General features: G+C 36.4%; 1 protein-coding gene across 10 annotated transcripts; it reads right to left on the reverse strand.

Annotated features, from left to right (window-relative positions):
• Window positions 1-7,217: 7,217 nt before the first annotated feature.
• On the reverse strand, window positions 7,218-60,164 carry ASPH (aspartate beta-hydroxylase). 10 transcript variants are annotated; one of them, XM_030444144.1, is made up of 16 exons: window positions 60,023-60,108; window positions 54,435-54,499; window positions 44,564-44,713; window positions 42,466-42,534; window positions 23,991-24,080; window positions 22,322-22,396; window positions 21,641-21,802; window positions 20,482-20,541; window positions 19,128-19,184; window positions 18,617-18,661; window positions 17,870-17,905; window positions 17,224-17,268; window positions 17,025-17,066; window positions 14,912-14,959; window positions 13,874-13,918; window positions 7,218-8,203 (listed from the first exon to the last, which is right to left on the reverse strand). In XM_030444144.1, exons 3-16 carry the CDS (start codon window positions 44,640-44,642, stop codon window positions 8,196-8,198), a joined length of 861 nt encoding a protein of 286 aa, XP_030300004.1. In that variant the 5' UTR covers window positions 44,643-44,713; window positions 54,435-54,499; window positions 60,023-60,108; the 3' UTR covers window positions 7,218-8,195. The 10 variants fall into 10 exon arrangements, with proteins under 10 accessions (XP_030300004.1, XP_030300002.1, XP_030299999.1 ...); XM_030444142.1 differs by lacking the exons at window positions 54,435-54,499; window positions 60,023-60,108 and adding exons at window positions 47,167-47,238; window positions 47,361-47,424; XM_030444139.1 differs by lacking the exon at window positions 54,435-54,499 and having other exon boundaries at window positions 14,912-14,956; window positions 60,023-60,164.
• Window positions 60,165-72,089: the final 11,925 nt, after the last annotated feature.

Below are 72,089 nucleotides of genomic sequence, written 5' to 3' on the forward strand. Positions count from 1 at the left end.
ATGACCAAATGTGTGTTTAGCCCTGTATAACTGAGCAGAACATTAGGCTTGAAATTGGTGTAACATGCCAAGTAAGCCAATTATGTAAATATGGTCAGTGTAACCAAACCAATTACATTAGGTAAATTACCACTGCTCCTTATCTAACAAACCACTTCAAAAAATAGATTTTAATTCTTGTCACTGGATGATTTTTCCTCCCTCCATCACTATAAGGCCAATGGGGCCTTCCTGGTGGCTTCTTCTATGTTGCATCCCCTACTACTGGCATACAATACAGAAAGCAGCTACCACTGACTTTTAATTACTTACCTTCACAATACCTAAGGATTGAAGATAAACCATAGTCTTCACAACCACCTTGAGGACATATGGTGCCCATTTATTTAATGGAAAATGGGACTGGAACAATCCGTCTGCACTGACTATATGTTGTGCTCACCACTCATGGAAAAGTTTTAAAAGTTATAGAGTTTTCAATAAAATTTATAGCCTCTACAGTTATAAGTATATAATGATGCCTCCTTATTTCTCTCCCACACTGACAAAACCAGACATGATACAAATTTACTAATAATGCTCTGGGCAACTTGTGGGTGGGCACCTAAAAAGACAATGATTATTAGATACCAATGATTATGGTCTGTAGTTTTCCAGTGAATTTTGTGACCTGTTTTACTAATTTTCCCCACTCTCTCTCTCAAATACTTCAACCTTCCCAGTCCAAGTTTCAAAGTTTCAGTTATGGACTGAAAAACATATATATTATACTGAAAACATATATATATTAGCAGACCAACTGCTTCTACCTGGAATTCAAAATTTGCTCAACTAGCTGTCTTCCTGCCTCATACTAGATCCATATCATTACTCAAATAAGTTTTTTAAATGGTATTGTAAATGGTATTTAGAACGGTATTGTGGGCACTTGAACAAGAATTTGATGATGACTGAAGACTCCTGTTATTGTCCTGCTATTTGAGAAGCTCATTAGGTGAGCTACAAACCGTGTGAGCCACTTTTTTTATGGGCTTCTATAAATGATAACTTAGAAGGTGTAAAACCAAATAACTTCATCGAGACATTTTAAAGCCAGTAGCACCACAATGATTAAAAGACCTTTCTAAACTGTACTTGTAGAACAGGCAAAACCTCTGTAATCAACTTATCTGGAAAAGCAATAAGACAATAAAAACTGAGGCATTTCAGGGGCTAATAACGCTGTAGAATCTAATGATTATAATAAATCTTTAGCTGCAGTTATTCCAGAACAATTTCCCTTGCAGTAAAAGGTATTCTACAGGGTTTTCTGTCCAAAATTACTGTTGGTTGGATGCTTATCATAAGGAACAATTGCAGAATGACAATTTTTTTTTGCATGAATTTCCATCATTCACCTCTCTCCTTCATAATAAATTCTTTTGGCTAGAAACAAGCAATGCTTTGACAAGACCAGAAAGAAATTTCTTCATTTACAAAAATACACACTAACATTTTAATATTCTGCACATTTACTTCAGTGAATGTGTTAGACTGCAGTTTTGAACTTTGAGAACTACACTTCTATGAAGCACATTGGTCATTCTGCTCATGGTTCATATTCAATGCAGGCTAAAATTAAATACACAAATAAATCACTATGTAGTATGAATGCCTTTAAAACCAGAGCTTGCAAGGGTGGAACTCAGTGACGGTGGTAGAAGTGAGCATGTAAGCTGTCTGGAGCCAGTGGAACAGTGGTAAAGGTTCCCCATGGAATTTAGGGGAGTTGTCATCTCACCCTGTAGCAAAAACCTACATTCAGCCAGGAAAATAGCACTTTAGCCTCCACAGCTTATACAGCATAGATCTCTACTGAGTCCTGAGTAGAATGCTACATAGCCTGCTGTTCAAAGGTAAATACTTGGAGTAAAGAGAGGTGATTGTTGACTCTGGTATCAGAAAGACATTTGCAGGGCTGTTTGTGGAATGACACTGTCCCCAGCCTGGCCTATGCACAGCTCTGTCCCTAATGCAACACAGAGTGCTCCAACCAAACAGCATTCATTTTTGCTTTCATGTTCTACCAGTTTTGAAAATTATTATTGTAACTACCTCTGCTGATATTCAGTGTATGAAAGAAACACACCAATTGCAGAAAATTATTTTTTCTGTTTTTCTATCAATTATTCACTAATATAAATGAATATTTAGTATACTAGCCAACGTTAGCCAAAGCAGAAAAATTAAGCTTCTTACTTAAATACAAATTTTCATAAAATCATAGAATAGTTCTGGTTGGAAAAGACCTTTAAGAGGCTCAGGGGAGACCTCATCACTGTCTACAACTACCTGAAAGGAGGGTGTAGCCAGGTGGGGGTTGGTCTCTTTTGCCAGACAACTTTCAACAAGACAAGAGGGCATGGCCTTAAGTTGTGCCAGGGGAAGTTTAGGTTGGATATTAGAAAGAATTTCTTTACGGAGAGAGTGATCCGTCATTGGAATGGGCTGCCCACTGAAGCAGTGGATTCTCCATCCCTGGAGATATTTAAAAAGAGACTGAATGTGGCACTCAGTGCCATGGTCTAGCAACCGCAACGGTGGTAAAAGGGTTGGACTCGATGATCTCTGAGGTCCCTTCCAACCCAGCCAATTCTATGATTCTATGATCAAATCCAACCATTAACCCAGCACTGCCAAGTTCACCACTAAACTATGTCCCTAAGCACCACATCTACACAGCTTTTAAATATCTCCTGGAATGGGAATGGTGACTCTACCATCTCCTTGGGCAGCACCTGTTAGGAGTTCCCTGTTAGTCTATGTCATCAAAAACAACTAAAATCACCTCATATGGAAAGTTGTCTTATGGATGTAGTACAGATGCTCTGGATTGTGGAACATTATTTCATTGAAATAAATTCATGTTAACAGTTTATGATCAAGAAAGAGCTACAAGAAAATTACAGCTTATACTGAAAACAAAATTGGGCAAGCAGGACTTTTTTGTTTCATTTTTATTTTTTAAAGTGACCATATATTAGTGTCTGAACTATATAGTTAAATAAAAGGTCTTTCTGGGTGTAACGCTTCAAATATTACAATATTGCTTCTGTCACAAAGTATTTCATAAACTTCCCCCTTCAGATATTTGGTAGATTTTGGTGATACACACTTACAATGCAAGCTATTTAAAAAAAAAAAACAAAAAAACAAAAAAAAAAACCCAAATAAAAAACCAAATGGTTCACCAATTAAAAATCCTTGGGAACACTAGATGAGTATATATATTTGATTAAAATGTAAAAAACATGAGAATCAGATCTGAAATCTGGTCTCATCTTCAGGAGTGACTTGCACACACAGACACTCACCTTACTTCAGATTTTAAAATAATTCAACCCAGGTGTTTTAGTAACTTCTTAATGTACAAGTTAATATTAACTAAGAGCAAGCAGCAAAAGACAAGACCAGACACAGTGCCAAAATCACTTATGTGTGTATCATGAAGGTGGCTCCTACAGAGACAGGATCGCCATATCCTCTTTTCTCCTCTTTAAAAACTTTGATCCTATCCTAATCTATAACATTTAAATATCATGCCCCACAATTGTAAAATTACTACTTAGTTATGTTTCATCCCAACAAGCTTCCAATATTTCATCCCGACAAACATAATACAGAATATTAAAAAGAGAGGTCAACGGTCTTTTAGTTACAGTTTTCTTCTCTAACACATATTACTGAATTTTAAGGTTTTCTTATATATATAAAAGTAATTTCCTTCTATTTCTAAGTCAATTAGAGACATCTTGCCATAATACCCCATCTTCACAGTTTTTTAAATTGACTGCTCGGAAGCATCACATTTTGAAAAAAAATACACTACATAAAAATGCTAAAACAATTTTATTTTATGTAGAAACTAGGTTATGCATACACATAACATAAAAAACATAAAACATATTTGCCATTCTAATTTCACCCTGATTTCATTCTAATTTCACAAGATGATGACTGCTACTACTGAATGTGCAGAGAGTACAGCTCTGTTTTTTATATCTAGTACAAAGCAGAAAAAGTATATGGTAAGTTAAATAAATATGGTCACATTGAGAGTTAGTCACCTCTTAATTGCATCATAAGATCCAGACTGTCAATTAAATTGAAATAAATCATAAAAACATCTATTTGGAGAAGGAAGACTGTTACTGTAACAGTATATTAATGTAAGTATTGCTCATCACTTGCTAAGATACTTTCTATTTTTTTGTGCATACCACACAATATAGTCATGTCCATCTCTAAGTCACCAGAAATACTGTATTTTTAAAAGGGCAATAACGCAGCTCCAAATAAGACCCAGAATAGTTTATTAAACATACTTCTATTGTTTTTATTAATTCAAAGCATATTAACAGCTCATTAGAGAATAGTAAACCATGATACAGCATGCTACCTACCCACTCATTTTTCCTTATCAGCAACACTGATATTCTTATCTGATCTCTCTAGGTCACTTGACCCCCTTACACCCACCTTGGGCATTCATCTTATTTCTGCAACTCCTTTTCCATCACAGAAAGACCGAGATATGAGCTCATTGCTGTAAAGCCTGTTCCTACCTCCCATTTCTTGTCCAGCCTCACACTTCTTTCTTACTGCAGCTGACACAACATAAAACCTACATTTCTCTATGACAGGATCAGTTCTCTATGACAGGATCATTCTCTATGATAGGATCAGTTCTCTCATACATTTTCAGCCTGAATTCTGCTATATTAGCAGTGATTAATTTCACCAAAGCCTCTCCTATGACCTTCATACACTCCAGCTCCTCCTTCCAGGTAGCTGCTTTGAAATTCATCACAATTTGATCATGTCAGCTCTGAAGATTTTGCTTTTCTCAGTTCTTGCCATACTTAACTAAGAATTCACTACAGCATCATACTCAGCACATATTGCTCGGTTGCCTCCACAGTGATCCCTGCCTTGCTTTGATGGTGCAAATAGCTTTAATTATGTTGTTCCTGAAAAAGGTTTAAGAATGTACCATCTCAAAGATCAAAGGGATCTGATTGTTAACCCTGAGACTATTTTATCATCAACTTAAATTAACTGTAGCGCAAACAAAAAAAAACTTCTTAGGTCTCCATACCAGTCTCATTTGATTCTCAATTCCCCTGTTTCCAACAAAACAAATCTAGGTCAAAAAAAAAAAAAAAACCCACAACTTTTTTAACCAATCTCTACAGACCAAGACTGCTAGCACTGGTTACGTATTCACCAGGTATTCCCAATAAGGTTTCTACTAGCAAGAATAAATTTATTTTACAATATGAGTAAATATTTGTGAGTCCATGTGACAATGATCCAAGTCAGAATTAAAACTGCATTTCAGATCGTGTAGTTTAATCAATATTATAAATGTAAAATATAATTTTTTGTTTACATATAAATGATTTTTGAAGTACAAAAATTTACAGTGATATTCAGGAAAAATATTATGTTTTCAATATCTTTCCTATATCCAATCTTATCAATTTACTTTACTTCTTAGAGAGAATGCTGATATGAGAATATGCTATGATAAATTTTTGATTACTGAGAATGTGAAAAAGCCACTTAAAATTTACTACAATTTTCCATATGAAAATATAACTTTAGCATTCTGCTCTTAATTAAATTTTGCTTTCCTTGCTGGTATTTCTTCCTGTTATTTCCAAAAAACAACTGAATCCAAGATTTAATAGATACAGTAAGATCTAGCAAGGAACAATGTAGCAATGTGAAAATATAAAGAAAGATGTAATATTTTAATTTTTTCTGAAACTTTTATTCAGTGAAATTTCATCATGAAAGTAAAGAGGTGTTAGAAAACTGAAAAGGTCAAAAAAGATTTTTGTTTTTATCGGAGAACTGCACAGACACAACACCCTTTATAAACTTCTGATGTAAATCACAGACCATAATCTAGAGTATTTCTCTCTGAAAGGCGGATCTTCTACTTCCCTCACATATTTGCTTTAGTCAAAGAGCAATATCTATTTTAAGTACAAATTAGAAATTATGTATCATGGGCAAAAGTCAGGCCAAACTGGTTGTTGAGCAGTTAAGACACAGACCTTACAGTAATGCCAATTTCCTTTACATAATACCATCCAGAAAAATACCATCCAGAAATAAAATTACTCCCTATTGATTCCTTCCTTGCTGTAAATACTTTCAAACATATTTTGAATGTTTAAAAATTATTAACCTAAAAATAATCTTAATTATTGGCTGAAGCAAATATTTATCCCCATGGTGAATATCTACCACATTTTGAAAAATAAATGACACTAAAAAGACAAAGATATTCTTCTGTGTTTTATTGCAGCCAAACATTAAAACAGATTAAATATACATTTTTTTTAATAGTCTGCTTGACCTTGCTCAGCTTGGCATACTTTTGTAAACATGAAGCACGTAAAATCACATACCCAGTTACAAAATACTTAAATCTGATTGCAGCATAATACACTCTCACAGTTCCATAATTCTACAAATAGGCTGCCACTGTTATATAAAAAGTCCTCCATTCAGCAGTCTAAAATTATTCCTAAGCTTCCTCACAAAATATGGCTTTGTAAAAATTATTGCTCTGCTATTCACAATCAGAGATAATTTTATTAGAATATCCCATCGCAAACCACATCACAGTCTAGAAGTATTATTGCTTTCCTGAAAAGTCTTAAGAAATTACTTTGGGACATCAGTGTTTGTTGATCAGGTGACTCCCTTAAGTGGAGTCTGACTGAAGTCCCAAAAGAGAAAAGGGCAGGCATAGATGATGCCCCTTTCACTATAAATGTAAGCAGCTGACTTCAAAACAGTGTTACAGAAATTTAAAATCTCCCTGTCAACCGAAAGGCAACCATTGTGAAGGTTACCAAAGTGATCTTTCTTCTTAAAAATTGATCCTATTTCTTCTTAGCTCCCATATCAGGCTTGGCAATTTCCTAAAATCACAACAATTATTCCTGAGCCAAAAAGGAATACATGCAAAATGCCAAAGAATAAAATATGTCTTCATAATTGTGGAACAGCAGCACAGAACAGGTAAAAAGTACACCCGTTGTATTAAAATTTTAAATCACTTCAAGTCTAAATTTCAGACGTACCATTTACAAGAGCATTTGCAATTGTAGGTCTTGAATGTTGATATCCTATTTTCCTTAATGTGTAATTTCCAAAGCTTTTTTTTTTTAAATAAAGTTTACAGGTCAAGTATTTATGCAAATTTGACGTTTAAAATCTATGTACAGCTGACTAACTCCAACTTTGAGATCATTATATTGGTAGGCAAACCAGAATAATTTTACTGAATTCAACCTCATACCAGCAGGTCGGTTTTGTTGCAATTTACACTGATTCCCTGCTAAGCTATTATGTAGTTTCTACACGTGCTTTAAAATTCAAATGTGCATAAATAAATAGTTCTAATTCACATATAAAGGGTTTCTGAAAAAAGCAATTTAGTAATCTGTCCTTTTTATAGTACGAATTAAACATACACATTTTGTATCATTAGACTATTTTAAAAATCACCTGAAATTCATGTAGTTTAACTGTTGACATAACATCAGTGCAAAGAAATTTAAGTCAAACTTCACAGCATAGAGTCTGCCTGATTAGTGTTTTCAATAAAATGCAGTTAGGTTGTATGCTATATCAGCAGTTATAGAATACTTTCAAAACTCGTAATATTATATGTTTTATCCAACCAAACTGCTCTGTACATACTGTATGAATCCACAAAAAAAGATATATATTAAAATCTGAAAAAATGTACTTGCTGCTACACCATAAATAGAGTACTAACAATTGCTTGAACAGCACATATGAAATGCAGCTCAAAGTTGCAACTTTGTCACAAACACAGAAGAAAAATAATGAATTCACTAAACTTGACCAAGAAAAAAAACCAAACCAAAACAAAAATAACAAACCAGACAGGAATGTAAATTAAACATCCAAGTGCTAAAAAAAAAAAAAAAAAAAGCTCACTAAAATGACAGTTGGCTATAACCCATTTACAATATTTTAGTGTTCGTTCCCCAAACCCTGAACTGCTTGGTAATTACATCATCAGCTCTATTACAACCATCTGCTCCCCCTTTGTAGCGTATGGTTAGGGCTGGTCCTCCTGATGTAGGGACTTTTCTTTTGAAGCTTTAAGTATCTGAAAAAATAAGGGGAAATCTATATTAAAGGACCAACCAAAACACAACTTTGTCTAAAATAACAACAACAATCAAAAAAAAAAAAAGCTAAAAATGCAACTTTGTATAAGACTACTTAATTTGAGAAAGCTATCTTTTCTAGGAGCTATCCTAATGAATATACACAAAGTTGCTCATGGGAAATGTAAAGTTTAAAATAATTATGTAAGCATTTTAAATAATTATGTAAGCATTACTTTGTGTCTGGGGATATGGCACTTTATTTATCCTGTAAAGGAAATCTAGGCCATGTCACTAATACATGAAGACCTTTTTTTTCTTAATTTTATTAAGGTTAAGGACACTTAGAATTAGGAAAAGAGAGCCAGTAAATCAGGGAGGGTCAAAGTTGTGAAGCTGAAACTTGTCTACACATAAGGGATTCCAGCAGTTGGTAAAATAAATGTGGGGTTATAAAAATGTCAAGGATAAAAGATGAAGCAAGAGAGGGGAAAAAACTTTGGGTACTTAAAATCTGAACCTATACAAGAGGGACAAAAATCTAAATATAGATGGTAAAGGTATCCCCCAAAGTACAATATGTCTCCAACAAGTACCACTCTTGTCACAACCACTGCAGTTTATGTGCCAGTGTAAAACAGGATTAGATAACAGTCCTAAATTGTTAGTATTTCAAGCTGGACTATCATACCAATCAAAACACTAGTTTAAAAAAAAACAGACTGTAACTACACTTAAAAAAGTTTGCTTCTGGAAAAGGATACTGGTAATAGTTTTAAGAATAAACTTAGAGAACTGGAAAACTATACCTACAGATACCAAAACATGCAGTTGCCTAGTATGTATTGTTTGTGATATGCCCTGAAGTCAGCAAAAAAACCCCAACAACTTTTGATTTGCACTCTAACATATTCAAATTTCACACCCATTCTCTTCACTGGTGTTCTCAGAATATTCCTCACAGCTACATCCTCTGGACTTTCTCCTGTTTGTTTTTCCCACAAGTAAATTCCTGTGTTTCAGACAAAAATAAAACAACTACTCCTAACCTGATACAAACTGGTGCTACCATGCTTCAAATGATTCACATGAATTTACACTACTTGAAGAATAAGGACTCTGTAGTGACATATCTGAGTATTTTTTATACTGCCTGAAATTAGGATTTATTACATAAGTACATGCATCTTTCATATAAGTGAAGAGTGAATGTATGTTTAATGGTGCTCTTCATTTAAAAAAGAGATTTTCACTGTCTCTAATACAAGAAACTTCAATATTATTACTGTTGAAATAATAGGAAATGCTACTCAGTGAATGAAATTACAAGAATGAAGAAGAAAAGGCTTCTAACAAAAGAATCCACCATATAGAATCCTCTATCACAAATCAAACTATAAAGAAAAACCCTGGTTAATATGAATTCCATACTCTCAAGAAGAAAATGTGAAAATGATGTATCCTTCAAACTGAAATTTTCCCATCCAAAAAGGGAAGACAAATACACATAAGAGTAGGAGAACAAAATAATTATTCAATAGAAATAAAATTCTTATTCCTAGACACTAGTTTACTTATGTCACCTGTTTCTTTTCTCAGTTTCCAGAGATACTAATTTAATCCCACTTTATACACTGGAACAATAAGGTTTTTTTCTACAAAAACTGGTAAGCAATGGTTCTGCCTTCAAAGCTGTTGCCACATAACCACACAAATTACTGAAGACACTTGAGTATGCTGGTACAGTGTTACAGATTTTGTGCTGATCAAATTATTTTCATTTTCTACTCCCTAAATGAAGAAACATGTACACCATCTAATAGCTACTTGTGCATTTAATAACTAAATAGGTTTTGATTGATTCTTTCACTTTTTCATGTGAAGGAAAGAAGAAAATATTCACTCCTTCCATCCAGTATTTCTACTTTTATTGCTACTTTGCTACAAAATATACCAGGACAGTCTCATGGGTTAAAATGTGTTGCACTAGTTTTGAAAACAACTGAATGTAAAAATAAATAAATACATACATACATACATATAAAAATACCTTTTGAAAGGATCAGAAAACCATACTATAGCAGAGTAAAACAAGTGATTTTTAATTCTAATGGTGTTTGAAAACATTAAAAGACTCTCTTTGCATCACAATACAATAAAAAGAGAGTGGACAGCTAGGTTCAATTTCATCTTATTTAGAAGTCCATCTGCAATTAAAAGAGGGACTGTCCCTTTGTACTCAGCACTGGTGAGACCACGTCTCAGATACAGTGCTCAGTTTTGGACTCAGTATAAGAAATATAATTGAGGTGCTGGAGTGTGTCCAAAGAAGAGCAATGAAGCTGGTGAAGGGTCTAGAGCACAAGTCTTATGAGGACTGTCTGAGGGAACTGGGGTTTGTTTAATCTGGAGAAAAGAAGGTTGAGGGAGACCTTATCACTGTACAAGTACCAGAGAGGATGTTGTCGCGAGGGGGTCTTTGGTCTGTTAAGTAAAAAGCAATAGGACAAGAGAAAATGGTCTCAAGTTACGACGGGAGGTGTAGACTGGATATTAGGAAACATTTTCACCAGAAGGGTTGTCAAGCACTGGAACAGGTTGACCAGGGAAGTCATGGAGTCACCATTCCTAAAGGTATTTAAAAGCTGTGCAGATGTGGTGCTTAGGAACATGGTTTAGTGGTGGACATGGCAGCATTAGGTGTATGGTTGCACTCGAACTTAAAGGTCTTTTCCAACCTAAATGATTCAATGACTGTTCCTCTGGCTGTTTTATTGCTTCAGAAGGCAGTATTTTGAGGTACACACTGGTGATTTTCTTGCCTTTTTAGTATTCAGAGCAATGCCATGCTTGCACACCATGCAAATTTCTCCGTTGAGAAGGAATAAGTGACATCATGGGTAGTGTGCTATGATACTATGGAAAATACTACAGTCCTGCACTAAAAACCCTAAATTAAATCAATAAATGAATACTACAGAGGCACTGCAGTAATTTGCCTGGATAGTTCCAAATGCCATGTCCCCTTTGTGAAGTATGGTGAAGATGAGCAAAGAGTACATTACAGCCTGAATCCCTACACTGAAAGGATGGTCAGGCACTGGAACAAGCTGCCCTGTGGCATGGTGGAGGAGTCACCATGCCTGGAGCCATTTAAAAGATGTGTAGATGTGGCACTTAGGAACAAGACTTTGCAGTGGATTTGGCGGTGTTAAGTTTATGGTTGGACTTTTATCTTAAGGGTTTTTTCCAATGTAAATGATTCTACGATTATAAATGGAATATTTAGGTAACCATCCACTACTGTACAATACACATGTTTTTTTGGTGAAGGTAGAAAATCCATTTACTTAATGCTGCAAGACTGAACCATAAACTACAGCACAGAAAGTGGCAGAAATGTTCCACCAAAAATGAAAATTAAAAGTTTCATGTTCATGCTAACATTCTGAATTTAGTTTTAAAATACTATATGTAAATCAAGAAGACCATCTTCAATAGTCATCTTTTGGGCTGACTCCAATGGGATGAGCTTCAACACGGCCAAGTGCTGGGTCCTGCACTTTGGCCACAACAACCCCATGCAGCGCTACAGGCTGGGGACAGAGTGGTTGGAGAGCAGCCAGGCAGAAAGGGACCTGGGAGTCTGGATTGACAGGAAGCTGAACATGAGCCAGCAGTGTGCCCAGGTGGCCAAGAAGGCCAATGGCATCCTGGCCTGTATCAAAAACAGTGTCACCAGCAGGTCCAAGGAGGTGATTCTGCCCCTATACTCAGCCCTGGTAAGGCCACACCTTGAGTACTGTGTTCAGTTCTGGGCCCCTCAGTTCAAGAAGGATATTGAGGTCCTCGAACAGGTCCAAAGGAGGGCAACCAAGCTGGTGAAGGGACTCGAGCACAGACCCTATGAGGAGAGGCTGAGGGAGCTGGGGCTGTTCAGCCTGAAGAAGAGGAGGCTCAGGGGAGACCTCATTGCTCTCTACAACTACCTGAAAGGAGGATGGAGCCAGGTGGGGGTTGGTCTCTTTTCCCAGGCAACTCTCAGTAAGACAAGAGGGCATGGTCTTAAATTGTGCCGGGGGAAGTTCAGATTGGATATTAGAAAGAATTTTTTCACAGAAAGGGTGATCAGACATTGGAACGGGCTGCCTGGGGAGGTGGTGGACTCTTCGTCCCTGGAGACATTTAAAAAGCGACTCGATATGGCACTCAGTGCCATAGTCTAGTGACTGTGGCGGTAGTTGATCAAGGGTTGGACTCGATGATCTCTGAGGTCCCTTCCAACCCAGCCTATTCTATGATTCTATGATTCTATGAATACAATTGATACTGTGGAATTATCTACTGTTTAAATTTTGTAACAATCTTTTAAGGACCTTTTTATTATTTTAAGTTTAAGCAGCAACATCTTTTCTTGTTCTACAGTTCCAACTTAAAGCACAACTAACCAACTGAACACTAGCTTTGCTATCCTAATTTTTTTAGGCTGAACTATGCTGTTAAAGGTAGCTTTTTACTGCACTAATTATAAGCTTTGGTTCAAATATTTCATATTCAATACGTAACAAAACACTTGGCATCTATTAAAGAATACCCATGGCTTCAAACATTTCAGCACACCATGTGGCTGTTACAATAAACCTCACAGACAACACAGATATTGATATGACATATTTCAAGACACCTCAGTTATGGCTCTGCATGGAAATTAAATATAAACTGAATCACTCCTCCAATCTGCACTGGGCAACCACAAAGGCCTCCTATATTTTTTCATGTCTCTGGCTACTTTTAGCATGTCCGAGAACCAAATACAAGTTTCCTTTCCTGCAAGAAAAAAAAATAAATCCCACAGAACTGCTTGGGCATCACACAACACAACAGCTCCTGCATACTGCAAAGATTAACTAATCAGGCTAATCAGAACAAAACAGAGATATAGCTGCCAGGGCTCTTGGATTGCAGCTTCTCAGATGTACTGCCCAGAGATAAAACTCAGTGTTTCACACAACAAAACTACATTGTTAAGAACAACTTCAAATAATAAACTCTAAAAAGCAGATTAAATGTAAAAATATGAAGTCTTCAAACTTATAAGCCATGTAGCTTCTTTAAAAATAGTTTTGGAAAATGCTGTGTTTACTACTGTCAGGCAAAAGATGGAAGAGCTTGAAGCACTCTCATTCTTAAAATCATTTATGTCAAGAAAAATGTGATGGCACCACAAAAGTCTGGTTTCCATATCTGCTACCCAACTACAATAGTTGTATTCCTGTAGATCAAACTGATACCCAGAGAAGTGACAGCATCACCACCCAAGATCAGTTGCTCTGGGAAGGAAGTATGCATGTATTTGTAGACCTGAAATTTTTGTATTTGCTTTTACAGCAAAAGCATCCATCTTTCTCAGAAATAATTTAAGTTGTAAATTAGAACTACTCACAGTTTTATCTAGAAAGCTTCTATATAACCCAGTAACTATTACAGCATTCATGCAGTACAAGATAAAAAAATATTGTTTCTAAAACAGGAATTAGCCTTCAATTACAGTAATGATATCCCTTCACCCCTCTCCACAAAGTAATTTGTTTACAAACTTTCCATGTAACTATAGCTTAATTTTTTGAGGAAAAAAAAATTTAAAAATCAAGCACTTAAAATAAACTTACCCACTCGATCATCGTTTGAATAATCCTCAGCTTGAACACGTGTTTCTGTAAGTGAAAGTGTACAAACAATTCTAACTGGATGGTTCTCTAATATTTACAAAAAGTTGTATTTTTTTTCTGATGCACAAGAGTGAACTGTCAAGACTGCTTTCTAATACTACTTTTGCAGAAGTGGGATGCAAATTGTCCTCAGCTTGATCTTTCCATGGGAAAGATTAATACTTAACTAGCACAACAAATTAATTGCAAGACTGTACAATTTCAAAAGTAGTACCCCAAAATCCTGAAACCATACTATCCCACAGTTTCATAGGTTACTACAATATGGGCTTAGAAAACATTCATAAACTTATTACACTCTAATCTCTAATTGTGAAATATTTGACTTCAAAATTCAGTTTCTTTGAAATCTATACGTATGCTTATATTAAGTATGTCCCATGTCAGCAAATGCTTTTACTGCTAATAGACTGAAGGTTGCTCATAGCTCCTATTAATGAACAGAGGGAGTCAGACTCACCAGAAAAGAATTCATAACAGCCAAGATGCTTGTTGTAGACAATAAGAGAGGGAAAACCACAAGAGAGAAAAATGCATTCTCTGACTCAGGAAGCCCATATTTAAAACGCTCAAAGATGGGGAGACATTTGTCTTTATTTTATTTGTTACATATAGTCTCTTCCCTGAGTATGCACCAGTCACTAGCTAGTGGTAAACAGAACATAGCAAAGAAATCTTCAGCTTCATATCATTTATAACAATTATTTAAGTTTTTCCAAACTAGAAGCACTCGCAACTTCTAAAACTGAAGAGTGCTCTGTAAAAATATTAAAATATTGTCCTTAAAAAACCTAAGATGCCAGAATCTGACAACACATAGTCTGTCTTTAAAAGAAAAAAGTTGCAGAAAAAGTTACCAATGTTTTTTACTGCAGCACAGAATACTATTCTGTGGTTATTTGTAATTGGTGGGGTTATTTTTTGATGTTTTGTTTTTCTTTTTAAGTTGCAAAGTTATGCAAAAGATAATGTACAAACCTGATTGTTCTGGTTCAGGGCCCACATCTTCTCTGATCTTACTTTCTACTGTTACAAAAAAACCAAACATTGCAAGTTACACACAGCAGATTAAGAATTTGGTTTTATTCCCCACCAGCAATCCAATCAAATTACTATCAAACAAAAAAGAAAAATTATACTGCAGAACAATGAACTAGGTTAACTTAAAAGAAGAAAAAAGAAAATGAATGCATTTCATGTCCAAAAGTCTGGTTACAGACTTTGTTACAAACTTCCATTCCAATTGCACTCCCCTAAAATGCTTTTAGTTGCAGTTGTTGTTTGCGTGCAATAATGTTTGTTTCACAATGGAAACGTAAATAAATGTAGTATCAAATCCTACACACTGTGCTGAGACTAAATTGTTTGCATCACTTTGCACTAGCTGACTGAATTAACATGATTTTTTGAAACCAAATCATGCTCTAGGATATTTTTAACTTAGAGCAAATCTTCAAGTGACATTTGACCCAGTACTCATTTAACTGGCATCAGCACAAAGAACAAAAATTTATAACTTGATCCTTTTGAGTAGTAATCTGGGAAATACACTCCATTATTCAAATTGAAGGTCTAAGCACTTCATAAGAATGCCATGAAATTTAGTGAAGCCAAGTACAAGGTCCTGCATGTGGATCAGGGCAACCCCCATTACCAGTTACCAGGCAATGGTAATGGTACCATTACCCCATTACAAGGCTGGGCGATGAACGGACTGAGAGTGGCTCTGTGAATTCTCCATCCCTGGAGATATTTAAAAAGAGACTGGATGTGGCACTCAGTGCCATGGTCTAGCAACCGCAACGCTTGTTCAAGGGTTGGACTCAATGATCTCTGAGGTCCCTTCCAACCCAGCCAATTCTATGAAAGTTCTATGAAGGACCTGGGGATCCTGGTGGATGAAAATCCGGGAATGAGCCAGCAGTGTGTGCTTACAGTCCAGCAGGCCAACCATATCCTGGGCTGTATCACAAGAAAGGCGGCCAGCAGGTCAAGGAAGATGATTTTCCTCCTCTACTTTATTAGCATGAGACCCCAACTGGAATACTGTGTCCAGTTCTGGAGCCACCAACAGAAAAGGACATGCATGAACTTCTTGGAGCAGCTCCAAAGAAGGGCCACAAAAATTATCAGATGGCTTAAATACCTCTCTGTAGTGAAATGAGGCAACCAGGTGCCAGGTAGTGGGCGTGAGCTTGTGTCAAGCCCACCTGTGCCTAATTAGGGTGGGCCCCCACTGCGCATGAGCAGGACCAGGGGGCCAATAAAAGGTAAGACCTAAGACACAGGCTCAGCTCACACTGGAACTGGCTTGAGTGGCGCAGCCGGCTAAGCACGTAACGACACAACCCGAGCAATGCTCTGGGGCCGCGGGTTCGAGACTCCTCAAAGCCTCACCCTGATGGTGATGAGCTCTAGTGGAGCAATAAAGGTAGTGCAGTGCTGAAAGCAGCACTTAAAAGCCAAGCATGCTGAGATTGTGAGTTCCAGTGTGAGCTGAGCCTGTGTCTTAGGCCTTACCTTTTATTGGCCCCCTGGTCCTGCTCAGGCGCAGTGGGGGCCCACCCTAATTAGGCACAGGTGGGCTTGACACAAGCTCACGCCCACTACCTGGCAATTAGTGGCACCTGGTTGCCTCATTTCACTATACCTCTCCTATGAAGAAAGGTTGAGAGGATTAGGGTTGTTCAGCCTGGAGAGGAGAAGGCTCTTGAGAGGCTGTATTGCAGTCTTTCAGTATATAAAGAGGGCTTACAAGAAAAACAGAGAGAGATGTTTTACCAAGGTTTGTAGCAACAGGACAAGAGGCAATGATTTTAAAGTGAAAGTTGGTAGAATTAGACTGGAAAGAAGGAAAAAATTTTTTAGGATGAAGATGGTGAGACATTGGAACAGGTTGTCCAGGGCAGTAGTGGACACCCCATCAATAGACTTCAAGGCCAGGTTGGACAGGGCTTTCAGCAAGCTAATCTAGTGAAGGATGTCCCTGTCCACCATGGCTATGGGGTTGGACCAGATTCATTCTTCAATTATATTGAAAAATATAAATGGAAAAAAAAAATTTTCTTTGACAGACTATAAAAACTCATACCTGGGAGCTCTTTACCAGTATCAAAATCTTCAATAATTTGATCTATAAGAGGAAGTAAAAAAGTAAATAAAATAACTAACTAACTAAAGAGTAGATAAGCTTTTTTTTTTTCTTTTTTTGTTTTGCTTTTTTTTTTAAGACTTAAAAATGCATACAATTCATCAAAATACTTTTTAGATCACAATTACAAAATATATACCTGGCTCTGTGGCTTTATTCACCTCCTCTGGAAGGTCCTCAACAGCTAAGAAAACATTCAATTCAGAACAATAGTGATATCACTCACTAAACTGATGAAATGTACACACAACACAGAGTGAAGGGAGGGAGGGAAGACCACAGAAGAACACACCTAGTATGTTAAACTGTGAAGGGTAAACTGCTATAAACAAGCAGAAACTTGGGTAAATTTAAGAGAAAACCAGAAATTACTTTGAAAATTTTCTTCCCTGTTTCACTAAAGAACCGCTTTGTTCATTAAGTCATTAGTTCAAAATTGTACCTTCTGAACAAATGTTTGGATTAAGTGACAATAACTTTAAAAAATAAAATTTACAAACCATTTTTAAATCTTTTCAAGCATAATCAATATTCCCATTTTGATCTTTTGATCTAACATATGCACAAAGTATGACAAAGTAGACCAATACGGGAATATTTACCTCTTACACTTACTGCAGTGTTAAAAAATAGATTATTTCCATAAACAGGGGGTTTGAACATAAAAAAAACCCAAAACCTGAACTGAAAAATTTCAAAGTAATGTGACAGCATAGAAAAACTTTAAAACAAACTAATGAAAGACTTTGATACTGCCATTTCAATAAACATAGCAGTTGTCATACCACGGTCTTCATTGTAGTCATCGTGTACTCTATCTTCTGTTTAAAAAGAAAAAAAGATACATGAAAATTCATGGATTTTTAGGACAGTAAATACAAATAATACATTGACAAGTTTATTCAGGAAAACAAAGACCTTCAAAATTATAGTATTTTATGATGTATTAAGGTCAGTAAGAGTTCAACATAGGTGAAGATTTCTACAGGATCCTGTGAGAAGAACTGAATCACTTTCTGGCATCATAAGGCAGACTTAAAAAAGATAAAGTACAATGACTTGCTATACAAGTCATGAACTCCTCTACAGATTACTCACAACTAAGAATGGAAATACTCATAAATCAATTCTATATATAGCAAACGTCTGCACTGAAATTTTGTATTCCACTTGTTAAGCAAGCTTACTTGTTTTTGAAAAACTTATTTTTTAGAAGATACTATCTTTTGACATTGATCACACCAACTAAACATCCTCAGCAAACTCAAATTATTTTTTATGCACAGATACACTTCTATGCAATACAAACATCCTAATAATATTGTTCTGCCCACCTAGCTGACTTTAAAGAAAAGAAGTATTTATATGGGTCTTTGTATTTTTTCAGAACTTAAATAAAAATACAGTTGTAAAAACATAATAAGGAACAGATGCTACATAAGAAGTCCAATATTTTGGGTTTTTTTTTGTCTTGATTTCAGGCCAAAATTCAATTAAACTTCATAAAACAGAAAGAACACTTTGAACTGTACCTATGAAATGCTCCATAGCATCTTCTAGCATTAGCTCAGAGTCACCTTAAAGAAAAATATTTACAATTTTATATTGCAATCAGATTTTTATGCAACAGCAAAATAAAAGCAGTTTAAAAGGTCACATACTAGCTCAAGAATAACATAAATTAACATACTGATGTTTTATTTGAAAGTGACAGCTGGAATGTAAAACACACACAGAAGCTACACCTTAAGTTATGCAATGTATAAATTCAGGCATATTAGGTGTAAAATTAAGAATACAATGAGATGTCTGACAAGTCATTGATTAGACTGGAAGACTTCACTTAAGATTATTTGTGAATGAGATTCTTAGAGAGTTGTGCTGACAAATGTAGTGGTAACACAGCTGCAAATATCAGGCTTATTTGAAACTACATAAAAAACTGAAAATAAAACTGATGAAACAATCAATATGACACATTACTTTGAAGCAAATTTTAAGGAGCTATTCTAGTATAATATAAAGTAATAAAAATTCACAAACCTGGAGCATCTGGATAACTTACTGTCTTTTCCACTTCTACATCATATTCATATGAAACTGCAAATTAAATATGAAAGAAAAGTAATTTCAAAATTTAAAAAATTAAGTATTTTCAATACTCTTATTTTACCTGGGATCCATAATGTTTCTGTCAATAGCTAAATGTAGTTCATTAAAAACTGACAAATTAAACCCAACAAAGTGATATTTGCACAGCAATCCAATGGAAGGTATAGAGCCATTTTAACTTCTAGTCTTCCTCTGTGCTGTCTGTATGGTAACTAGATGCCTGAGATTCTCCATTGGTATTTTTAAATAGTTCTAATATGAATTAATTAGTTCAAATATGAATTAGTTCTCATATTCTCAAAGTTCTAAAGTGCAAGAAGTGCATATTTACTAATGTGCAGGAAGACCACTGATGATGATCTACAGAAGACAAAATATGAGCCAGAAATCAGACCTTGAGAAATATGTACATTTGCTTCTGGAATCACAAATTTAGAGCAGTTTTTTTTTCCACTGTCTAGCTAAACAGACCTAACAGAAATCAATGTCTAATGTAAATGGAAGAAGCTGCCTATAAACAAACTATAAACAAATATTAGCATCCAGAGAAAAATACTTATCAGATGGCAGGGAAACTCCAATATCCACTCAATGTTTCTTCATAATGAAAAGATGAGCTAATGCCATTATATGCTTTATTAGATAGAATATGAAAATGACTTTAAGCTAAATTGATTAGTCCAGGCAACTTTCAAAAAGCTTTTAAGATGAATTAGGGTGTGCAGAGACAGTTCAAGGACAGTTCAGTCCTTGGTGATAGCTCACTATCTGATAGTGTAATAGTGCCACAAAGAAAATAATTCTGAACAACAGGTTACAAACCAGATGCTTCTGAAATGTTCCATGTCAGAACACAAGTTTATGACTAACACCAAGAATAATAAACTAGAAGAACCTTAGTATTGTAGACTGTAACAGTACTACAAGCAATAAATCTCATTCTCAGTTTCTTAGATTGTAAAACCACATCTCTCTCCTATACACGTCCCCATCATACACAATACTTAGGCATGCACAGTAACAGAAAAATGAAGGTTTTGCACCAATGAAAGCAAGGTTTCTACACATCAGTTCTTTCTAAGAACCACTTGCAATAGCAAATATAATTGTTGTCTCAGTCAAAATAAAAATATCCAAGGCAATCAAGAATACTTATTTGGAAAAAAATTACCTGAGCATTATCTATTCATAAACCAGTCTAAACTTTTCAATTTTGCTTTCTCATAAAACTTGCTACATTTAGGCAGAAAACCAGTATTATCAAATTTGGAAAAAAACCCTATACCTGGAGCTTCATATGGTTCTGGCTCCATTGCTTCAAGATCTTCTGCCAAAAGATCAGCATCTGAGAAACAACCATGCATTTTAAATTTTTTAATTCTACACATGATACCACTAATGCTATAACAGAATATTATGTAAGAATAAAGTTAAATTTATAAGAAGAAATTCTAAAACAATTTCTAACACCAGCAAGTTATCTACAAAGACTGAAAAACAAAATACATAACTTTATTCGTATACAGAATACTGAGAATGTGAATACACATGTGAACTCAAAATTTGCTCAAAAAATGACTCTCCACAGAAATTTCTGTTTTGATGTAAAGAAAGAATATACTCATTTTGCTTTATTAAAGTAATTTAAGACTTAATATAACTGGAATTTGAATTTCTCCTCTGTTTCCCTGCTTTGAGTTGTGATGTGGATGAATAGCAGACATAGAAACAAGGAGGTACAATAGCCCCAGACTGAAAAAAATTACTTCAGTTGTGAAGAAAGACATTCAGTGTACTTCCAGCTATAAAAACCTTAAGATTACATGCATTACACAAGTTTTTCAAAAGAGGCATCAAGATGTACACAAAATTCAGTAGTGCAGAAAGAAAGCACTTAGAAATATTTTTCCATAAGTTGGATTTAGATCTACAAGTCTGCTTTAATATTCTTATTACAAGTTTAGCATCCTGTCAATGTCCCATGACAGCAGGAGACAAGCACCTTTATATGATCTCCACAGAACCTGCAATCTAGTTCTTGCTTAACATTATCTTAAACAGCCACAATTGAAGGAAAGTACAATCAGAACAACTCTGTCTACAAACATGTCTGTTGTTTTCATAAACTAAGAAGTCCAGAAGCAGACTCCACACTGATATTATAAAAGTCACTCTTATTGGGCAGGGGAGATATCCAGATACCTGGAGTACTGTTATCATTTGTTTGGCTGAAAGCCAGTAGAGTAGTAATTAAACAATAGTACATAGTTCATTGGATTCTAAAACAAAGGGCATTAAAATATCACATTTTCATTTAAAAAATATTTACTTGTTAAATAATACTTGCCGTATTTTACAGCAGAAATTACAAGCCAAGTTTTTAAAGAGACATATTTCCATTTATCAGTTCTTATTTCTGGAAAAATTATTCAGTCATCAGATACCTTTCTGAATTGAATCTGGTGTCTCATATGCTTCTGGTATTTCATTTTCTAATTCTCTGATCAACTCATCTGTTGTAGGAGCTTCAAAAGTTTCTCCATGTATTTCTTCCTTCATTTGCCACTGATCATTTCTACTTTCACCTACATCTTCATGTCTCTCTCCTAATCAATAACACAGATTGTTAGCAATACATACTCTATGGTTAAGTCTGTTACCAGCAGATATTCAGTCTTCAGCACACCCTTTGTGATTTTCAACTATTCCCCAAAAGGTTGGAGAGGGGGACAGATGACTTATCTGCACCTTCCAGCCATATACACCCAGTCTCTGCACTGACTTCTAAGTGGCTTCTCTGCCCACAGCAAAAGCCATTCATGTGCTCTACTCAGTCTTTTGAGGAAATATTTGTCAACTGACTGATCTGAGCTACTGCTACCAAACACCTCTTGGGAAAGAGGTCACAGTTTTAGAATTTGGCAACTCAACTTTTGGAATTTACTTGAAAATGACAAATTAGCTGATTAGTTAAGTGTGCAAGCAAAAGTATCTAAAGTGCATAAAAAAGTATCTAAAGTGCATAAAAGTATCTAAAGTGCATACCAAAACCAGACTCTGAGAATTGTTTAGCCTATGACAATTTTTATAAATTGTCCAGTGATTTCGAAGTGTTAATGCATTACCAGGTGGAGAATGGAGAGCTTCATGAAGAACAGACTGAATTCCATCTTCCAAGTCCATGTCAGCATTCTTGAACTCTAAAAGGATTATAAATTGCAGTGAAGGTAAGAGCAAAAAGGCAAAGTCTAAACACTAGCTCAAGGCTTGCAGCTTTTAGTAGCATCCATAGAGCTCATAGAGCTCATTCCATTCCATAGAGCTCCATAGAGATTGACTTGGTGAACCTCTGCAACTCATGCAATTACAAAACCAATTTGGTTTTGCTTACTCGCCAATATGGAAAGTACTGCATCAGTCACACCAGATTCACTCTGAAAGTGAATTGCAGGAATTTATCTACACTGCATTTTCTACATGGATATTTTCTCAGTGGCAGTAACAATAAGTTCAGATAATTATTCAATCCAAGAATTCTCTTCTAAGTAGTTATTTTACTAAAACTTTCATCCATTCCTTTCCTACAATTCAGGCAGCAGCACTAGCATGTCATATTTGACAACAGAATGTCACGTGTAGATGCAGGGCTTTGTTGGCTTTATAAACAGGGAAAAGAGATACTAACATTACAATATCAAGGTCTTCTCCTGGCAGTTCACAGCAGAATAAATCACAACTGATTTCAGGGACAAATAATTCTCATATAACACACCAGCTCAGGACATAACAGGGATTTGTATGAAGTGAAGCCTTCATATAAATGTCCTGAAATTAACATTGAGAAACTCAACAACACAAAACCAAAACACAACTGCAGTTTTCAAACAATGATCTAAAATCATATCAGTTATGGAAACAAAAAAGGAAGTTATCATTTTATATTAGCTTAGCATTTTATAAATGAAAACCAAAGTAATGCAATTTTTTAAAAAGATCTATATTCCATTTTATGGAATTATATGTTTCATATTTATGGGTTACTGTATTAACTGTGTTAGGGTCACATAAGCATCAAGTAGGATAAATCAATTCAAGCAACTGGGAAAAATATCCATTCTCTGAATAACACTGAAATAACATATGTGAAATCTGATGAGTTACAACATTCTTCTTGGATTCCTCTTGAAGCTGGTAAGTTTTCATAATACTTTTTAAAATGTTTTGTTTTTTTTTTATACTAGAAGCTGCATTTATAATATTTATGATAGAAAAGTAAATAGTTGAAAAGCTGAATAGTCTGAAATAGTCTGAAAGCTGAATGCTGTGATTTTCTTGGTTTTGGTTTTTTTTTGGTTGGTTTTGTTCTTTTTTTTGGTTTTGGTTATGGTTTTGGTTTGTTTCTTGTTTTGTTTGGTTTGGTTTTTAAGTAGAGAATCTGCTGTTATTTTGCACAGGTACACGGTTGCATAACTATCAAAATCACAACTGTGCATCAGCAAGAACTTATTCTGATGGGATATGGTTTTAACAATAACCATGAAAGCTGACAAAACTGCCTTTCACATATTTAAATTATACATCTTCCACGGTCAGTGATTTATATTTAAGTTATCAACAGTGATTCCCATTAAACAAACTATAGTGGGTAAGCCACATATACAAGTGATGAAAGATTTTTCTTTACTCAAAGACATAACATGATGAGTCTGAATGCTGAGGAAAGAGAACTGTAATCCAAATGAAGCACTGTGTCTTTTGTTTCACCTATGGTTTATGGTTTATGACAAGCCTTACCTGATTTGACATATGACTTCTCAGCAGGCTGGGCTGTCTCCTCAGAGTCTGGTGAAGGTGGCTGTGCTGGGACAGATCTTTCTTTAAGGCCTGCATTTTTCAGTTACAAAGTTAACTTTATGCTCTTTTTGATCCGGTTCAATTATAAACTAAGAAAGTTGTTTCAATGAAATTAACATGTTAAATTCTCCAAAATGCATTTAAAGAAAAAACTAAAGCACAGTTACAGGGCTGTTCCGATAGACAGTGATATATACATAGACTTAAGTATATTCAGATAGTAAACAAATGTTTTGAAGACAAACGTACAATAAGGAGGGAAAAGGACAGAAATTTAAGCACTTGCCTTCATTTCAAAGTGACTGAATTATGCTATTCTCAACATCTATTCAGTATGTAGAAAAAAAAGAGACAGCAGGTTTTTCACAGTGTTTGGGGGCAAAAAGTGTTTCCTATGAGCGATTCTACAGGTTTTATGAAGAACTAACTAGAACCTGGTGACATGGAGCTCAGAATGTGAAGAGGTATTTTAAATTCATAAGCTGAACCTCAAAAGATCTGACGAGGAAAACTGTAGTTTCTCCAAAATAAGGTAATGTCAATCTTCAGCTTCTTTTGACAACAAAGTTACTACGGGGAACGAATTTCACCACAAAGATGCTTGCTATCTATCTATAGCACAGAGTCTGTCTAGATAAAAACATAAGGAAAAGAAAGCAAACAGTAGCAGCAGTGATCAACACCATGGTAAGGGATAAAGATAATTCATAGCCTTGAAAGATTATGCCACACCTTAGGACACCACATCCTTAAGAAAGATGGTATCAGTATTAAAATAATACTCTTTTCAAATATCCTTTACAAAGGATTCAAGAAACATATAAACAAGAGACTTTTAGACTAGATATAAGAAAACTTATGCACCCACCTATCCCAGGGCCCATACCCCACCATGAGGACAGTCAAATCAGTGGAAAGGGCTGTACAGAGAGCCTTGGAGATTTTAAAGATCACACTGGATTATGTTCTGTGTAATGTGATAATACCTCTAGGTGACTCTGGTTTAACTAGGATATTAGAATAAGTATCTTCTGAAGCCACAAACAGAATTCTGCTAAAATTCTACATAATTTTTCCTAGGTTAATATTTAAGTAGCAGTTTCAAGGTCAACTATGATAAAACTTCATTCTTAAAGGTACTGCCCACAACAAATCAGCTTCTCAAGAGCTGCATGTACAGAAAATCAAAAGAAAAATAATATTTAAGAAAGCAGAAGCTACACTACAGTGAACACACCTGTACTGCTAGTAATCTTGTAAATGTAACTCCAAGTGCAACAACATAAGTACTATATTTCAAGCCAGTAAAGTTTCTTTAAAAACAATTACCAGGTTTTTACTGGAGTAAAACCTACCACAACACAAATAGGACTAGCACACCTCAAACAATCTTTGTGCAAACCAGAGAAACAGCAACTCTCACAAATGCAGTTCCCTTACACACACACACACCTCTAAGTCCTCATACCCTCCAATAACCCACGTGTCCAATGCCAGACAACCACTTGTTCTGCCCCATGAACAATAAACAGATTCAAGTATATCAAAAAATAGTATTCTGCAGCCAACAAGCACTGAGGGTGTTTGGAAGACACTTTTTGCAAGATACTATTTTCTCTCATCTTTTTACTAAAATAAAGTTGTGCTCAATTTTTGCTTGTGTAGCACATCATTTGAGCTTATGTGGTAACTTGCCATGTTAATTTGAATGACACCAATATTTCAAAAAGATATACAACAGCACAACAGATCTATGGGTCAAAAAAATCTCATTTTATTGTGTGACTTTCTGTATAGCTTAGAGTGCTGCTTAAGTAAAAGGCTCTTTGGAAAAATAAAATTATAAAAACTCTTTTAGCACCAGATAAACTTTGGATCAAAGATATATTAATCAGAAAGACAACTCATTCCAAATTTCACTCCCAGACAGCTACAACTTCTATTACATTAGGGGAGAAAATAAAAAACACTGTTATCACCATGCTACAGTTCTTGAGAAGTGTGATTTGAGTGCTCCCCTGTAAAATATAGATCTTAATGCTTATCAGGACAAAGATGAACATGTCTATCAGGACTAAAACCTAGAAGAGAATGCTCATTATGCAAGTAAATTTATTAGATCTTCATTCTGTCAAGATGTGCTTTTGCTAAGCACTACAATGCTCATAACACACATATCTTTTCCATTCCTCTTCACACATATATAAATATTTAGAAAATAGCTCAGTATATCATCTCTGCAAATTATCACAGCTAGAATCTTAAACTATTATGCTACTTTCTACAGCTTTAATTTCACCTATTGTCCTAAGTTTCCTCTAAAAAAATAAAATTAATTTTATATCTTACCCTATTACCACATCTTACAGAAACACGGGATGTACTGAAAGTCTGAGATAAGTGTATTGCACACTGTTATTCACAAAATTTAAGCAAAAACCATGAACAGAATCAACCTTCAGGACTTAAATCTCACATCGTTACCCACATGCATATACTCATGCTCAATTTCATGCCTTAGTTTTGTTTTCTTTAAAAGTATGACAATAATAAATCTTCAACTTTCATTACAAGTTTTGTTCTGAATCTTATGCAATTTTATTGTGCAATTAATATTTCAATATACCAAGCAATATTATCTGTCTCATAGAATTAGAAAATACTGCTTTCCCATGTAAACTTGGAAGCAAGTATAGATTCAATAGCATACTGAGGTATCTCTGCAGAAATGTTTTGTAACTATTTATTCTAATGAGACTGCTGTATAAATCATTCCTTGGTGCAAAAAGAATACACAAGCTGTAAGAGCAAACTAACACAAGAACTTGTTTACAAAAGTATAATGTATTTGAAAAGCAGTGTTTGAAGAAAATAATAGCTGCAAAAATACCTAATTTGTTTTCTAACCACATTCACCCATAATACAGTTGTAGTAGCAAATCACTTCTTAAAATGATACTGGAATTTAAAAATACCCATCAATGATGAAATAGGTGGCCTGATTTTCAAAAGCATTCATTATTAGAAGCTTGGTAACTTGGAAAAATCAGAACAATTATCTGAAAAGTGACAAATGAATCAAGTTTTCAGACTTAAACGTAGTTGAAAATTAAAGAAAGGAAGGACAGAGGAAAAAAAGCAGAACATATTGTCACAGGATCAATAAACAGAAGTGTTGCAACATTTTGGCTAAGTCTCATAAATAGGCCTAAAGTTACTCTGTTTGTGTATGAAATGGTTTTCTTGATCTACGTAGGGGGAAAAAAAGTTTAGCAGGGAATAATTTACATCTATTTGCTAAGCTCCTATGACAATATATTCACTGATGATCATCTTGGCTGTTTTTGTGAAACAGAAATATTGGAGTTTCCACTGTGTGTCCAGACATTCTTCTCAATATTGCTCTTAAACTTGCATTTGATATACAATATTACCTTTTCATCCTCACACCAAGAAAATAGCATTTTAATACAAGGAAAAAAAAGAAGAAAAAAGAAAACCCACCAGATGAAATGATTTGACATTCTGCTTTCAATACATGTTGTTAGCCAGGCATACCAACATTTGTACATATTTGAGTTTCACAGCAGAAATTTTGTTTTGTTATTACAATGCCACTATGTGTGTAACAGTTTTCAAAAAAAATATTGTATTTAGCATTTATTAGTACTTATTTTCAGGTAACATTCTCTTCTTGCCATGTTTACCACTCTCATAAAAGTATGCTGGATTTTTCATTCTTGAGGCCTGTTCCTCATTAGCAGAACCCGAACTCTGTTTATTTCTTTTCTTTCTTGTCTTCCTTGGATGGGTTTTTAGCTATCTTTTTTGTTTCTTTGTCTTTTCCCGCCTGCATAGTACCATCCTTTTCACTGGCTGATTTTTTTGTAGCATCCTTGGATTTTACACTCTTATCTAGGCCTTTTTCCTTTTCTCTGTCCCTTTTAGCTTTGTCAGAATCTTTCTTTAATTTACTCAGATCAACAGCTTTCTTGTCTTTCCGATCAGTAGCATCTTTTCCCCTCCTGGCTTTCTTTTTTTCTTCCTCATCTTTGATGTCTTCCTTCTTGGATTCCTGCTTCTCCCTCAATTTCTTGAGCGATTCTTTTATAGTGTCTTTTACTTTTTTTTGGTTTTTTTCGTTTAAAAAAGAGGAAATGTTGAATAAGAGAGCAGTTCTTAGATTAGAAAACATCTGATAAACAGCTATCTAAAGCTCTGATTGAATTATTACTTAATGTTTGTTAGATGCCAATTTAAACCTGTATAATAAAATATGTAAGCTTTAAGCAATTTAAACAAATTAGTTTTGACTTCCAGCAATATTTCACACCATGCAGCCTGCCAGCAACCTTAGCCTACTGCAACTGCATTTAAATAAAGCATTAATCTAGTGAAAACCACACCTCTATTATCGTACTGTTGACTTCTGCAGAATGATAGAAACATTTTTGTCTAAGCATGTTGTGGTTAATAAAATCAACTCCAAAGAAGGTAACTTGGCTTGACCATATTAAGTGAAATCAAAGTAAAAATTAAATTAATTCTGATATCTTTGCTTTTCTATTATTAGTAGTACTTTTTTTTTTCTTTCAGGGTTTCGTCTTGTGCCTATTTTCTCTATATTTCAATTCATATTTGTCTGTGACAGTCAGACCAGCATCCCTGAAATTACATGTTCAGTATTTACTTTCTTTTTTTTCTCCAGTTTCAAATCAATGTCTCCAGAAAATGGAATTTTTAACTCAACAGAATTCGGCATTTTTTTCCATTAAATCTGTCGTATTTGTATTAAATTTTAAAATTAACAATCCCACCACCATGATTTGAAAAGCAATCAAGATTTTATATGTAAAATACAACAGCTCTATTTTTATTCAGATTTTTGAGAGAAACTGCAGTCTGCTGAGGTAAAAAGCAGGCAAGTGAGATTTCTCCTGTAACATCTGCCTCTAACTGCTGTGTAATATGTGTAGAGTGAAAAATTCAACCACACAGCTCTATCTAAAAAGAAATTAACCACATTTCCTTCCAGCTGTTATTTGACACAAAGCATTTGAAATATATCACACCATTTCTTCATTATCTTATCAAACATTGAAAAACTATCCAAAACTCAGAAACTAAATGTTAAATGACATTTATTACATTCTTGGAAACACAAAATTTGCAACCAAGTCACACCAAGCACAGTGTGGATGCCAAAAATTTCAACTTGCATGCAAAAAGTCACATCCATATGAGCAGAAGAGCTTCTCTCAGCAAATGCACTCGTTCTCCTAATGTTTGTATTACCAACAGCGTGTGTTTTTCACATACTGCTAGAAAAAAAAATAAAGTCCAACTGTCTTTAATGCAACAAAGGGACTGTGTTCTTCACATAGCACTATGCTGCTTGGAGATAAGTATGAACACCTAAAAAGATGCACCAAAACTGTTGTTTTGCTGAGGTTAATTTGCTTTTTCAGTCTTTCTGTTGCACTGAATACAGTCAGACCATTATATGCTGTTCACACAGCAATGTAAATAGGAACATATATATGGCCTAAATCAGGTGTAAGTTATCCTGTTTGGGAAAACATGGAAATATAATCACTGCAGTCAGTCCTGCAAATAATATTAAAGAGGAATTTACCTGAATTCTTCCTCCCATAAGAAACAAAGGAAACTTTTTGAGTACTGAAGGAACAATTAAGGTGCCCAAATGCAGTAAAAGTAGAGTAATAATTTCATGAATTAATGAAAGATAACTAAAGGAAGACTTCACACAGCAACATTTTCATATACATCAGAACTTTTTTTAAACATGCAGAATATGAAGCTGTAATTGACTACATATGATCCAAACAAGACAACTGGAAAAAAAATTTGCACAAACAAAATACAATCTCAAGTTAGGAAAGCACTCACATTGCCATTAAATTACAACTGGTAGTTAAAAAAAAAAAAGCTTACTGAAAACCAAGGAGGATAATAGTTTGCTGCACCATTAGACAACTCTTAGCCAACATAGCTAATATTAGTAAACATTATTATAACCTGCAATCTGTACTCGCAATGCACATGCAGTTCAGACATCTGCATAAAGTTCCACAAGGAAAAAAACATTAAAAATACCTTTGACTTTAGTTTTTTTCTTGGCTACCCCTCCTGGTTCCTCACCTGATTTATTGCAAAATGGAAATAGGTTATGAACACATCTCTGATGTTCAACAAACTTGTCATAATATTTTCCAGTCTGCCATGCTATGTAAAATGTTCTTTACATAGCACGCTGCAATGCTATGGAGAGATACCAAATGTTAACTCACTTAAGAATAAAGTATCTTGAATAGAAGATGACCACAAATACTGAGATAAAAGACTGATTAATCCAAGAAATGTACCACATTAACCAATGCATGGTACTTGAGATGCTTCTTAACTTCTTAGAGCTAGCAGAGTTGTCTCCAGACATCAAAATGCCACATAATTATGACAACATCCCTCCTGTTTTCTCTGTTAAGTATTGCGACAATTCTCTCAAACCCACTGATATTTCTATACACTTTCCTAAATATTAAACACATTAACTCAAAAGATCTTTAAGCACAGCAGATTATACACACTTACTCTCCAAAGTCAGGTGCTGACCCATTGTAGCTAGGAGATACTGAGGTCTTTCAGCATCTTGATTGTGCTTTATACCTATTTTGAGAAGAGCCATGAGGACAAATAAAGCCTCAACCAAAATACATGTAATATTTCACCTCATCTTTCTAATACCATAAAAAAAAGATTGGATTATCACCATCATGTTGCTGTAGAGTAAGAACAATCCCATAAACACAACTACCTTAACCACAAAAATCATATGCACTGCTACCTAAAAAACAACTAGAAAATTAGGAAAAAATATATTTTTATAGGCATACATAACCTTATTAACCTTGAAGAGATATATCCTTGTCTTAACAGTAGGCTTCTCATTCAGACATAGATATACCTACAAGTAGTGAAATGAGGCGACCAGGTGCCACTAATTGCCAGGCAGTGAGCATGAGCTTGTGTCAAGCCCACCTGTGCCTAATTAGGGTGGGCCCCCACTGCACATGAGCAGGACCAGGGGCCAATAAAGCCACCAGAGCTCATCGCCCTCAGGGTGAGGCTTGAGGGGCGCAGCCGGCTAAGCCACAGTACTGCAATGCCGAGGCCCTGGGTTTGAGACTCCTCAGAGCCTCACCCTGAGGGCGATGAGCTCTAGTGGTGCAATGAAGGTAATACAGTGCTCCAAGAGCGACTGGCCTCTCTGCAGACGTGCTCAGGACTAAGCTGAGCCTGTGCTTCAGGACTCACCTTTTATTGGCCCCCTGGTCCTGCTCATGCGCAGTGGGGGCCCACCCTAATTGGGCACAGGTGGGCTTGACACAAGCTCATGCTCACTCCCTGGCAATTAGTGGCACCTGGTTGCCTCATTTCACTACACCTACACAGGACACCTGGACTTTGAGCTTAGGTTTCCAGAAAACAATTAAAATCTACCCAAACTGCAACAAGATACTTCAACGTTTATTCTTTATAAAGCAAACCAAACAACCTCTTGATATTTTACGCTTAAAATATTACATAAATTTAAAGAATATTGCCATTAAAGTCACCGCAATCGACTTGCATCTAATTTCTATCTTACGTGCTTTTGAAATATCAAAGCATTAACACCATCTGGGTCAAAATTTCCTTAAAATGTGCTAGCGAGGTAAAAATATAATTTTTAGAAATTTTTTTTTACAAATTTGTGTTTGGGATATGAAAGCCTTTTTGAACTATTTGCTGACAGTTTCCCACCCTTGCTGAAGTCCAGAGTCCAAACTTGACTAAATTCATTATTCAATATTATTGCTTCTAAGTGGTGTGTGGAAGAATAAGTAAACAAGTTTCTCCTATAGAAGGAAGAACTTTTAGGAGGATCCTACTTTGTTATACTGCAACTTCAATGAAAATATAAAAAGGTACTCAGGATAAGTTGGAGAAAGTCTAAGTTAAATTTTCAGTTCCTCTGCTCTTTATATTAAAATTCAGTGTTTTAAAGCACATTCATAAATCATGTCCTCACAGGGAAAACAAAAAATTTTACTAAGACATATAAATGAAAATTATCATGCAGAGAATTTATATAATTTTAAAATAGAAGTATTGACACAATGGCAAAAGATTACAAAATACGTTGATCCTTGATTATTGATACTTTCACTTGTTAAATATTTAGATAAGCAGCACTTTATTTTTTCTTTTATACAATGAACAGTGTTAAGATTCTCAGCGAATTATTAATGGTTGACATAATGCCATAAATCAGGTACAGTTTAACATTTTATGAACAGACAAATTTACAGAAAAATTATGTACTGTACTATATTTTAAAATCCTAAATTAGTAACCTAATTGGCAAAGACTTAGGCCCTTACAGCCTTGGTGCACACAGACCAACATCAAGAATTTTACTAAACAGGAAACTGAACTTGTGGACCCTTATTCTAAGTTCCAGTTCAAGTGCTGGCACACTTTTTTTGAGCTTGTGTTTAAGTTCCTTCTTTTTTTCCACTCAGTCTTATATTACAAATGTCCAGTGCTGGAAGTCAAAAATAAATACAGATTTTATACACACAAGCAAGTCTATAGTGGGATGCCAGGAATAGCTACTATTGGATTCCATATATTTAAAAAGCAGACTTCAAAGTTAACATAGCTAGATAAGTTTCCAATATTTTCTGAAGAACTGCTTTAAACAGTCTTACTTAAAAATAAATATTAACATCAAAGTAGTTATTATTACATAAAGCTTAATGGTGTACAACTTAGTATCTTGACTACCTTTTGAAACATAAAATATTACAGAGCATTCCAATTATGAAAAAAAATCCAGTAGTTTCATGTTTTTCTCCATAAAAATTGTCAAGAACAAACTCCACAAAAAGAAGGCCCAACTGAGAGCACAGCTGTAGAACTTCAGCATCAAAAGAAAAACATAATACTACTTGTTTTATTCAAAGATAAGCACTGCTGAACAAAAAGATATAACACAAAGCACATAGTCTTTCTGAGCAGTTTCACAGATGTTGACAGGCAACATATTTAACAATTTATTGAGAAAACACTGTTTATTCTTGCATATGCAAACTTTATATTATTCATGTAATAATTCTGAATAATGTAAAATAGCCCTGCTTTACAAAAGGTTTTGCCACATGAAAAACATGCTATAAAATCAATTTCACCACAAGATCTACCTGCATAAACCCTTTTGATCTGAAGCATCTTCCAACAAATGTAAGCTAATTATGGTGGCTTACCCACTTACATGAGAAATAGGAAGAGGCTACTTCACATTTGCCAGAGAAAACAGAGTCAAGGTTAGCACTGAGCAGCTGACAGAACTTTCTACCCTTCTGCAATTTGTATAAAGCCTGGATAACAGAACAGTATATGCCAAGCTTTAAATATCAGCAGCTTGCATTCATACTCCTGCCTTAATTCATGCGGTCCTATCAAAAACCTCATTCACCCCACCAAAAATTAGCAAAAGATATTAAAATTGCAGCACAAAAAAAAGGAAATACCAGTCTGTAAGCCAGAAACATTACCAGCCTTTTTTCTGTCCTTTTTGTTTTTCTTCTCTAGAAGAACTAAAGGTCAGAAAAACCTTTGATTGCAACGATTATGAGCACAGTTCTTTTTTTGAGATGGCAAAAAAAAAACAACCAAAAAAACAAACCTGGTAAAAAATATGTTGCAGTAACTCAGGCATAACAAATTTCTGTTTATTTTGCAACTCTAAGTTATTCTATATACTATGAGTATTTGATTCCTGCCCTCCCCCCCTAAAATACTTTCAGATTAAACACTGTTGAAGGTGGTCACAGAAATCTGGGGTTCAAACCTTCCCTAAGTTCTCAGCCATTTCAGATATATGGGTGTTATGGTGCTTTTCCCCCTACAATTTCTTTACGTTAGTATCACAACAAAGAGGAAGTATCACAACAAAGCAAGGAAGAGCTTATGCTACAAAGGTTAATGCAGTATTTCACTTGAAGGTTGTAAACTTCTGTAGAAAACTGGAAGTTATCAAACATACATTTACAGGAGAAAATGACAAAGCAAGACATCCCACACATTTCTAAAATTACTGGCTAAACTGGAAGAGTAATACTTTAGTCACAGATATTTACTTCTGAGGCTCTGTAAATTTTAATATGAATTACCTCTAAGGAATATGAAGACTGCTAAAGAAAGCTCCATGTCCAATTTGACATAAAAATCACTCAATTTTCATTCTTTACTAGTTACAAAACCTGGAAAGTTCCTATCACATAAACAATGTACTTTCCTCATTTAAAACATTGTTTGCTTCTTATTTGCTCCTACTTTAAATTCTCAGCCCAAATCGCATAGGCAAAAAACAGCCATTTTGCCTCTTAAAATAATTATTCTACAATAATATCAGAAGGCAAAGCTGCTGCAGATTTTCATCTATGGTTTAAAACCACTTCAAAAGTTATCTGGACTTCTTTTAAAACATTAATATGCTGACTTTATTTTATATAACTGATAGGCACCACCAATGTAATTAAAATTTAAGTTTCCATTTCAAACACTTTGTGTGGACTTAGAATCCAGAGAGCAGACTTCCTTACGTATTTGCATTTCATACTCAGCTTAACCTCTAACTGGCACTTAAAATGTTTCTTGGTTGGTTGGTTGGATTTTTGTTGCTTGTTCGTTTGCTTTAAAACAAACCAACCTGCCATGCTAATATAACTGAAGACTCATCTAAATCTTGTTATCACCTTTATTAGCCAAGTCCTGCTTGCAATCACAACAATTAATGCAATACATTAAATACACCAGGGAAGAATGAATGCTTTTCAAAAACACCTATATTCTGAAAATGGAACAATCTGAATTCCCCCCTTTTCCCCCTCCTACAAATTGCTTATTCCTACTATAATTCTTTTTGAGTAGACTTCCACTCAAAAACCACCAAGGATTTTCCATGATATCAAATCAGAACCTTCTTGGCCTGCATTTCACCTCCCTAGCCCAAGTTAAACAAAGTTACTGTCAATTTTATGTAACCATTACCTATTTCAGTGCCTTCATCTTTCTCAAGGGTCAAGCAATCTATTTATTTCACTTAAAACTTCATCAGAGTATCAAAGTTTACTTTAACTTTTTAGAATAAACTTCATGATACAGAATTTTACAGTAGGTGTTCTCCTCTTACCTAGTTCCATTAACAAAGCATCTACAATCAAATTCAAAATTCCATGGCAATTTTCCTAATAATTATCTTACAATATTGATGAAATTTACTTCTAATTAAACCCTGTTTCTAAAATTAAACAACTTTAAAAAGCCAAGCAAAACAACCCAAGCTTTCTTATTTTCTACATCTCAGATATTTGGCAAGCTTCTCCTACTTGCTAAGCAATAGGAAGCTTCTCAGTAATATTCCATAGACCTACAAGCATTTCTTTTTATAACGTATGGTGTTTCTTTTAATTTTCTTTGCCTTGTACTTCATACAGCTCATCCTAAAACCCATTACATTTACATTTTCTTAACGTACTTACATCCTAACCTTCAAATATTTGGAAGACAATTCTTATTAATGATCCTGTGGCTCTATTTAATTTGTAAACCTTAAGCAGCAGTATTTACTCACCACCACTTTTTTTTTTTAAACACTTCAACACTTTAAACACTTCTCTTTCTTTTTGCTTTCCTGACTTTTTTATTAAATAGAATAGAATCCTAAGGTTTTTTTGAAACAGGCATTTTAGATTGCATTAAAATCACTATGCCAAAGCAAGTGAAAATGTATTTAGTTTCAAAACAGCTTAAAATTTCAGCCTGCATCCACTAGTGCTTAACACTTCAGTTTAAACTCGAGCACAGCAGGCAAAACAATAAATGATTTCATAGAATTTTAAGAATAACCTGATTGAGGTTACACTATTCATGTATTAAAATGACAGCTCAGGTTCAGCTTTTGGTACCTGACACAAACTTCAGAACACAATCACAAACTCTTCTTTCTACCAATAACTTTATAATAGAAGACAGAATTCTCATACATGAAAAATATTTTTGGAACAACTGTCATAAACCAGTTCAATTTCATAGGATTAAGTTCTTGAATTTAGCAATGAATAGAAGACATTAAATTCTAATTTCCAATTAGTCTTTAATATATTCAGTATTACATTAGAAATACATAATCACAGCTTCCCACTTCCATAAAAGTCCCACCTTAAAAAAAACTCAAGACAAATTTAGAACAGCCCTTGTGGTGTGACTGATAAAATAAAAAAAATTATTGACAACTTAGTTTGAAAACAGACAAATCAGTGGGAATAAACCATATAATGATGACATATCTTCTGAATACAACAGATGTTACCTAACTTGGAAATAAATGGTTCTGCAAAATTTTCAAGCACTTTTAAATGAAGCGCTTTCATTTGAACAGGTAAAAATCTATCTGAGAAAGCAATCACAAAATAAATTATTTAATAAAATTATATTTCACAAGAGAATTATCATTGTCATGTCCATATTAGGAATTCACATGTAAATACACATTTCCATAATGCAGTCATGCTAGAATACTTTCATAATCAAAGCTGTTACAAAACGCTTCGGTTAATGTTTGCCAAAAAGACAAATGTTATAGTGCTAACAGGAGAGGTTATTACACTTAGCTTTGTAAGTTTTGTGCACAAATGCACAAACAGAAGCACATACAGAAACCAACTACACAACCACAGATACATGTTTTATACTACATATTTACACAACCGTGCAGTATTTGTCATCCTGCCACAAAAAATGGAAAAGTCATTGGAAGGTTTTTAACTAGTGAAACTACATTGCATGGCTGATTTTACTTCAATCTTTAGAGTGTCCATTTAGGAGTTTCCCCTCAACGCCATAATTTCCTGTTTTATTAAGACTGATGATTTCGTGGGCATTTCTGAAAGCCAATCAAATTAAGTCTCTCAGTCACTGGTTCTGTAAATCCAAAATAACACAAGTCTTTTTTCCCTGAACCCCTTCATTCTGTGACGTACCATCAACATCATCTGCAGCTTCGCTCTCTTCTTCTTCTAGTATTTCAAAAGGAGTCAATACATCATAGAGAAATGAGAGAAAGCCATAAAACCAATCAGAGCTTTCCTCTGCTAAAATATTAAGGACTTCCTCAAGGGAATCAATATTTTCATTACTGCCATCTTTGGTCAGGCCTACACAAGAATAGAGGAAAGAGAGAAAGAGGGAAGGGAAAAAAAGAGATAGCAGTTAGGTGGAAAGAGGAAACTGTAAAAGGATCTGTGAAAGACATCTCATGTCACAGACAGCAGTCTTTACAGAAATGCTAACTAGGAAATAGAAAGATGTTAAGAAAGTAGAATCTTTCCAAGTACAGACTATATTTTGGACAATAAACATGCACGGTATTATGCCAAAATCTTAAAGTGGCAGCTTTGCTTTCCCTTCTTCCTAGTCCTAAGACCAAATCAGCTTTTTATTCAGTTTTCTTGTTGTGGCATTTACTTTTAGGAAGTTGCTTGACAGTAAAACTCCACTACTATAAAATCAACCATTTTGTCATTAAAAAAAAATAAAATTAAAAAAATCATGTTCAAATTTGAGAGCTAGCAGTTGATCAGCTGATAGCTGAGAATAAAATTTAAAAGCAAATGGCATTTAAACAAACTTATCACAGATATACTGTTAAGGATAATGTTTATTTTACCATGCAGAATTTTGATTTTGCTTTGAAATGAGGACTCTAATTACTGGGGGTTTGGGGATGTTTTGCAGTTTGTTTACTTGTTTTTTTTTTTAACATGCTTCTCAATCATGCTTTTTTATGTGATATGTATTCTGCATGATACATCTGATCCTCAGGAATTAATTCCAAACCTGAGGATATTCAGAACACTAGATAAAAATTAACAGGAAGCCAATATAAAGGGTATACTTATTCTTACAAAGACAATCTAAAGCAGGCTAAAGACAGTTAAACTAGAGATGGCCAGAGCAGTGAAAAAAGAGCTCATCACTTCTTAACTTTCTGATAACATGAGTTGCTACCCTGTGCTAGGAGATCTAATGATCAACTGATGTTTGCAGAAAACATATAGAGAAGAAAGAAGAAAGAAAAAAGAAAAAAAAGGCATTAGTCATAGCCTTTTTTTTTTCCCCCCAAACTAAAATCCACTCTTAGATTTATTGCTAAATAACATTTCAAGTCTTCCATTCTGAGAAAAGTATGCCCAAGCAATGACAAACATCACATATTGGTATGCTTTAAAGCCATAGGGAGGAATTTCCCCCACTTCTAACCAGAACACACCTTCATTTGTGTTAGAAGGAGAAGCAGAGATGTGGGCTAAGGGTGAAGACAGAGTGTTGAGATATTAAATTAAGTGCACATGTTGTACATGCAGACAACAAAGCAGTATTAGATGCAAGTTAATGAAACATTCACAATATAGGAGTTCAAAACAGAGACATTAAACACATTTCAACACGTTTTTCTTACAGCACATTGTGAAAGTATCAATGATAATTCTGAGGAAACTTCCAAGTCCATGATGTTCCACATCCTTGTACCTGGATGTCCAGAACCTCTACTTGTGTCACCAGGATTTTCTTTAATTTTTAACTGGATAGCTCAAAAGCTTAAAAATTACAGCTTGAATCCAGGAGGCAATGAAGGTATTATAAAAATCTCCCTCTCCAACTTCTTCTATGGCTTAATTCTATAAAAATTAAATTTTATAGACTTTAGTCATGGTAGTCAGTAATCATTCTAATTTGTTTTCAAAATCTGGACCAAGCAAGACATAAACTAAAGTATCCCTATTGAAGAATGATATCCCTATTTAAGAACCTAAAACAAAAATTAAAATAAAAGCTAAGTTATAAACACAGAATTATAAATGTTTGTATTGTTTTATTCTGTCAGAATCTGACATTAAAAAAGAAAAAAAACCAACAAAACAACTAAACAAACAAAAAAATAAACCACCATACAAAGAAACCCCCACCACTCACGAAAGGCCCCAGGCTTCGATAGTTTTTCTGTAAGCATATGGAGGATTACATAGATGCCTCTGTTCTTGCACTAAGTCAAGAATAAGACTATATAAGAAGAAGAAGAAGACTATAGGAATAAGGGAAATTACTTCATAAAATGTAACATAGAGTAAAGCACTGTATTGTCTTTGAAAAAATTAGAACACCAAATGGAACAACAGCTGGAAGAATACATCTTATATTCTGTACCATGAAAACCACCAAACAATGAAATCCCAAAACTTTTCTTTACAACTTTTTATAAAAACTCTCTAAAAAAAGATTAATATAATGGTCTTTGGATTTAAGGGTTACAAAAAAATGGAACTGCCCAATCAGGCAGCCACGCCATGCTAGATCATAGACTTATAGGAAATAACCTCCTTTACTTCAAGAGACAAACATCACAAACTTAAATCAAACAGTGATTGAAGAAGTCAGAATTTTTCCCTATTCAACAGAGTTATGATAACCAACAGGGTGGAGGACTTGCCTACATTCATTTAACATGACAAAGTCTGGCTTCTCCTGCAAACACCTCTTTGATGAGAATTAACATGTGCAAGTTTTTAATATTTGAAGGTGGTACAGTAGAATGTGAAAACAATAGAGAATAGTAGGAAACTCATCCTGAACAGCTGAACTGTATAAAAGTATTCTTTTAATTCCTGTTATCTCACCACAGCTTTTCTGAATGTGCAATATTTGTACAACTGCTAGCAAACATCTTTCTTCTACTATGGGTAAAACAGGAGTGAAAAATTGCTTTACAGAATCTTGGGCTCTCCTGGTGACTACTCTTTGTTTAGCAATACACCAGATTTTTGTTTTCCATTTTCTGCATAGCCAGCCTGCTCTAAACTAAACACACAAGAACAATATATTAATGGCTTTCTGTTGCTGCAGTTCCAAAATTGTACTAATGTTTCACTGGATTTGTTGCTTGTTAAAAAGGACTAAAGTACAAAAAATGGCTCAGCTCCAAAGATTCTATTACAACAGATACTGCTATTCCCTGTACATGCATTTTTATAATACTACTAAAGCCACTGTTTCGCTGTACTGAGTTAAAGCAAATACAGAGGTATAACACTACTACTGATTAGAATAACTCCCTTCAAAGAACAGAGTGGACAAAAAATGGGAAGAGAATTACTGATAAGACCAGCTCTCAAAGGAGCAGATTAAGAAGCCTCTCTACTTAGTAACAGCTAAAACACAGAAAAGAAAAAGCCTTTGACTTCCTAGCATTAGACATCAAACAGCAGTATCTGCTTTTTCAGTATTAAAATAGCAGAGAAACCACTTGCTGTTATGGTGCTCTAACACAGAGGAAAATCCCAGACAGTAATATGCCTTCAAACACAACATACTTACTAGCAGAATTCTCACAAATAAAACAGAAAAGGAGCTATGCATTCAATATTTCGCACGTTACCCTAATGCATCTGGATCTAGATTTACTGTATGGTTTTCTTACTACAATGATTTAATTCTGGAACACAAACACCTCAAGAGGGAAGCTAGTCTTCCAGTTTCTACATCAATTAAGTAGTTTTAGCCTACACAGTGGTGTTCATTTTTTACTTCATATAAAATGTTAAATACAAATACACACAACAATTTACTGGGAACTTCTGTTAATAATATGATACACTAGTGAATAGAAGAAATATATTTTTATATTCATCGTTTTTATCAATGCCATGTAACCTTTCAAAATTTAACATTTCCTTTGTACTGCTGAAAATACTCTTAACTGTGATTAAGTCGTATTTCTACGCAAGTATTCAAAACAAAAAAAACCAACCCATCTTCTGACCTTTTAATGTCATATTTGAAGCATAAGGTCTAAATGTATGATAAAACAAGTTTTAAATAGAAACACTGTCAAACACTGTCATGTACTGGCAGAACTCCCAGCTGTATCAAGTTGCATGAACCAGAATGTAGCAAAGCAGCAGCATGTTTCTGGCTACTCCACTGACAATCCGAACCCAACTAGTATGACCCACAAGAGACTGATACCCATTTTCTATGCACTATCTAACAGACAAAGATAAAGGTTATAACTATACATAGTGTTATCTTATTCACCATTTATAATTAAAGGCCAATTTGTAGCTCTGAAGTCATTCAGAGCACTGGAAATTTTATGGAGTGTCTCTCATGTTCACACCACAGCAAACTGGTTCAGTAATTTTTACTGCATTCTTTAACCACTAAGAGATTAAACAAATTTATCACCCTAATAGAATTGCTTATTTCTTAAATATGTGTGGGGTAAAATAAACTGATGCTAAAGTGATTTTTATGGAGTATGAGTTCCCAATAGTGATCCATAACACCCTAACATACTATTGATATGCTGTTGATATACTATAGATAACATTGACAAGTTTGAGACATACCCCTTGTCCTCTGGTCAGTCTATTACTAACTCTGAAGGGGTTTTTTTTGTTCTTTTGTTAATTTGTTTCTCTTGCTAGCTTTGTGTGCTCAGAATAGGTTTATATTTGAATAAATCTAATAAAGGAAAGAAAACTTTGTAACATCAGGTATGCAAGATGTATCTACCCAGTGCTTGACTGTGAAGCTGAAGATGGTTTTCTTTAACTGCTAGGAGATGGAGGTAGGAGGGCAGTATCAAAAAGCACATCTAGTGACTGAAATGTCTTTCTGAAGCTATACAGTGAGCAGAAAGACATTCTCCCATGCTACAGAAAACAGAAGCCTAAGCTAGAGTTTCAAAGTCAAAGAAGAAAAATCCATGTCATGTAGGATTTCTGAAGAGTAAAGAAAATTAACAGACTTGTGCAGAGTTCAGAAGAGAGGAAAGACAGTACAAAAATATGCTAAACAGTCATCTAAGAAGTATGAAGGCCTTGTGGAAACTCATTTTAAATGGACCTGGCTTAACATGTTAACATAAACAATGTTTTAACCCTTCAAGCATCTTAAGCTCTGCAGCTGATAAACTCATTAATAATCACAATCATCTTGTAACAGTTAATAGAGCAGCATCAACCCCCTAACTTCAAAATCATACTGTAATTAAATTCTACTTACATTGCTATATTAGGAGAAAATGAACACAACTTGTCACAAGTTGCACACACAATGCTACAACAGGCATTAAGAAGAAAAAACAACTAGAAAGCCCAGCAGAATTAAATCAATTTAAGTTCTCCAACTAGGAAAACCCATAAATATAGTTTTCACATTATACAAAACCCAAATATGAATATGACAACTGAGTTACATAGATTATTCCACCTGTGCTTGTACTTGCCTAGCAACACTTTAGCATCTTCCACATCAAAATCTCCATCTCCATCAGCATCATACATCCCAAGCTTGCCTAGAAATGCAAAGAGTGAAAGAAGAGAGAATTAGGAATTCACAAGTTTGTTTACATCAGTATTTTCAGTGTGCAATGGTTGACTGTTGATGACAGGTTATTACCATTTGTTAAAATGATTTAGCCATAATCTTCTTAACTACATTTTAAATTTCCTGAAAAATAGTACAAATATTTTAAGTATCTTTCTGCATTCCATAGACTGCACACTGAACACAAGTTAAGACTTTCTTCCACACATTTATCTTGGTGTTGGCAGATTTAAAACAAATCTCTAATGAAGTTTTGAGCTTTATATGAACACGCTTTGCTCAGTACAAAACTGAAGTACACAAGGAAAATTCTTGAGTGAGAAGAACTAATAAAACAAGAATTAATCAAATAATTAACATTTGTTTTTTTATTATATGCTGTCTGCCATTCCAAATTCTCAGAAAAAAAGATAGGTATATAATTTTTAGTGCCAAGTTAATAGAAGGTAAGCAATTTACTCTCTGGGCAAAGGAAAAATATTCATACTTTGATAAACAACCACGTAACATTCACTTTAGACAAAAAAGTTGTCCATCCCTTTATAGGTGACTAATACACAACACTTCTCCATTTTATTTTTGAAACTGTAACTCTACCAGCCCTAAGTATATGCAAAAGGAGAACCCAGTTTCTATTACAACAATTTTTTAGCATAGAATCATGGCATCCAGGGTTACATGTGTCCTGGGACCACCAAGTGAGTAGAGAGCTATCTAATTAGGTTTGATAAGATTCAGACATAACTTTTAATAAAACTGAAACTCTGCACACTGTTTGAAGAAGTCCATACAGTTTACCAGTTGATTATTACACTTCTCATTCTCTAAATGGAGGCAGAACTTGACTGAAATGGAGTTCTCAGTATGGCATTTAGAAAATGAGAAAACAATTTTGTGGAAGAAAAAGTTCAGACTTGGGTCTAGAACAGACAAAAATAAAGCCACCACACCATGGAATGGAAGCAGTCAATTAGAAAGGATCTTTATCAGTTTATGGCTTAAAAAAAAAAAACAGATTGGTGGAATAAATGTAATTCTCTAGAAATAAGAACTGTATTATCTTCAAAACCATGAAGAATGAGACTGATGAGAAATGACCAAGTTTCATGGCATTGTAGAAAAATAGCAATTCACTAAAAAAATAATTTAAAAAAGAAAAACAAAATTTTCAGCGAAGGGACTGTAAAGCAAGCTTATTTCTCTTATATCCTACCTTGTAGGACCTCTGACAAGTTATAACGGAAATCCTTTGCTTTGGCTGCATGCACGGTAAAAATATAGAAACCATTATTTTGCATCACTAGACCCAATTAAATTTCAAACTAGAAACTTCTCTTAAAATCACTCCAGTTAAAAAAACCATGTACCAACAGACTTGCAAAGCTGTTAAGTTTGTAAAACCAGAAGCTGCAAAAAAACCTAAGTTGAATTTTACAGAAACAGGGACAACAGGGACACGAATCTTGAAATTCAAGACATTAGTTTTCATTCTTACATACTCTTTTAATATTTAATACTATTTTAAAATTGTCACATTGAGATACCATATGACCATTATAAGCTTAAAAGCGAGGTCATTCAAGAGCTCATTCCCCAGAAGATGACTGACAGGCAACTGCCCAGAGCAGTGGTAACATTGGCTGGCCCCTTTCAACCACTGCTGCAAGTTTCTGAGAGCTAAAATTGAAACAATGCACATGTAGCTGACATTTCAAATGAACAACAGTATATATATTATAAAGAGGTCCAGATCTGTCTTCAGCGAGTTCTTCAGTTCTTTAATAAATGTGGTATGTTAACCTTTTTCAGTCTTATGAGAATCCCATTTTAACATTGTAACAGAGTTCAGCATTAAAATGTACTTCTTGAACTACATTGCCTATTCTTATCACTTAGGTCATTTGCAAGCAAACACTGCTATCTATAAACTGAAAATGGCCTCAGTATAATGCATATCATAATAATATTACAAGTACCTTTAGATTTAAAATTCTTACCTAGAACTTCTTCATAATCTACAAGTTCAAACCAGACAACTGCTACTGATGTCCATACTCCCAGCAATGCAATTACCATAAACCAGGTGAAAAATGAGCTTCCAGAAAGGCCTTCCTTCTTTCCATTCTTGCCTCCTCCATGCTTAGTCTCTGTTAAATAAGGCAAACAAGTAAGAAAAATGCATTTGTATAAGAGTTAGAAAAATTAAGATCGAGGATATAATTATAAATCTTATTCCTCATATATACATTGAATAAAAGAAATTTGAGTAAATCTTTTATTTAAAAAGAAAAACCTCTACTACTGCTACTGACTTTTCATATCACTGTGAATTACAGTAGGAAGCCCAATGATTATCTAAGTAAAAGCCCTATAATCAACCAGACACCAACAAAACTCACATGCAATTTGTCTGAACAACTTAGCTAGAAATCTCCCCTTCTTCTCTTCTGTGTGTATTTATACAGAGCTTAACATTTCTGAGATGCTTTGCATTCGTGCAAACAGTCCTCAAACTGCCACCAGAGGGCAACATGACCAGCAGAAATAGTTTGGAAGAAAAAGCGTTTATTGCAACGCAAAGTTTCAAGCCCAGTTTAATCAGCTCACGGAATCAGCATGAAAACTCAAATGCCCGAGGGTGGCTCAAAAAATTTAACCATATTAAGGGTAAGACTCCACGTTCAGCCACTCTACCAACTAAAAATACCTTTCCTGGTGCTCTGAATCAAGCAGAGATTCACTATATGCCTAAACCAGTTGACTGAATCCACAAGCTTTCCAGACCCATGAAACTTACAAATAAAAGGATGACACAAACTTAACACAAATCATATTTTCGTTTATAACCACACATATGGAAAGTAAGTGCATATTTTAAAAATATAGTACTTATGAAAAACCACTGGGAAAAGAAAAAAAACAGCCTTTGCTTGTTCAGTCCTAGATAGTGAAGAACAAAGTATCTTGCATATTGTGAAACATCTGAGAAACTTTTCTGTAAATATTGTGATGATATAATAATGTAGGGAGTTAACTTTATCAAACTAACTGCAAAGAATGCTTGATATTTTTAATAACATAGATCATAGAAAAAGTAAAAAAATACCCTCAAAGCATAGTATCAATACTATTGGTTTTTAGAATAAAATGGAGTAACTCTGAAAGATGAGTAACAAGATTGGTGGCTGACTTTTTTCTGTAATAGATAAAACACAGAAGTACTTTCACACCCTGCTTGCCATCATGTTTGTAGCAGTAATAAACTAACATTTTATTATATTTCTTGTGCTATATACCAATAAAAAACAAACCCAAACAACTCCCATCAGCTTTTACTCAGGTCAGTATTTTATTTTATTTTATTTTGTTTTGTTTTGTTTTATTTTATTTTATTTCTCTTGCGGTTAAGATATACAGGTAGCCTGAAAATATAGGCAAAGACGTGCCTGTACATTCGGAAATAAAATCAATTGTATATGAAAATGCAATAATTAGAAACAAACAGCTACATTGTGTAATAGCAGAACTTCAGCCCTGTGTTCCAATGTAGCAAACAGAAGCTTTGTATGCATTTAAACTGAAATCTTATGGCTAAAAACAATTTAACTAGATATTAGAAGAGGCAAACAGGAAAGAGAATTTTACTCTGTTTCACATTTATCTTACTGTCTTCTACTGTTTACAGCTTGCTGCCTCTGAAGAAGGGGGCTTTGTTTATTAGAAGGACAGGAAAATGAAAAAAGAAAACTTAGATAAATAATCAAGCACAGCTGTTCATATTTTCTTCCATTCTAAGACTGTTTCATGCAAATACCTTAAAAAATACTCTTCTATAAAAAATAATTTACGATAGTCACAAAGATACATTTTTATGCTGTGGCTTCCCATATCATAGAAAAATTATTGAAAAAATCTGCTAAGAATTCAACCACTGCAGCCTGATCACGTAACAGAAGTTGGGTAACAAAATGTACCTATGGCCTGCACGGTTTTGACATGGGTCAGAACAAAACCCTGCAACAACTGATGCTGCCTCAGACCTCATTCCACTCAGTAAATTCTCAATTCAAGCCTTTTCCCTTCACATGCTGCCAGCCATGTCAGAAGTAGGTCACTTGCCATATCTGGTAAGCCTGTGCTTATACCACCAGATGTCTTTATGGAGACATCAGAAATTCTGCTCTCTTAATGACAAATCTTTAGAAGTCTTACATCAAGTCACGCCTAGATAAAAATGTATGCAAACCTTTTCCCTTTTACTGCAACTTAAGACACCTAGCAATTTCATATCCTCCAAAACTAACTCTAAAGTCAAGTATTTGAAGACAAAACAATGTCCCTTATGCTAATGTGTGCTCTCCACAAGCAAAAACTAGTTACAATTAACCACCTCCATAAACTCACAAAATACCTCTACTCCAAAGAACATTTAATCACAAAGAGAACAGAGGCAGCCTGTAATACAGGCTAGAACAGCATTTTGCTACAAAACACCAACATACCAGAGTAAGCCAGTAATTTTGCTGATTACAAAATCAGACACAGCCAATATTTGCAACCACACATTTTGCATTTGATCACAAAAAAGTTGGGACTATACCTGTGTCATCAGCCATAACATTAGTGCTCAATTTCCACAGAGAGACTGTGTCGATGTCACCAAAAATTAACGCTGAAGGCAGAATAAGAAATTATTTATCCTCACTTTATTCTTGCAACAGGAGCAAACAAGTTTCCTAAAGCCAACTCAGCTGGAACCTGAAACTGGACCCAAGAAAAACCTCTCCTCCAAACCTATTTTTAGAGCAGTTATCCTCAGGAGCCAAACGCTGTTCAGAACTCATATGGCAATGTAGCTCTGACGACAATCAAATTCACTCACTCCTAACAGGGCATCCTGGGTAGTTGATCCTTTCCCCTCCCCTTAATCCTCCAACATCAAACACTGCAGCAAATGAAACTGCACGTTGTATGGCAGTATTTTTCCTGCGATGTGTGCCTCAGTCCCTGAGCTCTAAGGACATCATATCCCTCAGCATAAGCTGAAACACAAGTCTGGACACAAAGCTTGCATGCTTGCATTTGTTACGTTGGCCCTCACCCAAGAAACTTTCTCCATGTTGGCACTCCTCTCTAGCAGGAGTCCCAAGTGCCTTGTGGAGAATGCTCATTTCAAACTTGCTGGCTAGTTTCAGAATAAAAGACAGCTAAATGCTAAAACGTAGTTTGAGTCTTCTAAAAGAGCTATTGAAATCAACCACACGTATTCTTGCCAATGAATTTGCAGATCAGAACTGTTCCCCTAGTACACCTTGTATTTGCTTCTAGCAGACCTAAAGGGAGTTACTGATGGTTTTGCCAAAGCAAAGCCTGTTTCCCTAGAATCCAATGCACCACCTGCCATAATGGTAAACCAGGCAAAAATACCATTGCATATTTTTTAGAAGTAGTAGAGGAGTTGATGTGGCTTTGTTGCCCTGTCTGTCCAGAAAGGACTAACTCATTCACTCCTCCTCTAAATCCTGACAACGAGCACACTACCTGTACAACTTAAAGATAATGCAAATAATTAAGGATCAACATACTCTCTTTTTAAGATTCAGCAAATGAGGGGGAAACCCCACTAATACACTGTTCAACTTACTTACATTTTCAATTTTAGCAAAATATTCTTTTTCAACTGCATTTCAAACAAAAGCCAGCTCCTTTTGGCTGGTGGGAAAGCAGAAACAAACTAGTGTCTCATTAAGAGCAACCCTAATTAAAACTTAGGGTCTGCCCTTCCTTCTTCACTCTTCTTTAAATAACTGACACCAGGTAGATAGAACAGTCGAATGCTACAGCCACTCTGAAAAACATTTGCCTCTTGTGGTTTTTAGCAGCCTGCAACTAATTCCCAAATGCACTTCCCAATAGCTCAAGGGAGAAAAGGTGAGAAATAATACACACTTGACTTCAAGACTTTTCAAATGAACCTAAAGACAGTATAGGCAGTTGATTCTGTATCTAGTGTATCTTTTAACTATTTTTAAAGCCACTTGAATACATCAAACAGAACATTTTGAAAAACACAGCTTACATATGTACCTCTCTAAATGCTTCAGTTCAAAATATCAAACAACATAGTTTGGGTTAGTTTTGTGAAAGACAAAGGTTAAATTGAATAGATACCTATTTACAGTACCACTTAATCTTGGGATAGCCAAGTTAACAGCACAAACTTCTGTGTTCAAATGCTGTGACTACAGGGTTGTCTGCTGGTTCTTTTTTGCAGCAACTCAAATTGCTCACTAACACTCAAAACTGTTACTCTACACCTCACTTCTATAACTGTTCCAAATTTCAAACTCTTCAAATTCAAGGTAGTCTCACTACAACCATACACTCCAGGCTATTTTAGCTAATTTTAGAAAAGCATAAACAAAAATCAGACTAGCAGCATTAATTCCACCTGTAGATCGCTGACAAAGTGAAAGCATGTAAGTTTAGAGGAAAAAAATAATCAGCTTTGAACACAAAAAGAAAGGCAGCTTTCAAAGTATCAACTTTAGCTTCAATAATATAGTTATTTTCCACAGAAGGGCATATGGAAGTCATTATGGATTATCACAAGAAGAGTAGGGAGCACACCAGCAAGCAGTTACTAGAAATTACAAAAGTAAAGTAAAAGAAAGAACAAACAAACAAACAAACAAAAATAACCTCACAGAAATAGCTAAATATATATATATATATTTATATATATATAATAATAATGAATATATATAATATTATATTATATATATATATAAATAATGAATATATATAAATTTCAGAAGAAAAAGCATCAATCAGCTAGATTCATAGAGAGCCTTCAGAACAAGCTCAGTTTAGAAGCCAAATGAAGAGTGCTAAAAACAGATAGGGGAGAGAAGTAAAAAACAAAAATAAATACAAAAAAACCATCATACCATCAATTGAGCTTACCTAGCAGTAATTACCACATTTCTTATATGAGCATGGCCATGGTCTACTACTGCTTAACATTTTTGCCAAATTATCTTTTCCAATATGATTACTAACAAAACAAACATTGGAAGCTGTTCTCAGCCATAAAATTGCACTTAATTTTTGTAAACAGTTTTCACACAATGATTTTTATGTGTGGGGACAGGCAACAGGTATTTTGAGTAAAATATCTATTAAAAGGAAGTTTACAGCATTCCATGTTTGCCCTTGCCTATTAAAATATAAGCTGCTTCTTTTCTCCTTTCACTACTGTGAGACAGGCCAGAAATGTATGTGTATGCAGATACACATTTTTGTGGTATGTATTTTACTATCTAGAGTCTGTGTTGAACTATTCCATTCTGAGAATCCCAAACACCATCATGATTGCAAGTGCTATCCTAAGATAAAACAGATTTTCATCTGTAATTTACATTCGGTGTACCAAGGGTACAATAATGGCCAAATCTGAGCTTGTAGTTTTACAAGCTCTGTTTCATTTTGTAAGGCAAGAGTGCTACTCTCTTCTGCTTACAGAGAGAATGGGGATTTTTACTAAAATACCCATGGTATCACTTATAAAATATACCAACTTCTAATTTTCATAACATTCACACTCAGAATTTTTTTTTATTTTTACAAATAAACATGACATCATGATCTTTAAATATCTAAAGATTAAGGTAAATGTTTACTTTGAATACGTTCAATATAAATTATTTTTTAAATATAATTGATTCTTCTTTTTGATATCTATGAACTCTTCTTTAGCACTGCAAACTTAATGGAAAATAAGGGAAAAAAAGTGGATTTTTATTATTATTCTCACTAAAAACTAGATCTCTGCCCCACACTTTATATAATCCAATCTACATGGTTAGAAAGATACTTGAGCATGTTATCAAAGGACTTTATTAAAATAAATCAGAAACTTACTAGTTAGGAACAAAGAAATAGATGGCAATGACAAAGCTGTAAGTTCAAAGAAAACAAAAACCAGTACTCAAAGTTGAAATAATGCATAAGCCAAACAAAAGGTAATTCTGTCTCTCCTGCTGCCACTTCACAGATTTTTACCCCAGTGTTTCAGGAACTTCTTATTTTACATATAATCAATTACCACATACACTCTCAAGGTCATTAATTTTTGATCCCAAGATCTGTGATAGTTAAGAATCTTACTACACAAATAATCAAAAAAAGAAGACTAAAACTAAAAACAAGAGCAAAGTCACAAATTCAGGAATGGACAGCTAAGCATTATCAGTGGAGATGCTAAGGGTGGCCAACTAATGAGGAAAAAAATAAAAAAGCTGCATCACAAAAAAACACCCTTGTGCTGAACTTCCCTAATGAAAGGAAACTTCTCCCTCCAACAGCTGAAGAGATTCCATTTAACCATCTCCTGGAATTCAGCACTTATTAATTATGAGAAAGATCTGATACTCAGTTCCCTCCTCTGCACTGGAGAGTAGTGTGTGAATTTCTTTGGAAGGCTAAGACACATTTTTAAGTCTAGCAAAGTCATTTAGTCCTTCACAATGAAGCCTTTTATTCAGGTACAGTCAAATCCTAAGTGGCTTCAACTGCAATTTGTTAGAGAGGAACTCTGCAGAACAGAGACTAACACAAGATTTTCCCCCTCCACTCCAGGTAAGAAAGGGGATTCTGGACATAACTGGCCCATCAGCATGTTCACTCTCAGCAAGCTGAAATCTTTGTTTTTCTTTGGATTGGAACTGTTTCAACAACAAGAATTTATAAGTAGAGTCTCACTCTGTTCAAGTGTAAGCCATAAACACCAGCTCCAACACTGAAAGTCAACCAAACCTTTTATTCTTTAAGAAGAAAAAGGAATTACATCTTTTTCTGCTCTGTCCCATGTGAGGGCTCCAATTACCAAATTATTACCCAGAAGTGAGAAACCTCTCTTTCCAGCCTTTTTCTACACCGAATCCTATTATCTGAAAATACCCATCAAGAAAAATAAATATATGTAGGTTTTTTCCTATTTTTTTTTATATTCAGTATTTAAAGAGATGGTGAACAATTTTTTAAAGTCAGCCCATTTCTGAATAGAAGCTGTTACAGTTCAAAGTTCTTTTATGCCTACTCATAAACTTTCTGGTTCACAGGAAGGACCACAATATTTAAGTTTTTTACTTGTTAGGTAAGGTGACTTGTTACAAAGTGAGAATTAATTAATCATCCAGTGAAATGGAACACAAAACAAGAACAAAACTATCATCTGTTGTCAAGCATCATTGCCAATTTTGTTGTTTTAATTATTCTTCTGATGCAGTTTCATTTATTCTGACTGGAAGCAGTGAACAAATCATGATTTCCTTCAATTTAAATGATTCTTCTAAGACACATACACAACTAAAATCAGAAAAACTATTTGGAAGAAATCTACTCATTGTAAGAATTACTATCTTTGTTGTTGCTTTTTGAAAGAAACAGAATTTTTTCTCTCTAACAGCAAAACAGTCAGAAATTCAAGACGAAAAGAAACTTCAAGGGAAGTTCTGTCCTAAGAGGTTGCACAGTTTCCTAAGACTTGTCAAAGGCACTTTGTCTACACACAGCACAACAGTGAAGCACTGACACTGCAAGTTCCATACTTCACCATGAGGCTTGGAGGGAACAGCTGTCTGCCTGCCACCATCAGAGCTGCTGCTGGGAACAACCTTTGTCTGGAGTGCTGGTTGTCTAAAGCACAAGGGCTGTAGTCAGAGGAGGTAAAAATGAATACAGAGATACATGTTAAAAAGAGAAAACCCTGAATCTGCACCAGCTTCTTTTCTAAATATGCAAGAAAGGTGTTCCCTTTGAAAAGCCAGTCAAATTTCGGCCAAATCATGTTTTGGGTTTTTCTTTTTGCTATTTAAAATAGTATTTCTTAATAGTTATTCAATGAAAAATTATTATAATGTAAAAATACACAAAGATGTGCACACAGATTATTAATAATGACATTGCTTACAAGAGTTTTATAATAGTGACTACCAACAGGAATTTATTTAAAGCAGTGTTTAATGCATCCATCATATACTATTTTAATAGCTTGAATTACCTTTTTAAAAAAAAAAAGTTTTCTCCACAAGCTTAAAGATAGTATAGTAATAGGCTTAGAGTGTTAGCTTTTTAGAAAAAATAAAAGTCCTGTAATGAAACAGAAATATTTTCTATTATCTATTTACCTAATCTAAATACAGAAAAGTAAATTTTCCTACGTTATATTATTCACACTTTAGTCACTGTCACAAGTTTTTCCTAGAATGAAAATAGAATTGATGTCCAAAATTGAATGTAGAAGCTGCTTCTTGTAAACCTACTTGACTCAAGCACAATTTTTATACACTTCTCACTCTCTCCCCCTCTTTCAAGCCATAGCCAAAAATTCCAACTTTGACATCTTAAACACCAAGCGAAGAAATTCAAGGTTAAGACTACAACCTTAAAAAGAAATTTTGTCTCCTGCTACAGGACCAACATATCTATATCAGCTGTAACACTGATGAGGAGAAAAAATTAATTTTGATTTTAACTGTGGAGATGACAAAGATCTTTAATAGCTTCTATTTGTTGAACAGATCTCTCCCATATAACACTTGGAAATAAGAAGATTTAAAATTTTACAGTCTACCTGTCTTGTATTTGAATGATTTAATGTATCCAACAGTCCCATATAATTATTAGGTTAATTAAATATTTGGTTGTATTTAGGCCAGGGCAGAGTTCAAGAAAGGTAAATGTGGAGAGGAAATACAAGGAATATTTAAGCCCACAACAGGAAAATTCTGCTGGCGGTGACCCTTTTAAAAGTTTTTATTACATAACATTGAAAATCCACATCTCTGAATTTAGCAAGCTGGCATTAATATTAGGGTATTTTTTTCCTTGTTCCATTTTCCTATCTGGTAATGTAGGTCACATCCATTTGTTTTAGCAACAAGCCCCAATTAAGCCACAAAGGAAAGAAAATAGATGATGGAGTTTCAGTTCTTTCAATTTTTCTCATGGTATGAAGGAGTTTGAAACAGAAGCAAATAAAACTTCAGTTGCCATGCAAGTATCTAGAACTCTGCTATTCACAGATTTCTGATAATGGGAAAAAAAAACAACAAACAAAACAAAACCAAACAAACAAAATACTTTTTAAAATCCTTTTTCTTAAGCCTAAAGCTTATCAAAGGTAATTAGGTGCTAGTTCACAGAGGTACTATGCAACTGCAATTCCCACAGTGTTCAAAAGTATGTCCCTCATACCAACAGTCATCACACATTCTTTAGGCAATCTCAGTTGCAAAAGAATTGCTATTTTCACAACTTTCTTGCTACAAAAGATATGTTTGTGCCCTGCAGTTAGTATGGAAGTAAACAGTTCCAAACTGTTAGCTGAGGTTTCTTTAATATTAAAAGACACCTTAAAAAACACCAGTGTAAAAAGCAAGAAAGTGAGATATGTTACATTAGTAACTAATTGCCAATCAACATTTAAGCATAACCCCAGGAGATAAAATTGTAAAACAAGAAAAACACTACTCAAGTATTAAATATTTTATAAAGTAAGTCTTCACACAAACAACTTGGCATCATTTGTTATACTAGGTAAGTACATGCATGGTGATTGTGCAAATGAATATGAAGGAGGGACTAAAATTTGTTTAATTTTAAAAGTTCTAACAAAGATGAACCACACATACTACAGCCTGCTCAAACTCAGCAGATGCTTATCTGCATACTTCATTTCCAGTGTGTTTATACTAGAGTTATAATTTCCACTTCAAAGCATAGCTCAAAACCCTTCCATGCAAAGAGCTAGTCCGTAGGGTGCAGTTAGGAAAAAGACTGCTTGCAGGCTCTCACACAGATTACCAGTTTGTGATCTTCATGAGGAAAGAATCACTTGGAGTAACTCAGAACTTCACTGCTCAAGTAATCTACAATGAAGAATTCAACACAAGAATTAACACAGGAACATTTTTTGCCCTCTTTGAAATGATTCAGGAAGGTCCAGCTGAGAAGGAATTCTTTTCTTTCCCATAAGGGTGATCAGTAAAGGGGTTTCCAGTTTAAAGAAACAGCAATTTTGAAATCTTACCTTTTTATGCACTCAACAAAAGTGCCTTTTACCTCCAGTAAATGTTAATGTCTTCACTGAAGTCCTGAACTATCCATCCACTATATTAGCACATAAAGCCATTCATGTTCTGTATTCACACCATGGCTCCATACAACACCATAGAACATTAAACTGGCTTCAACTTCAGCTTTCCCTTGTGCCCAGCCACTCACCCTCAACTCTTCCCTTCTACCCAAATGACATTCTGTTAAACTGTGCACTGAGATAATCTGGGGGGAAAAGGCAATCTTTTGGCTTATCAGGTCCCTGGTGTGATTCACCCAGCACCTGCACAACTCCTAATTTGGGTGCAGGAAAGGGGAATTCAAAAGAGGAAGACTGCAGAGCAACCTCAAACTAAATTAAGCTGACTGCAGACCTACAGCATTGGACTGTGAAAAGATTTAACTCCTTAATCCCACAATATGATACATGTCTCTGAAGTCTGAACCTAGTGTGGCTACCACCTTTGGATTTTCAGGTGTATTCTCAAATTAATAGCCAAGGTCAAGGAAAATATACTCCAACTTTGTCTCCCCCGAGATAACTAGTGATGATTCAGGTTTTCAGCCTAGAATTTTCAACAAGCTCTACCCCCAAAAGTTTATTGAAAAGGGTAGCTTTCTTAGGTACTATTTAAACTCAGTGAAATGCTCAAAATGTGTAAGAATGAAGACTCCCTTATAGATGCTGAGTGCAAGTAGAAGTGCTCTTCCATACCTGAAGCACCATCAGTAGTATCTTTTGGCCCACAATGACATCCTGCACAGGACAGGCACAAGATTTCATCCCACACTGTGTCACAAGGGGCAGAACTTTCCTTGATATCTTTATCATGTGGCAGCATCTCTGTAAAAAGGGTGAGCAATCTCCCAGTGCTCCAAAATTCTTATGGATAAGAAGTACTGACAGGAGGATAGTATCATAGTATTTGTTTTTATTTTAATCCTACTACACCTAGGTATGAACCTTAAAACCCAAAATACTATTTTCTTGAGAAAAAGCAGGGGAAAGAAATCCAAATACCGGGCAATATGGGAAAACAAGTCATAAAAGCATATACTGTGTTCAAATTGATTGTTTAAAGATAAAGAGTTCATTTAACTCTAGCTCTGGACAAATTAATGAAGACATATACCAAGGACTCACTGTTACAATGCATAACTGCTTGTGTATATAGAGGAATATTTGGATTAACAATTCTAAGAATGTTATTCACATCACTTTAATCAGAGATAAGAAAACTGACTTGCTTGAAGAGTTACTGCTATGATTCTATGACAAAAGGTGTGAAAAAGTAACCTCAGTAATTTCAGTGATGACACTGCTGCAACGTGCCATCTTTATGGTATTTGGACCATACATATAGGTGTTTGGACCATTACTAATGCTTCCATTATTTAATTTGGCAGATTATTTTACGATATGTTAAAATGTCCTCCAGAAAGGCCACCTTGCACAAGACAGACAGATGAATCATAAAGTGGCTTTCTGCATTTTTGTGGTTTTGCTATTTGTATTAGCACCTGCTTAAGGGTTTCCTGAAGATTTAGTGAAGAAACACACATAGACAATTATTTAGATGCATTGTTACCAATATGAGCAATTCTACTTTGAAAGTTATAGCTAGCTATTAGGTACTCAGTGGACAAATGCTATTAAAATTCAGATATCCAGATTTAGTCTCACAAGTAATCATCAACTTTTCTGGTTAAATCCATCTTGTTCCAAATGCAGAGACATGTTTTTTGCCAGTCTGTGCCAGATGGTTTAAAAAAATATTAATAATCTGGCACTAGGTCTTGGACTAGATGTAAACAATTAAATTAGGCCATAGGATAAGCTTGGTGTAGAAATCACTGTGACATTTCTAAGACAGTAGATAAACATTCCAGCACTGAGACACAGACAGAGAGTTTCTCATTTGTCTGCAACAGTCATATAGCAAATCTAACAAAGCAATAACTCTCCAATATACACTGCTGAATATCAAAGATTTTACAAGAAAATATCAGAACATTGATTTCACTCGGTCAAATCAAAGCACTGAGCAGTGACTAGCTGAATTAGTGAAAATTTGTATTATCATAGAATCATAGAATTGGCTGGGTTGGAAGGGACCTCAGGGATCATCAAGTCCAACCCTTGAACCACTGTTGCGGTTGCTAGACTATGGCACTGAGTGCCACATCCAGTCTCTTTTTAAATATCTCCAGGGACGGAGAATCCACTACTTCCCTGGGCAGCCCATTCCAATGCTTGATCACTCTCTCCGTAAAGAAATTCTTTCTAATATCTAACCTAAATTTCCCCTGGCACAACTTAAGACCATGCCCTCTTGTCTTGTTGAAAGTCGTCTGGCAAAAGAGACCAACCCCCACCTGGCTACACCCTCCTTTCAGGTAGTTGTAGAGAGCGATGAGGTCTCCCCTGTTCAGCAAACACTAGGAGTCACTTGGACAAACCAGCAAAAACATTTGTTAGCCTCACAGAGCATCCCAAATTTATGTCTCACTTATGACCTTCAACACCTTAATACCCTTCCTCCCAGGGATTGCAGTTAAAATTAAGAAGGAAAAAATGGACAGATTATAAAAATAGAAATTAAGTGATACAGTGCATAGTTGTAAAGTCAAGAGCAAAAAGCAAGGATACCAGCCAGCAGTTTAGATCAGAAACTAGAGAGGCAGAATTTTTAGACAGATGGAAGCATTACATTTACACAGATTCCATAGTGTAAGTAAAGAAGATGTTGCACCACAGCACAGCTGGGTAGCTGAGAGAGACCAGACAAAGCATGGGCAGTCCCACTTAAAGCAATGATGCAAAGTTCAGTGTTCCCAAGAGCCAAGAAAAGAGCTTCAGCAGGAAAAAAAAGTATTTAGCTGACGAACCTTCTCTGCTCTTTAAGTAAATTAAAAAGCTGAGGCCACAGATTATACAATGGATTCTGCAGGCCAGTGACAACAAGTAAAACCATCCAATAAAGACACCATTAAACATCTTTTCCTCTCTAAGTATCCTCAAACTGTCAAACTGTGACCTGGTTTTTGCTTCTGTACTCCAAATAAAATAATTGCTATATTCATACAATTCTATAAATCTCACTTTCAAAGAAGTGTGTATTAGTAGCAGCACAAAGCTTAAATACATTTTTTTTTAACTTGGACTGATTTGACAGTTTCTAGTAAAGTAGAAGCTTTGAAAGTGAAAGGTAGAGTTCTATTTCTAAAAAATATTTAGTTCCATTTCAGACATTTTGATGAATCTGATTACTCATTCAGATGCAGGCATTGTCTTCAGCACACAGATTTTTTCAGATGTGGTGGGAATTTCAGTGGTTTCAGAGCTATGAGCAATGCCTTGGCAAGAGGCCACGTCGTCACCCATGAGCTGCTGTGAAAGTGAATACTACAACATTTTTGATAAATGTCCCAGACTTGAGGTTTCCATACTTCACAGTCTCAGTTATGAGCCTTCTCAAAATTATCTGTTCATCTTAATTTTACTTAATTCCTCAACTATGGAAAGCTTACTGGCTCCTGTGAAGACTCTGCTGTTCTAGCTGCTCTTTTACTCACACAGCAGTAATCATCACCTCTTTCTGCAGCTGCAACTGTGAAAACAGCATCAGCTTCATGCTGTAATGTCTACAGTTGTCCAAGGGATTCTAAGAGTTTCTGATACTAACAAAACATTTGCCAAAATTTAAGAGGCTACATCTTAGGAGAGTACCTAACACATTACTCATGCGGTTTCATCTCCTCATAGATAACAGTCAGGAGTCCCCAGTGCAATTACTCAAATGAGATATATTTTAATACAAGGAGATAAAGTTTTACTCAGACCTAAAATAAAAACCTACGAAATACTTTCTTACTTAGTCAGAGATTTAGTTTCTTGATAAATTTATTTTTCAAACGTTGATAGACCTTTAAAGTGATATTTAAAACAGTAATAAGACCCATGTTTGTACTGGGGATGCAAGCTCTTAATGCATTATCATGGAAAATCTGTATTTAGTGTGCTTAATATATGATGATGATCAGAACATTTTCAGTCCAAGAAAAATAGTGCAATATAGACTATACAGCATAGGTCAACAACTGAAAAAGAAGGATTTTTAAAAATAAAATTTAAAAAAACATCCAGTTTTATGTATATTGCAATATCATCTCTAAATTCTACTATGCTTAGGAATATTTGAAATTTTTTCTCTTAATTCATTATGTGAAAGGCAAACTAAGCCTATAGGGTTCATCCTTTAATTAACACTGTTGCCCCTATTCCTGATATATTCAAAGATGAATGACAGGTACTATTTCAGTGCCATCACCACATTTCATCCCTGGAGCTCTGTGCGTGTCAAGCTCAAAACCCAGTTACAGAGAGCAAACATTCAGTCTCTGATACTTCCTTTCCCTGGTGCAGTGTGCTCGGTTGCACCGTGACTCCAGAAGTAGTCCATACCTTATTTCTCTTTCAAGCATGTTCTGCTATGCTTGAGAGTGCTACTGAACATAAAGTTTTTCCCTTAAACTGTCCACTCACAGTAGTTAATGAATGGTCAGATTTGCTACGGTGTTACTGATTGGGAAGGGCAAGGGTAAGTGGGTCAGAAAAACCTTCTGCTTGCATTTTTTCCCGAGATTATTCCCCTCCTTGCTTCTATACTTAGAGGAAGGGTCAGCTTAGATGCTGCAATTACAATAGATCTAATAACTTTAGACCCGCGTTGTTAAGCAGGTCAGCCTGAAGAGATATTCCAACACCCAAGTTTGAACACAAGAAAAACAGCGACTTCGATAGCATCAGAGATTGAGCACCCCGGTTCTACCCTTGATGCTGGAGGATCTGAGCGCACGATCCCCGGTTACCTACAGATGCCGAGACCCGCCCCGGACAGACGACCCGGGGCTCGCCCCAACCCTTTCGGGGGGCTCTCCCCATCGCCCAGGCCCGGCCAGGTAACTTTCTCCTCCACGTGAACTCCCGAGAAAAGGAGCGACGGAAACCCGGAGCACAATCCTCGGCCGCCTCTCCCTGACCCTCGTCCCCAGCTCCCGCAGCGCCGGAGGAGCGCGGCCCCCGCAGCCCAGAAAGGGAAGGAGGAGGGCGGGGGCGGCTGCCCCTCAGCCCGCGGGGAAGCACAAGCGGAGGGGAAGGGGCAGCCACCTCCTCACTTCGCCTGGGGGCTCCCCCTCGCCGCACTGAGACGCGACGTGGGCCCCAGACCCTTCCCCACCCCCAGCTCCGGCACAGCGGCGGCCGGGTTGCCCCTCTCCTCCCTTGCCCCCTCCCCCTCAAGCTGCGGCCCCGCTGCCGCGGCGTTGCCGCTCACCTCTCTTGGAACCGGGGCTGGGGCTGCCGCCGGCGCCTCTGGAGCTTTTGCGTGAGGCCATGGCACCTCCTGTCAGGCGGCGAGGGAGGAGGACGGAGAGGGGCGGGGGAGAAGGGGCGGAGGGGGAGGGAAAGGGGGAGCGGTGGCTGCGCGCGCGGCGGGAGCGGGGCGGGGCCACGGCGAGACCGAGTCTGGCACCGCCGCCACCTCCCGAGTCCCGCGTGCGGCAGCGCCTTGCGGCCACAGCACCGCAGCCAACGGGACCACCCCGACCCGGCCCAGCGCGGCCCTACTCGGTCCTCCCGCCAATGGCGAGGCGCTCCCGGGAGCCAGGCGGAGCACCCCTCGGCTCCGATTGGCGGTGGTGGTGGCGGCGGCGGCGCTGAAGGGGGTGGGGTGCTGGCTGCGCGCACCCGACCGGCTCCCCGCCGCCGCCGGTGGTTTTGAACGTGGCAGCGCGGGAGCGAGCGGGCGGCCTCTCGCGAGGGTTCGGCTGCGCGGACGGACCGGGCGGGGGCGCGCCGGGGCGGGGTCACCGCGGTAGCTGAGGGTCCCCGATGCGGGCTGGGCGGGCGAGGTGTTTCTTCAGCCACCGCCGTTCTCCTCTGTGCCCCTTCGCCCGTCCCAACCCGCCTCAGGAGGGAGCTGCGCTTCCCGCCCTTCTGCTCGCAGGGAAAAGGGGCCGGGCCCGGAGGGGCGGAGAGGCGGGGGGAAAGGGGGCTGCCGGTGTGGGGAGGGAGGGTGTGCGGCCCCCGGGGCTTCCCAGCTCTGTGAGCATTGGGGTGTCCGCCAGGGCTGTGCCGCCGTCGTCGTTCCGTGGCTGTCAGGGGCTGAGCCGGCTGCCGAGGAGAAGCTGGCGATGTCCCGGTGGGTGAGGTCGGGCCCTGGGGGTGCCCGGCGGGTGAAGGGCCTGCCCGGCCCCATCTGGGGAAAGCGCTGAGCGGGGGTTGGGTGTTTCTATGGAAACGCCGTTTAAAAGGGTCCCGTTCCTTTTCTCGGGTGGCACCCCGATATGTTCAGGTGTTAATAACGCGTCCAGCTAACACCCAAATGGTGGGAAATAGGTCGTGAAGGCTTCAGGAGAGCGCCTTTTCAGCCGACGTGGTCGAAGAGTTTGAAGTGCGTTACATCAACGGATTAATCCTCAAACAAGCTTTTGGAGGCTTTAAAAATACTTAAAATAGCCCGCAACGAAATAAGCCGCCTCTTCCCAGGAATTCAGGATGCTGGTTACTCAGTGATTCGGGTTTGAGACTTAACTTACATAGCAGTTTGGCATAATCGTAAAACTGACATAAAAAAGAGAAACCTGCCTGTGAGTCCTGACCATAAGTACAGTGTTTCAGGTCAAGAGAAATAATTTTGGCATCCAGAGCCTTTGCAAATGGATGTGTGGAGAGAGAAGGCTTTGCCCAAAGCAAAGGTTGGCTCTGTGTTCTGAAGTGAGTAATGCAGTGAAACTAACCAGAGATCGTAATTACTGGAGACCATTAGTCAGTTATTTTGAATAAGATTTTAATTTAAGTGCTTAGTCAAGTAATAGGATGACAGTGTGAGTTCTTTAGGCAGTAGGAGTAAAACCAGTTAGTCTTGTGAACTAATAAAGCTCACTCAGTACCTCTCATGCCAATTAATTGCTATTGAATACAGCTGTGTACCCTAAATTTTTGCTTGGCTGTTCTACCAAAATCTCATTTTCACATGACATGTAAGTACCTAGTATTTTTTTAGATGATCTACTTTTATCTAGTGAGTCTGAAACTCCTGCACAAGTTCAAAATTGACTGAGAGGAGCAAGAAGTTCACATGACCATTACCATTTATAACAGAAAAGCCAACAGGATGAATTACTAACATTTCAGCAAATCACAAAGTACAATGTAAGGAACAAATCATCCTAAAGAAGCAAGAAAAAAATTATAATCTGCAGTTTGGATTACTGAAAAGATACTAATTAGTAGGAAATAACTGCCTGTGTGAGTAGTGTCTTGCAAGTTGTCATTACTGTCAAGTGAGACAACAGCTCTTTGTGGTTAATGTGATACACAGTTTCCTGAAGTTATGCTATGCAAACTGGCAGTTTGATAAAAAGAGATATTAAGAACACTGAAGCATCTGGGTGAGCAGTGACCCTTAGAAGGATGTTGCTACTGATTTACTGTAGACAAAATTTTTTAATGTAAAATTCTTTCTTTTTTCATTGGCACACATCTGCCAGCATGTTGTATTTGGTGTATTAAATGCCTGTCCAATACTACTCTCTCACAGGATTAAAATAAACACAGAGGTGCAAATGATCGTAGCTCTACTGTATTTTTATATTGAATGTTAGATAAGAGGGGCTTTTGCCTCCTACTCATCAGAGAATCTTTTTCTTGCATTCTTGCCTTGTATCTCTGCTCGTGTACTTAAAATCTTTGTGTACTTAAACCATCATGTGTGGTTTTGGACTAAGCAACATTTCAGATAAACTTAGTAGTAAGCAGTAGGTCTGGTTTGCCTCTGGATCACCTGAAAACAATTCAGGTACGGGCTGTGTGATCCATGTTGTACCACTGAAAAAGCTTGGGATGGCTTGGTGTGACTTATTTTAGAAACAGTAAAGTTTCATTTGATTTAAATTTGCCAGGGTTACTGGTGCAGCAGGTGACAGGAAGATCTCTTATGGTCTGAAACTGAAAATTGAAGAAAGTTAAGCAAGTTTTTTAAATCTCATTTTGGAAAAGATGATGGTGAGAAAAGCAAACTGTGTGCATGGGAGTGGATTTTCATTTTTTAGCCTGCTGAATTATTTTAGAGCTACGTGTTTGATATATTGTAACAGTATGCAGTAATGCATAAGAAGATAAATATAATTTGGGGTTAGGTAGGAGGAAGAGAAACAGGGTAGAAAAAGAATGTAGCAATGAGACAGGAGCAAGTTTGTGAGGCGAAGTAAAAAAAAAAAAGCCAGAAAAAAACCCCAGGAGGGCTAAAAACACAACTTACATAATAAAGGTAAGAGGTATGATACAGAGCCCACAGCAGTCAGTTTGAGTCTTTCCACTTGGATCAGTCTAATCTAAAACAGAAAATTTATAAATCCTACCTTTTGGCAAGTATCACATTTACCCCTGCTCTTAACTGTCCTAATTGCTTGTTGAGACTACAGCTAAGATAAGTTTAAATTATGTGCACATCATAAATAATTGCATTAGAAAAGTGCCACCAATTGATGAGACATGCTTGGAAAATAAGTGCAGGTTTTTACTGTGCAGGTTGTTTGGTTTTTTTCCATAAATACCTTAGCATTCATGTAGTCACAGCTGTTTTGCTGTCCTGATTCATTCAATACCACAGTGATTCTGCTGTTTGGCAGAAAGCAGAATGTTCAAGGTTATAAGCATAAAGAGTAATGAAAAAATTGCACAAGAAGGTTCAGTCTCAAGTCTAATTCAGTCTAATTTCTAAAAGAACTGCAAATATTTGGCCTCTCTGTCAGGGAGAAGAGATGCCAAGTGAAAGAGGCATTATCAATATGGAAAAACCTGTGACATCTACTTAAAGCAAAAATTAATTTATCCCTTTATTTTTCCCTTCATATATCATAACTGAATAAGGCATTTTAAATCCTCTTACACCTGTGCCTAATTCAGTTCTTTCTGAGTTTAAGCTGTGTGTTCTATTGACAAATTTCAGTTTTTATCTAAATTTTTCATAAAGTCACCTCTTTTACTGTTAATAGGCCATAACATTTCTTGTATGAAAAACTATAAAGAATAGTTGAAGGCTTAGAAGGCTCAGTCTTATTCTGTTGGTGTTCCTGAGCTCTGTTATTTGTATGTTGATTATTCTAACTGAATTACAGCTGTCCATTAGATTATGTATATTTCTCATAAATGAGTGAGTTTCAGTTGATTATTAAGGGAAAGACCTCTAAGTAGAGGAGAAAGGTCTTTTTATTTATTTTTACGTTTGGGAGTTCTCAGGATATGATAAAGATATTATGTTAAAACCTCTAAAATGGACTAAAATTTTTCAATAGGAAGCTCTGACACTAGGAATTTTCAGGTTTTTATTGTCCAAGTGATACTGTTTTCATGAACAGTAAGTGAACTAAGCACCTTGCTAGCCAGTTGGAAAAGATGTTTTCATGAGCAGACTTTCTGTTAAAAATGTGCCTGGGGTGAACTTGGAGCAAAGAGGGTGCTGAACAGGTTTTACTGTTCAGTTTCTGGATTACTATGGATTCTTGAACTGCTGATCAGCTTTCTGGTTTCTAATGAGATTACAAGGCAGTACAGCCATTTGCATTTGTCAGCCAAAGTTCACTAACACTTAAGGAAAACCAGATCAGATGTTTTAGAAGAGGGAGAGAAAAGAGAAGGTAGAGTCTCTCAGTTATCCAGACCTAAACAACTGTTATCTGTGGTGGTGTTCCACTTACAGCTATTTGAATCAGCAGTGAAGCTTAAGGGGGAGTTATTTCTCATTTATTTATCTGTTTATTTGTTTAACAATACTTCTATGGCAGTAGACAGAATCACAGAATGTTAAGGGTTGGAAGGGACCTCTGGAACTCATCCAGTCCAACACTGCCAGAGCAATTAGAAGGAAAAGGTACATTTCTGCCAGTATATTGCCTACTCTTTCCCAGAGAGTTATTTTTTTTTTAACCAAAAATGAGGAAAAGCATCAAAATGGTCTCTAGCCTATAATTGCATTTGGTAAAACTGCTGTACAGCCTGCAGCAAAAATAGTGATATTAAATGAGCTATCAGAACTGCAAAAATTGCTGAACAGAAGCTCAAGAGTTTTGTTTATTTAAAAAGAAAGACCTCAATTGATCATAAATAAAGAAGCTTGGAGAAGCTGTGCAGATATGAACAGAAATAGTAGTGTTAGGTTGTCCTGATGGATCATACTCTACTGTGAGTGATTTAGCAGTTTCCCACAATCAACCTGAAATATTCTTACCAAATCAGCCACCACCCATAGCTTATCCCAAATGCCATGTCTGAACTAGCCTTGCTTTACCTTCACACTTTCTAACGTGATGTGTTTTCCACGTGAGAAAATAAATTTTCAGAGGAGCAGCCAAATTCCCAGAGATATTTGTTTCCTTTGTCTCCCAAACCTCTCTCACCTCAGCTTTAGTAGCCTCCCATCTTTCATTGAGTATTGTGATCATTCCCATGGGATGTTCAGGTAACCTGTACTGTCTGGTTAGTGCAGAGCTGTAAGGCTGGCATATTCTGGCATGGTTGGCCTGCACCTAAATTCTCATTGCTCATCCTGTTGACAAAGAACTGAGTCCTCTCTAATGGACTTTGTATCTTCAGTTATAAATAAATACCACTCAAGTTTATTAAACATATGAAATATACTGCAGCCTTCAGAAGCTTTAACATACTCAGTCATTCCAGAAATAAAATGGAGAAGCTTAGCTGTATTTAAAATAACTTAAAGGCTGAAAGCACCTATAGGAAATATGTAAACAATAGCTTGTGTTGTTTAAAAAAAAACTCAGTTAAATGCTAGAACTTTCCCTGTAGGAATCCTTTTCAGTACAGAGCATTTGCTTAGAAATTCCTTGGCACTAGTTTCAGTTTGGCTGTGCTATAGGGGCAAAGAAACAAAGAAGATGAGTAATGATTGCTTCAAAATTACAGATTTCAGTAAACCAGAACTGACGAGATGCCACGACTGGCTCATGCTCAAGTTTATCTGGACAGACGGACAGACAGACACACACACACACACACTGACTTCTTAGTATAGAGACAAATTCTTAGATATGTCATCTAGTGCTGGCATTTCCGGGACCCTTATCTGCTCCATCATTTTACAAGGTGAAATAATATAACTTAAGGTTGCTGTTTTCATGAAGTAAACTTTATTTGACTCAAACCTTATTTCACCTTTCTCAGAAACCAGAAAGAGAACATACGTGTAGCAGTTGAAGAAGTTTCACCTGGTCACAGGTCACACTCGCTACCCCATGGGAAAGTGAATTTCAGTGTTAAAATATTCTGTGTTTTATTCATTAATCCTTGGAATTTGATATAAGTACGACATGGACAGATCTGAGTGAAGTTGGTATAAAACCCGCTGTATTTCATGACTCCTTTGAGATGGATAATAAGCATGTTTCTCCTGCATGTTTTCTGTCTGGTTACCTTTTTGTGCATGACTGTAAATAGGGCATTTGTGGAATTATTTTCTAGTTTGTGATTTTTAAAGTTTTCTGCAGTAAGCCTTTTCTGCCAGCTGTATGCTTCTATTAGCTCCCCTTCAATCTCCCACAGCTGTGTCTTTCCCTCCTTCTGGAACAGAACACTCTTTAAAGAACCCTTAGTTTTGTTTGAGTTTTTTTAGGGTTTTGGTGTGTTGTGTTTTGTTTCAGTTCTGTGTATTTCACTATAATAATTTCAGAAATTTCTGTTAAATAATTATTAAAGATTACACTGAAGTGATAAGATTTTTACTTGGTTGCAACAGTAAAACCCAATTCCTTGCCAAACTTTTCAAAGTAAAAGAACAATTGCTTCATTTATTAGAAGTAGCTGGGCATGCAACCTCTTGTTTAGGTGTAGCCTAATTTGAGAAAACATTTCACTGTACTGAACATTCAGTGCAACAATATATACACTTACTGTATTATTAACCTTGTCCCTTCCCTCAGTGAAGAGATGGGGATAAGTATTTGGTAATCAAAATACTAATGATGTGACATAGAACTGTGTGATTTGTTTTGCTTGATGTGACACAGCCAAAGCAGGTGGATCAGGCCCTTTTTTCCCCAGGAAAAAACATTCATTTTTTATCATAGAATCATAGAATCATAGAATTGGCTGGGTTGGAAGGGACCTCAGAGATCATCGAGTCCAACCGTTTTACCACTGTTGCGGTTGCTAGACCATGGCACTGAGTGCCACATCCAGTCTCTTTTTAAGTAGCTCCAGGGACGGAGAATCCACTACTTCCCTGGGCAGCCCATTCCAATGCCGGATCACTCTCTCCGTAAAGAAATTCTTTCTAATATCTAACCTAAATTTCCCCTGGCACAACTTAAGACCGTGCCCTCTTGTCTTGTTGAAAGTCATCTGGCAAAAGAGACCAACCCCCACCTGGCTACACCCTCCTTTCAGGGAGTTGTAGACAGCGATGAGGTCTCCCCTGAGCCTCCTCTTCTCCAGGCTGAACAGCCCCAGCTCTTTCAGCCTCTCCTCATAGGGTCTGTGCTCGAGTCCCTTCACCAGCCTGGTTGCCCTCCTTTGGACCTGCTCCAGGACCGCGATATCCTTCCTGAACTGAGGGGCCCAGAACTGGACACAGTACTCAAGGTGTGGCCTCACCAGTGCTGAGTACAGGGGCAGAATCACTTCCTTGGACCTGCTGGCCATGCTGTTCCTGTTACAGGCCAGGATGCCATTGGCTTTCTTGGCCACCTGGGCACACTGCTGGCTCATGTTCAGCTTCCTGTCAATCCAGACTCCCAGGTCCCTTTCTGCCTGGCTGCTCTCCAGCCATTCTGTCCCCAATCTGTAGCGCTGCATGGGGTTGTTGTGGCCAAAGTGCAGGACCCGGCACTTGGCTGTGTTAAACCTCATCCCATTGGAATCAGCCCAACACTCCAGTCTGTCCAGGTCCCTCTGCAGAGCCCTCCTGCCTTCCAGTTGATCGACACTTCCCCCCAGCTTAGTGTCGTCTGCGAATTTGCTGATGATGGACTCAATCCCCTCATCTAGATCATCAATGAAGATATTGAACAGAACCGGGCCCAACACTGATCCTTGGGGGACACCACTAGTGACCGGCTGCCAACTGGATGCAGCCCCATTCAGCACCACTCTCTGGGCCCGGCCCTCCAGCCAGTTCTTAATCCAGCACAGGGTGCTCCTGTCCAAGCCACGGGCTGATAGTTTTTTCAGGAGGATGCTGTGGGAGACGGTGTCAAAGGCCTTGCTGAAGTCCAGGTAGACCACATCTACAGCCTTCCCCGCATCCACCAGTCAGGTCACCTGATCATAAAAGGAGATCAGGTTGGTATCTGTTATTCTATATGACAGTATCTCAAGAGAGGACATTTATTACATCTATTGGAATTTGCAAACTGGAAGCACTGTCTTTGACTAAGTGCAAGTAATTTTTGCTATGCTGAAATATGTAAATAATTAAAAGGAATATGGGTTAGGAACAGTAATCCAGAATGCATGTGTTTGTTAAGAGCCTGTTTGCAGAAGGTGGGGTTGCCAGCTGACAGCTCCATCTGGCAGGTATAAGCAAATGCCTTCCTCTGAGGAGTAAGTAGTAATAATTCACCTTACAGTTTGTGTATCCTTGAGGTGTGGTGGTCCTGATAGTGTATCCTGTAGCTGACAAGGTGAAAAATTCTGTTGAAGTGGAAGAATGCCACCATCCTGATGAAAAGTTTTCTGTTTTTTGGATAGGATATCGGAAACTGGTTTTATTGAAGGTTTGTCATTGGCTCTCAGTAATTCATATGACTGTGAACTTCAAGACTCTTTTTCCACCTGATTAGTCAAGGTGACCAAGGTTAAAACTAAACCCAGGAAGGCTGACTTTTAAAACGACAAGTTAAAATTAAAAAGAACTTCAAGGAGAATCTACCAATGTTACACATGCTAAAGTTACTTCATTTTCAAAGACTCTCATCTTCCCTTCTTTATGTGGAATGGAAGTAAGGTGCCAAGTTCTGTGTATTATACAGTCAAGAACTGAAGATTGGCATCCAGAGCCTGTGCAGGTCCCAGCTCCACAAGCTGACAGATGCCTGTCATGTGTCTGACACATGACTTTCCATATCAGGATTGAAGTAATTGTTGCTCATCAGTGCAGATGCTGGCTTTATTTGCCCATATGTTAAATTTTATAATAAGCACTGATGTAATTTCTTCCATGCTCTTTCTTCTTTGCATTCCACCTTAAACCCCTTAAAACTCTTTAACCACAAAAAAATTTAGCCCCTGGTGAGGCCTGGTGCACTGCAATTAATAGGATGGTGCTGCCAGGCTCCTTGACTGTGTGTGCTGCCTTACAGTATGAGTTCCTTCCGGGGACAGAGCTCATCTGTTATTGTATAATTCCTGTTGTTCATAGCTGCTACAAGAACATGAGAGAGAAATAATGGAATGGAGTAATGTCAGTGACAGAATCTGGCCTGTGTTGTTGCTCCTCCGTTTCCTACATGATGTTCATAAGCATAGTTTCTAAAATGACTTCAAGATAATATCTGGTGGCATGTAGTGCTGGATCATACCAACTGTAACTTTTTTTTGTTTCAGTAAAACCTTACCGATTTACCCGTAATGTCTCTGTGTAATGTCTCTGACCACAGGTTTGTAGCTTCCAAATTATGTTAGCTGTTTTGGAATGTCCTCTCCTGTGGAGTCTAGGAGAAACCTACCATTAAATCTTCCTTTAGGGTAAAGACTTGAAATTCTGATGCTTTTCCCTCAAAGTTCTTACTATGTGTTTTTCTAATTCAAACTTATACTTGTTAGTGGTAAAATTTCCACTGACTTACATGTGCAAAGTCATTCTTTGTAGTTCTGGTTTTATCAGGCCATTAGTCTCATTCTAGTAAGCTGTTTAACAAATTGTGCCATTATCTTTTGCCATCAGGTGGAAGGTGATGTTGTGAAGGTCCAATTACACTGCAATGTGAGACTTAAATGCAGATGTACAAGAAGATGGTAATATGAACCTACAATACCTATCACAACACATTACCTGAACTAGTCAAGCATAAAGCCTAATATTGAGAAGAAGATATTTTATTTCAGGAACCTGTTTGCTTTACTCATGACTGGGTACTAAAATGGCATGAATGTTAATTTAGAAAAACAAGCTGTGAACATTTTGCATGCTTATTTATTTGGAACAAAGTATTTTAGTAATAGAAAAGTACTTGGACTTTGGGATGGAAGGAAGGATGGGGGTAGAGGGAATTAATAGGCAAGGAAAAGTGTTAAGGGTAGAGCTGGGGAATTTTATGTGCTTAGGCAGGGGGACATGATCCAAACAAAATTTTATTTTTTCAAATCCATATCAAACCCAAATATGCATTACTAAATAGATTTAATTGTTCTCAATTACATTTTTACAAAGTCTAAGGATAAGCTGGAATGTGGGCATCATGTGGGAAGTTACCAGAGGAACACAAGGTAGCAGAGTGTTGAAAATCCAAGAACTTGCTTTGCATGGGGAGGACAGGTGATAAGAACTAAAAAAAAAAGTAGAACATACCTATGCCAGATTAATGTGATGCTAACAAGCATGGTGTGTCCCACAGGATCTTGAGTGAGAGCTGGTTGTTGTTTGAAAGGGGAAAATTCTGAGACATTAAAGGAAGGGGAGCCAAAGAATTGGCATCTGACAAGTCCACATGCAGTGAAACTGAGGAGGAACTTTGATGACACTGTGCTTAGTTACTCCACACAAAACTTTTAGTGATCATTTTAATGTTCCATTAAGCAACTAAACCCATCAGTGACCTGGCTAAAGGGTATTGCTATGACAAAAAAGCTCAGACAACTATTTATCTGCCTACTCCAAAAGTCGGTGGCATTTCTCATCATAATGTCATATCACAAATTAGAGCAGCCCAGGGATGGTGAGTTAGCTCCATAAGCAGAGTTGAGCCCGTGCTTTGAATCCCTGTTTATGTAGGTCCTCCAGTTGTAGTGGAATAACATCCAAGTGTAGACCAACTAAGGCTCTTTCTCTACTTCATAGTGGGCTGCCATTTGCAGCTGTATTAATGAAGAACAGAGGAAGAGGATAGAGCAGCATGACTGTAATGCAGTGACAGAAACGGAGTGAGGGATCCCATCAGGAAAAGTGTAGGATCTTGGTCTGTAATGATTAATGCTCTGAAGTTTTATTTCTGAGTGAGGGGAAATGGTGTTTGCATCTCCATCTGAAAGACCATTCCATTCTTTCCCCATGGTGAAAAACTGTACAGAGGTCAAGTCAAGCTAAAAAACCTGAAGGAAGAGTGTCTTCCTTCAGATGGGTCTGCTCATCTTTGGCTTTGCTTCATCCCAGCATCCTGTGGTAACGGAGTGATATCCTAAGATATAGCAAACTTTTCCTTCAGTGATCAAATGCTTAATGATCTCCATAATTTCAAATACGAGTCTCTCTGCTGCCACTTTTACATCTTCTTTCAGTGCATCCCACTGCAGGCTCTCACTTTCTTCACTCCCCTGCCCTATTGCCTCACTTTAATCAATATTTGCTATTATTACAGAATACAGTTACTCCTGCTAAATAAGCAGATGAAAGCTGGCTGATAAAATTAACCTGCCTGGCTGACACTGGCTAATTGTCAAAAAAGCTGATGGACTTAAAGTGGATCAATCACCTTTTATTTATCTGTTCAGTAGATGTGAGCTTACCTTTGTTGAACTATTGTTACTAATAAGAAACACTGCATTTCCAGTGGTTTTCAGTCCTGCTATATGGGAGTACTGTACCTGTTGGGAGGAATCTGGGAGTATGACTCTTCAATTCTGGTCCTTTTTAAGTTAATATTTCCTTGGCTGTAAGAATCATCTCCTTTTTGTACCAAAATTGATTCACTTGTTAGCTGTAGTCACTTTCTCATCCTAAAACAGGGTGTGTGTTTATTTCAGCTTCTCCTTGTAATTTGATTTAAAAGCCCTGCTGAGGAAAAATGAAAAGGAGGGAAAAGCTGTCAGAGACATCCACTGTATTGGCAGCATAGCACAACCTTGTCCAGAGCAAATACTTTAAAAATTACTCTCCTTCCTTTCTCTAGCTATCCATAGCTATTCTGTTCACATCATTCAAAAGGAACTGTATAAATACTATCTTTGAGTTTGCACAGTATATAACAGCTCAGGTTCAAACATAGTTTGTATGTAATCCAAATCTATGAGTTCATATATGGTGGTTTTGTGTGTATGTATAAATGTGTATAAATATTTGTGTATTTGAGTCTTTCTATAAATCAGACTATTGAGAAACATTTTTCCATTGATCTTCAAAAGTTTTTAAACTGTTGATAAAGGATTCATTTTGACCTACAAATAAATAC

The sequence above is a fragment of the Calypte anna genome, chromosome 2 (assembly GCF_003957555.1).
Source record: "Calypte anna isolate BGI_N300 chromosome 2, bCalAnn1_v1.p, whole genome shotgun sequence".
In the NCBI taxonomy this organism is placed as follows: Eukaryota; Metazoa; Chordata; class Aves; order Apodiformes; family Trochilidae; genus Calypte; species Calypte anna.

Bases quoted from the DNA above. Each gene is read 5' to 3' on its own strand.
- ASPH (XM_030444138.1), bottom strand. From the start codon at position 60,083: ATGGCCTCACGCAAAAGCTCCAGAGGCGCCGGCGGCAGCCCCAGCCCC. The intron at 20,542-21,640 runs GTATCTGATGAC...GTTGTTTCTCAG, and splicing joins ACCAGATTCAATTCAGAAAG to ATGCTGATCTTTTGGCAGAA. The intron at 18,662-19,127 runs GTTTGTGAATTT...TTTTTCTTTAAG, and splicing joins AAGTTATCCAGATGCTCCAG to GTGACTCTGAGCTAATGCTA.